Source organism: Halichoerus grypus, chromosome 1 (assembly GCF_964656455.1).
Source record: "Halichoerus grypus chromosome 1, mHalGry1.hap1.1, whole genome shotgun sequence".
Lineage (NCBI taxonomy): Eukaryota > Metazoa > Chordata > Mammalia > Carnivora > Phocidae > Halichoerus > Halichoerus grypus.
In genome coordinates, this window is record NC_135712.1 from 108,626,342 (window position 1) to 108,698,430 (window position 72,089).

At 39.2% G+C, this 72,089-nt stretch overlaps 2 long non-coding RNA genes across 3 annotated transcripts in view; one reads left to right on the forward strand and one right to left on the reverse strand.

Annotated features, from left to right (window-relative positions):
- LOC144379925 (uncharacterized) overlaps positions 1-4,693 on the reverse strand; it is a 21,025-nt gene extending 16,332 nt beyond the window's left edge. The window contains exons 1-3 of one of the 2 annotated variants that reach the window (XR_013443463.1): positions 4,589-4,693; positions 3,594-3,676; positions 2,910-3,031 (exon numbers count right to left, since the gene is read on the reverse strand). This is a non-coding gene — a long non-coding RNA (uncharacterized LOC144379925). Of the gene's footprint in view, positions 1-2,714; positions 3,032-3,593; positions 3,677-4,588 lie in introns of those variants that run through there. The other variant, XR_013443462.1, reaches the window with a different exon arrangement.
- A 5,338-nt stretch (positions 4,694-10,031) lies between these two features.
- On the forward strand, positions 10,032-38,403 carry LOC118522854 (uncharacterized). The gene is made up of 3 exons (XR_004910821.2): positions 10,032-10,219; positions 22,386-22,477; positions 38,061-38,403. It is a non-coding gene; the product is annotated as an uncharacterized LOC118522854 (long non-coding RNA).
- Positions 38,404-72,089: the final 33,686 nt, after the last annotated feature.

A 72,089-nucleotide genomic window follows, 5' to 3' on the forward strand; every position in this document is an offset into this window, starting at 1 on the left:
GGAATCTAATTTATCTTAACATCCCCAAGTAACTGGGAACATAGTAGAGCCTCCATAAATATTATTGAGAAAATAAATTAGTGACTTTTATATGCATTTTTGTGTAATTATGAGTATAATTACAAACAATTTTTAAATGCTTTACAGAGTTTTTGGTTAGGAAATAAAATGTACCTTTGCATTTATTCATAGAAAGAAATACTAGCATTTGTGTGTTGGTTGATAGTCAAAGAAGAAAATAACAGGGTCATGTGTCTATCATCCCCTCAATATAGAAGCCATCTGTTCTCTGTAAAAAACTTCTTTTGTGGAAAGGAAAAACTAAACCCAAATGAGTTGCGGTAAGATAAAATTCAAAAATTTTATGTCAGTTTTTTTTTTCCTTTCCCCAAATTATTCATGTTGCTGCACATCTCTGTTGGACATGGTAGGGGAAGGAGAGAATGGCACACGTCAGCAGCAGATCCATGGCAAGTAGAGGCCAATGCTTAAAGCTACCGGGGAATGCGGTATCTGGACAGATGCCAGAGAGGACAAAAGAGCAACAGGCAGAGGTACCCCTACCCTCAGCCCTGCTCTTGTGAAGCTTCTCTCCTCATCCCGGTACCACCCTGGGAGAAGGAAGGGGGAACCGTGGAGAAGAGAGCCACTCTGCCTGGGAGGTCAAGCTTCAGCTGGCTAGGTGATATCCTGGACTGACTGTACAATTACCTGAAAGAGGCTGTTGTTTTTGTTTGATTGGTTGGTTGGTTTTTGTGTTTTGTTTTGTTTTTTTTAAGATGTATTTATTTTAGAGAGAGAGGGAGAGAGTGCCCAAGTGGGAGGGGCAGAGGGAGAGGGAGAGACAATCTCAAGCAGACTCCATGCTGTATGCAGAGCCTGACATGGCTCAATCTCATGATCATGAGATCACGACCTGAGTCGACGCTCACCCGACTGTGCCACCCAGGTGTCCCAAGAGGCTGTTGTAAACAAAGAGAGACTTGAGTTACCCCCAAGTGTAGGTAGTGGATGTCATCACAGAGTAGAAATAAGGACTTGTGAGCAAGTCAGTTTTGTTACTGTGGAAGTAAAAGAACTCTAGATTTCTGGTCATCTGAGTCATGGTTTATAAGTGTAAATCTAATGTAAAGAGAAGTCAAGTCCTCAATACAATATTTAGGAGACTGCCCTGCTCCTGTGGGTGAGCTATCTGAGAATAAAAGCTAGATCTCAGCTACCAAATTGACTCAAGAAAGGAAGTCTCATTTTCAGATGCAAATTCTTATCCTTTCCAAGCTACTATGTTAGTGAAAACATGGTAAGAACAATCTGAGGTCACAAAGAAGCTCCAGAAAAAAAGAACTGTGAGTTTTCCTACTCTTGATAGAAGGCATTTTTGTTTCTCCATCTTTCTTCTTTCCTGCCCCTCCTACATCTCCCTCCCTACCTCCCTACCTCCCTTTTTAGCTACCTCTCACTTTTAAAACATGAATAAAAATGAAATAAAAAAAAATTGAAGAGTTTCAATCTTTTGATATTCTCTTCTAGCCTCAAGTGAACTATTTTAAAAAATGCTGACTGGCATATGCAATCAAGAATTGAGAAAGGAAAGTCTTAAGATAAAATATGAATGATAATATATAAATGTAATTTAATAATAATTTTTCTCCTTGCCCACATAGAGCTAAAGGATATAATTTGAGGCGCCTGAGTGGCTCAGTCGGTTAAGCGTCCGCCTTCAGCTCAGGTCATGATCCCGGGGTCCTGGGATGGAGTCCCTCATGGGGCTCTTTGCTCAGTGGGGAGTTTGCTTCTCCCTCTGCCTGCCGCTCCCCTTGCTTGTGCTCTCTCTCTCTCTCTGACAAATAAATAGATGGAATCTTTTAAAAATAAAAATAAAAAAACAAAGGATATAATTTATTTTGTCGATGTTTAACATAACTTAATTAGAACTATTGGCAATAAACCAAGAGCAGCATACTGACAAATTTTACTCTGTTACACTAAGCTCAGAGTTGAAAGTAAAACCCTTGCAATTGGTACTCTTGATTAAAATTTCTTAACAAGCTAATTTTACCACATCATTAGTAAGGGAATATCCTTCTCCCCTTCACTAGATGTACTAGCATTTCCAGCACAGTCTGTGACCTTAGGGTTTACGAAAAATTCTTGTCGAATTTCCTAACAACTTCCAGGAGGATCCATAAACAATATGACATTGATACAAATGCATAAGATAAATTGAATGCAATTCTGAACACCCTGTCCAGGAAAGATAATCATTATTATACCACATCATTTTTATTGCTATATTCCATTCCATTGTATGGATGTGCATGTATAGCATATAATTCTGTAACTGTAAGCAAAGTTGTGAACCTGCACATCTTCAAGGACATGAGGGCTTAGCACATGTAAAGCCCCTCAGCATCCACTGAGCACCATGTACAGACTGGGCCTGGAGAAAAAGCAATGGGCCTCTGACTGCACTGAGCATGCTAGAGCAACAACTGTGATGCGGGTCTTTGACGACTCAACCAGCAGGCCTGCCCAGTGGTGTCATATGTGGTGGAACTCTCCAACGGGGGACCATGGAGGAGGATGATCACAAGCGAGGCTGGGATATTGAAAGTCAGGATGGGTTAGGTGTGTCTGAAGTCCTGATTTTTGAAATGCAACATGCTTTTTTGCCCATAAGGGTAAGGATAGGAGTTAGGATTCAGGGACGTTCATAATTTCTAAAAACTAAATCATAATGGCAAAGAAAAGTAGGATTGTATAATTAATCCTCTCTGTACTGATAGGTTTTTAATGCAGGACAATTCTAAAGCTTTAGGCTCATCCTTAGACAGAAGAGTTAGTCCCCTGGTCACCACAGCTTTCAAATAAATTTGTTTCTTCTGCAAAGCTAGATTTGGAAGGCTTACAAAAGAGTGGCTTCTTCGGGCTGCTCCCAGAACCTCCATTTCCGGCAAGGCCCCGAAACACAAGACCAGCAATCCATCCTCTGTGGTACTTTGGCTCTTCTGCTCTGACCAGCAGCCAGAAACTGGGGGTGGAAAAAAGAATTAACATCAAGAGAAACATTTCCAATTTTTACAAAATACAAGGCTCAAGCTAACCACAAATACAGGAGGGAGGTGAGGGGTCAGAAATAAGCGTTACAAATTATATCTTGCCTTTTGGCAGCAGAATCACTTCCCAGACATTAAGTTCTGGGAAAGCAATGGCCATGTCTGTTGCTACTTTTTTTTTTCCCCCTCCAAAATCTAGTTTGGGGTGTGTACAATACTAGGTAGTCAGGAAATATTTGTGAAAGGAAAGAAGGAAGGAAGGAAGACAAAGAGATACTAGACTTTTGCTGCATGGCTGAAGGACAGAGAACTTTAGATGGTTAAATGCCGCTGTCTGGTTTATTTTTCTTCAGTTGAGAAACATGACATGCTGGATTTAATTAAAATAAGAGGCTTAGTGCAATTATTATTAACAAGCATTAATTAGTTATATGTATAATACACGCTTGCTAGGGGTACATAAGAAGCCCAAACAGAGAAGAGCCTTTACACTCAGTATTTCTACCCCAGAATCCCAACCTATGTATTTCTACTGACCAACGCCATGAGGAAGATGCTCTTTTTGGGCTCAGCCGCATCTCTGATTTTGTCTTCAGAGGTAAAGAGCTTGGAAACTTCACCTGCAACAGACAGAGTGAAAGAAGATGGGAAAAGATGTGCGAAAGATCTTACCAGATGTGGTCACCAGCTGAAGAGGTTGAGAGTTGGAGTAAGCCTTGGAATGGCTTCATTCGTTCACAGACATCTGCCACTAGGAGCACTGCTTTATGCAAACACAGGCTGCAGAGAAATGTGGACACCAATCTGTATACCTAAAGATATGCTCTGCTAACTCCTTTACTAGTGGGCTATTTCTTACTGTAATTTCTTCAAGATATAATTTACTTTGGGGTGCCTGGGTGGCTCAGTCAGTTAAGCGTCTGCCTTCAGCTCAGGTCATGATCCCAGGGTCCTGGGATCGAGGCCCGTCCCGCATCCGGGGTCCTTGCTCAGTGGGGAGACTGCTTTTCCCTCTCCCTCTGCCCCTCCTCCTGCTTGTGCTTGCTCTCTCTCTGACAAATAAATAAGTAAAATCTTAAAAATATATATATAATTTACTTTACCAAAATGTTTAACAATTCTGGTTTATATATCCACATGTTGTTACAAAACTGAATTATATTACAGTTATCTATATTTTAATGATTGACATTTATGTTATTAAACCTCTTTTCTCTCCTAACTTGTTTTGATTACTACTTATATGTGCAAGTACTTAAAATATGTTGCAAATATGAAATTCTACCTCCAAAAACTCCAAAACAAAAAAATTCATCCACTTCTTTAAAGAAGAGACTATTTTTACATGTTCAAGATAATATTATCACCCTTAATAAATGTCACAATTCTCTAATATTAGCTAAAATAAAATCCATATGCAAATTTCCTCACTTGACATAAAAATGTTCCTTACAGACAGCTGTCTACCTTACACCTTAAAATTCCCACCCACATCCACACTTCCCATCACACACATGCACACTCGTATAGACCTTTTAGTCCCTTTCTTTCTCCCTGTCTTTAGTCCCTGTAGAACATAGTGATACTTGGAACTCTGTTCCTCCCTTATCATCCTCTCCTGGTCACTTTCTCCCCCGGCCCACCACTTCCTACTCAGCCTCCCCAGGACAGCATGGAAGATGCAGGTGGTCAGTTTTACAATTAAAAACACATTTCTGAACACACTGTTCCAGAGAAGCTTTGTGCTCCAAACCCATTTGGGGACTTGGACTGCTTTAGCTATTATAACAGCTCTCAAAGAAGCACTTGTACGATTCGGAAGAAAACTTCCCTTGATTTCTGGCCATATTTTTGTACTTAAGGAAGCACACAGGAAGGACAAACAGCCCTCCCTAGTATTGGCACGGATGACCAGAGCTGGGCAAGTGTCCCCAGAAAGGCTGGGCCTGCTTTCAGTCTGGAACCTCTGTCATCCCCCTCCCTCCCCACCATAGTTTGGGGATATGTCCACATGCATGAATATTTCCAGCCACTGAGCATATTAATGTGAAAGCAGGATCACACACACATGAAAAGGACACTCAAACACACATATTTTCTGAAGCAGGTGTGAACTTTAGTTCTGCACCCCGAAGACTGTTACTGGCACTACTGAGAACCAAAAATGTGATGGGTCGGGGGGACGAAGGAGCATTTTCTCATTTTCTTTTCCCATTTACCGGAAAATGTTTTGTGGAATGACTTCATCGGGAAAAGCAGTCTTTACATTTCAAAAGTACCTGTTAGTGGCAGTGACTGCTTCATTCACAGGATGCAACCTGCAATCTTTTTCCTCTTCAGCAAGTAATTTGGAGCACACTTCTTCCAGAACCTTGTCCAGTTGCAGATATCCCATATTATGGGAGGTGGCGTGTTGACTGCACAGGACAATAGGCATAGGAGGGCAGGTGAGGAGTGGTTGTGATGCAGAGGGGAATCCTTCACTGAATCAGGGCTGTGGGTCATCACTACAGCACCATCCCTATGGAAACATATTCCAAACATTCTAGGTTTTCAAGTCACTGGGTTTTCTGAACAGGTCCTGAAGCAATACCATTTTTCAGAACTCCTTTTTCTTCTAGGGATGCATCCTCCTGTCAGCCACATTCTCCAAGGTCGTGCGCAGGCTGCAGTGTCCCAGAAGATACTAAAGGACTTTCACGAATTACGGAACACCTCTAGCCTAAGGGACACTGACTGAGTTCCCTCCGGGGGAATGAATAAGAAAAAGTGACCCCTCGGAGCAAAAGCAGCCCCTCCCAGGAAATGGTGAGGTAACAGAAGCACCCTTGCGCAAAAGAAAAAGGCTTCTCTTCTCCCCAGGGGAAGTACCCCGCTGCGGGGAACTGGGTGAGCAAAGCGGGGCTGTGTCTCAGCCCCAAACCTCGTCATTGGTCGAGGACTCTGCATCAGCATACACCACACAGCTTTATTTGGTTGTCCTGCCCCAAATTCCTAACTAACCAAAGTCCCTGAAGGTGCTAGCCTTTGGGTAAACTTGCATTTTAACACAATGTATCTTCCCCCCTCAGTACTTTTGTAGCATCTTCAGCACTATCATCATCCTTGGCCTTATCTGCATTAGGCTTCAAAACAAGAAATACAGAAAACGAGATCATAGGAGAGTAAGCAAGAGGCTGGAGGAAAGCCACCCTTTGCACTCATCACAGGAGAAAGCGGAAGGCAGTCACTCTACTAGCCTGGCTGAGACAAATGACACGTTATATGCACAATTCACTGCAGAGACAGAACTCTGTGCTGGTACATGTATTTCTAAGATGAACAGCAATATACAAATGGCACTCTTGGAAACATGCTAAATAACGCGTACCCTGCACAGACCTTGCACAGCACAGACCCAGCCTTACATCCACAAGCACACCCTTCACATAATGGCCATGGATGCAAGTCCCATAGTCTCTCTCTCTCTCTCTCTCTCTCTCACTCTCTAGCATACAAATGCACTGTTGATTCATGGCTCATGTGTTAACTTATGATTTTAAATAATAAGGGAATGTTCTTGTCTTTCAGTCTTCCATTATTCTATTTCTAAAAGGTCCCTTTGATTTCCCCAGCTCATTGTCTGGTAGACACAGCCAAAAGAAACTTTATTTTAAATCCCTTTTCTGTTGTAGTTTATCAGAGGACATTACGTGAGAATTATTTATATTCTAGGCTTTAAAATTATAATTAATATGCTATAGTCATTTGAACATGGCAAAAAACATTTAAAGCTTTCGGACAATGGCATGGGACAAGAAAATAACTCTTGTAGGAAAAAAAATTAACAACTGAAATTGTGGATCATCCCATACTTTTGGGAGGTTTTCAGAGAAGTTGTAGAGGAAGGAGTTTGTTTTGACTAAATTGCCCCCCCCAAAAAACAACCCCCAAACTTTCATTAATGTGAAGCTGGAAAATCTTCTATCATCCTTCCATTTTCTTACTCCTTATTTAAGTACCCAGTGCAAATGTTAAGGGCACAAACACACAGCTATTGAGTTAGGACAATGTAAGTTTATTTTTTTATGTATGTTGAACATTTCACTGTTTTGAGCCTGTATTAGGTAGACTCATATACCCCAGGAACATGTAAAGCACACTTGTGTAATTTAAGAGATAGGGACTATGAAGAGCATGAAGAAACTCAAAACCCATTCAAAGTCCTTGAGTGCTGGGTATGACTTTCTCCTGCCCACGGTGATATTCTATGCCACCTTGACCACTTATCAGATTGTAGGCATTCCAGGCAGCAGTGGGCGTTCAAGGATAAAATACAACCTATGACAAACCCTGCCTCAGGATTTAAAAAACTCAAAAGCCTACAGGGACCAAAGAGAAAAATGAGTGAAGGGGAGGACTTGCCTAGTAAACATGTCGAACTATGTTGTATTTCCCTGAACAAACTATACTCTCCATTTTTCTTGAAATAGGCGGTGGTGTTGGCATGACATGGCATTTGTTACCCCAAAATTGGGGCAGAGCCGCAGAGAAATAGTTCCAGTGCTAAAAGAGCAAAAACAACAACAAAAGCCTGACTATGCTGGTATAGTGATGGGCAACTGTTTTCAGCCCCAGTGTTAGAGAGACGGAGCAAGGGATCAAACCTGTGCTGTCCTAGAAAGCTCATGTCCTGTCTAATGGGGTCAGCTGCTTCTCAGCCCAACACATCATTGTCACATGGAAGGATGTAAGCACACTCTTTCCCGCTTTTCCTGTTTTTTGAGGGAAGATGGGAATCCAAATTTTTAGGTATAATCTCCCCATTTTAAAGTGTTAGCTTGACTTCTTTAAAATTGGGTGAGTCAAGGAAGACACACAAGGCCCTTCATCTTGAAACCTCTGGTCTACACCACACAGTCTAAAACCAAAGGGACTCCAAATGTTCTTAAAACGTATTAGAGCGTAGAGTGGGCAACAGGCATTTTAATGTAGAAGAACGCCCTTTTCACGTCTGATGCAAAGCAAATCTTTTAGCTGTTTTTATTCACTGCAGAATAAAAGCTGTTGAGTTGCCCCTTCCAAGTGTCTGTAATTCTCTGATTTATTGCTGGCAGCTTTTTTTCAGCATTCAACATCTGTGTCATATCCTCAGGGAGGAAATGCCCAATTTTGGCTGTGTGCTTCCATTCCATATATATATATATTCGTACCTAAAGGTCACTAGGTGAGAAAGTTCCTTAATGTTTCTCCACTTGATCAAGAAGTCTGTCTATGCTGGTGGTAGTTGCTACACAAGTCCCTGGAAGATGGACAGGTACACTTAAGGTGCACATACTGTCAGATGTGCATTGGGCGCCTGTGAAAGACCTGACGGAGGCCAAGAACCCAAACTATTGACTTCCCACTGGCACGCTGGCGCTCTTGGTTTGCACTACATAAAGAATTTCAGGGGTGCCTGGGTGGCTCAGTTGGTTAAGTGTCTGGCTCTTGGTTTCATCTCAGATCACGATCTCAGGGTAGTTAGACAGAGCCCTGTGTCGCCTCTACACTAAGCGCAGAGCCTGCTTGAGATCCTTGCTCTCCCATTCCTGCCCCCTCTGCCCTTCCCGCCCGCTCAGGTGCATGCACTCTTTCTCTCTCCCGCAAATAAATAAATAAAATCTTAAAAAAACAAACAAACAAAAACACCTCCAGGTGAACACATACAATTTTCCCAGTTTGACTTTCAGGCACAAATCCATTCCTGGTATCCTATCTTCAAAAGATGAACCAGACATCTTGAAAAACTCAAGGGTCCCTTGAGCAAGAGTCCTAGACTCTAGGAGATGCTGCTCCAATCCTCTCCTTGACTGCCATCATTTTTTCCAAGGAATAAATTTCTCTAGACCTCACCTAACCACTTCACCTATGAGGGAGCAAAGAGAAATGAAAGAGATCAAATCAGAAAACCTTTCTTCCTTAAGGCTTGGCGTGGTCCAAGGCGGACAGTGAATTCTTCCTCCTTTTAGGCACTCTCCTTTGGTCCTACTTGGTCTTCCAAGGATGAAGACATTTTTGAAACTTAATATCTCCCATATTGTAATTCTGGAATATCTGCAAATACCTCCTCCTCTCAGTCTCCGCCTCTCTCTCTTTCTCTCTCAATCTCTTTCCCCCTCTACTGCTTTTGCTCCCATATGTCCCATCCCACAATTGCCCAAAATAAAATAGTATTAATTCTAATGTCACTGATTTTTCCTAAGTCACATGGTAAGCACCAAGAGTAAATTAATAGTGCTCGACTTTTTCAGCATTAATCTCTTTCACTGTTAGCCAATACAAGACTTCCCTGGACTTGCCAAGGCAGACATCTCCAAACAAGCAGCAAAATTTTGAAACTCCAATCAAGAAACAAAACTAACAAAAAAACAGAAAAGAAAGAAAAAAGCCAGAGTTTTCATCCATCTATCAATTCAGCCAATGCTCACATATGGAAGAGTTTTTAGATAAAAATTCCTCCCAAAGTTTTAACCTCTTAAACCACAAAGTCAATCCACACAATTCAAATCTGAACTCTTCCGATATAAATGACCTGTTTCCCATCCCCTTTAAGGATTAATCTCTAAATTCCAAAGGGGATTCTTCATTGGATAGGCCGATCTTGGGGAAAACAAACCAAATCTAACTCAGAAATAAACTGTACCATGTTAAACCTTTATTAAAATTGCTGGCATTTGACATCAATTCTGTAAATACTGGACTTTTGATCAATCTTGAAGAGATCTTTACACATATGATACCTTTCTAGAAAGGAATGGACCGACAGGCCTGACTCAAGCCCCTGTTGATGTGCATGTCCAGGGAGCCTGTAAGCGTTGTCAGGCAGCCCCACTGAGCTCTGTGCGGAAGGACAGGCTCACATGTGCGTCTGAATGAGAACATCTGTGCTGGAGGCAGGCAAAGGCTGCTGCGAGGGAGCTGCCCGATCTGTTGTTGGAGAGGAAGCGAAGGCAGGTGCTCTGATACAGCACTTCCTGTTCAGTATTGGGCTACCGCACCCTCGCTTGCATGAAGTTGCTCCCAGGGGCAGAGTGGGAGGCCCCGCTCCTGCAGAACGCAGTCTTCGGGCCATTCTCAAAGGCAGCACGTTAGCAGGTCTCCCTCCGCCAGCTCGGGAACAGACATGGTTTCATGAGAGCCAGGTAGGATGGTCGTGTGGTTTAATCAGAAAATAGTGAAGCCATTTGTATCGATGGAGCAGGCACCATGCCAGGGGAAACATTCTTACACAACCCAGCCACTCGGGATGATTTGTACATCTTGGAACCCGGCACAACACGCAGCTTCAGATACTTGGAGCTGAGAAATGAAAACAAAGGATGTGGTCTCTCTGTGGCTCCCTGACCTCAGGGATCTGTGTGGTTTCCATGATTACAAATTACCTCAAAAGAAATCGAGTTTTAGGTCCAGATGAGCAGCAGGATGCCAATGACTAAATTGCCATGCCAACACATCAGATAGTCGGTCTGGTTTGGTTCCTTTTTAGAATGTAGTTATGGTTATTTTTCCCTCTTTAAGTCACCTTTTGGCTTGGCAAAAATTAACGGCAGACGGGAGAGTATCAAGGAAGTGAGATGTGTGTCTCCCAGCCCTGTTGCTGTAAATGATTCCATTAGAGCACAAAGGAGCCCCACGCCCATATTTGGGCCGGGTAAAGTTCACTCGCAAGGGTGGGGTTTCTCTAAAAGGACTCATTTGGCTTTGGTTGATAAGGAAGTGTGCTTCCTGTTTCTCTCAGGACAAGAAACTTAAAGTAGAAGTTTAGTCAGCACCAGAGAGCCATGGCACTCTTCCCTCCTAACTGGAGCTTCCAGCCTTGCTCTTTTTCAGCTGCTTTTAGCTAAAGAGCTCTTTGGTATCTTCAGTTTTGCTGCGGAGGAGAGGAAGGCACTTGCCGGCTTCTGTCCTCTCTCCCGGACACCAGACTAAAGGATCCCTTGAAAATACCAGAAATGAGAAGCTTGTTACCTAATTCTAGATTATGATGTTACTATTATTACAGTGATACATTTTTACCACAAAGCTAATGTATCGCTGAATGCCATCTATTCTTCTTGTAATGAACAGGTGTCACTTCTTCCTATGCCCAGCGTCCAGTCTCCTTCTCGTGTGGAGGGAATTCTCGTTATGAGTATTGGTGGGAGGCAGAGACCTCCTCCCAGAAACGAACTTGAAAAATTGCCTCCTCAGTGTTCCTGAAGCCAGGACACAGGCATATGCCCATTAGATGCTATCCCGGAGAATGTTGGTGTGGGAACGATGAGGCAAAATGTATTCTTCAGGCTGGGGCCGCAAGACCCCTGGTCAGTTTCCAGCACGATTAGCATCATCGCTGGGTCCCTCAGAGTCTGTGCCTAGAAATGGTGGCATCAGTGTCTACATAAGACCAGTTCTGCTTGGCTTGATGTTGGGCAGTGGAAAGTGGAGGCTACTCCTGGCTAAAACCTCCAAGCCTACTTGGGGATAAATTGTATTTCTGCTTAAATAAACCAAACTAATTTCTTTTGCATGCAACTAAAAACCCCAAGTCACCTCCTTAGCCTCAATCTCAACTCCCTTCCCCAGCTTTTCTCTCCCTCTCCTCTTCCTCCTTTCCTCCCCTCCCCAGCCCCCTCTTCCCCCCTCTCCTTTCCTCTACTCACTTCTCCTCTCTCTGCCACCTCCCCATCCTACTCCTCTTTCTCTCCTGCCCCTTACCTTCACTCCCCACCCGCATTATTTTGGCTCCTATCTTCAAGTCATTATTGATGGTCCCATCTTGAAAGTGGCAGATCTGAAAAGAAACTCTCCATTCCCATTTTGTAGTTGATACAACTGAGACTTAACAGGTATTCACTAATTATTCCAGTCAAACAGCAAGAATTTAGGGTGGTTTCCTCCTAATCTAAGGCTCCTAGAACTGTGCTGTCCTATCACCTAAGGAGTATATGTGTCATGTTCTCTGAAGATGATCGGGCTAATGATTTCATTCTATAAAGCAATAAGGAACAACAAAAGAGTATTTCTACAGTTTTCCATTGTCTCTGAGATAGAAAATAGTAGATGGATGTGTGTTTGCATCTAGTCCATGTTTATTTGGTGACTACTATGCTTATGTGATCATGTGAAAAAAATGGGGAGGACACCTGGAAAATCACCTCTGTTGGCCCAGTAAATCAAGGATTATCTCTTATCTGTATTAGTATTTTAAACAAGGAAAAATTATTTTGATACTTTGTATAAACACGGTGCTCTTTCAAAAGCTTAATCTTGGCTTTCTCAAGTTTAAAATCACCCTGTGGCTTCCTGTTGCACGTAGAATAGAATCCAAAGTCAAAGTAGAACAGCCACATCACTTGTGAGAAGAAGGAGGTCCTCTCAGTCCTCACAATGAGACGGCAGGCACACAATGAGACCACATCACCAAACCGAGATGCCGGGTTACTCTACCCCTTGGCCTTCACTTTCTCCTTGACCTCACGTAGCACTGCTGATCTTCTGCCCTAATGGCATTCTTTTTTGTCTGTCTGTTTTGTCCCGCCTTGGATATCTTAAGCTTTTTTTCCCCCCAGAACCTTTGCACTTGCTGTGCCTTCTGCAGGGAACTTCTCTCCCTATCCATTCACTTGGCTGCTTCCATGTCATTCTGGACTCGACTCAAATTTAGTTTTCCAAGAGTGGCTTCTTCTGACCATCCTAATACTGCACACCCCTCCCTACTCCCCCTTCTAGTTATCCTTTATTTAAAATAATTGTGTTTATTTATTGGTTTAATGTCCACGAAGGCAAGGACCCTGTCTCTCAAGTCCACTTTTTTATCTGCAGTGCCAAGGGCAGTGACTAGCACATGGCAGGCCCTCAAATTAACTTGTGAAATGAATGACTATGTGGGAGTAGAATTAGAAAAGAATGCCATACAACTGTACTAACAATGATTGCGGATGTGCAGTCAAGGACATGTTAACGTTCCACACACAGACACACACACACACACACACACACACACACACGCACAACATGGCAAAACATAGTCCCTGTGAGAACATCCTTATTTCTTCAATTATAGTAACACTATAGAAAGTTACATTCATATTAATAGCCCAAAGGCACCAACCTATTTCAGAGAGGTCCATACATTGCATAGAAGATGAGATTCAAAGAATTCATAGGCCTCCTCACTAGATTACAACTATTCACTTTCTGCTACTCTGGTTTCATCTTTCCCTGTGCCTACCCAAATTTTAATTTCTTCAGAGAATTTTAAATCCCAGGTAGCACACCATTTTACCTCCAGATGCTTAAGTATGTATCTGTCATAGGCGATGCTTGTTAGCACAACTACAGCATTATTATCATATCTAACAAGATTAATAAATAATTCATTATCATCTACAATAAGACTGTGTAAAATTTTCTCCATTTATCAAAAAACTATTTTTATAATTGGTTTGTTTGAATCAAAGAATAAACAAGAACCAAATGTTACTTTTCATTCATAGGTCTCATAAGTTTCTTTTGATCTATCACACTCCTTTCTATGCCATTTATTTGTTGAAGAAATGGGGCCATTTGTCTTAGAATGTCCCACATTCTGGATCTGGCTGACTCGATCTTCAGAGTGTCTTCTACGTGTTTCTTTATCTCGCATATTTCCTGCACATTCACAGTGAATGATTCAGAATCTTTTCTTTCACTTGGTGTTACTTTCTTCCCATTGATATCACATCAAGAAGAATAGGATGTCTGGATGTCACCCTCTCAGCAATGCTCAGATTGATCCCTGGGTTCAGGGCTGCCAGGCCCATCCATCTACTGTAACCACCCCCCCTCACACACACACACACCAACTTTTCACCTACTGATTAGCCGTCATTCATTATCATTGCCACATCTATTCCTTTGTTAGCAATTTCAAAAACAGACTTTTTTTTAAGTCTATAGTTTCCCCTTCCTCTCTTAAGGAGAACTTTTCTTCATCAGCTGTTTGGTTGCCTTAAAATTTGGTCCTTACAGAAAGGCAGAATAAATGTTCTAGTCTTTTTTTCTGATCAATATTCAGCATAATGAGTTGGTATTCTAGTGAACTCCAAAAGTGACCACTGGGTTTTAACTTTTTAATATCATCATAAACTCATTGATTTTTAAATATTTTATTTAACATATTCAATTCACAGCAAGTATTGTTCAATACTTGAGCTCTCCCAACACTGGTCAATGGGAGCTCCTTCAGATTTGCTCCTGTGTTCATTTACCACCACCCAGTTTTTCTGATAATTTCTTTGCTTTCAAGCACAACAATATGCTCAAAATACATCTTGTACATTTCCTGCTTCAGACTTGGAATCAGCAGTTTTCTGAGGAGTCTTGGTTCCTTTTAATGGGAAATATATATTTTTAAACCACAGTCTGGGCACCAGGAGTGTTCATTGTTTCCAGGTGTTCACTGCATCTAGGCTTTCTTTTTTTTAATGGAACAAGTGAAAAATATGCTTTTTTTTTTTTTTTTAAAGAAAAATAAACATCATTCCTAAGTTCAGGGTGATATTTTCACCAATTCAAATGAAAGATTCCAATATTTTTACTTAAATTCCTTGGTTTCATATTAAGTCATTTTTTTCCTTCCTCTGAAAATATCTTGGCTCATGAAAACATTAACATAATTATTTGTTTTATTTCAATATATACAATTGTTTCAAAATGACAATAAAAATATTTCCAGCATTAACCAACCTCCTGAATGCATTTTAAAATTTCTTCGTGGTTTTCTTTTTGTCCTTAGAATGTACAGCCAAAATACTATGGTTTGTAGCCACTTGAAATGAACCTTCTCCATGTCATTGCCACCTACTTAATATACAGTTTGGTTCACTTGTTTCAGGTTTTTATAATCACTACTTTTAGGGGTTGGTTTTGATATAACTTTTTCAACTGTGTAAATATAAGCATGATTTCAAAATCAGAACCATAAAATAAGGTATAATCCATTTTAGAGAAGTCTAATTTCCATCCCCGCCCCTACCCTCTGCTTCCTCCCTCCCTTGTGGGTAATGTATTTATTAGGTTTTGTTTTAATCATATTTACATCCTTCCTTTTGCTACACAAAATGCAGCACACTATCCACATTCTTGTACAACTTGCGTTTTAAAAAATTTTTTAATTTAACAATATATCTTGGCAACAGCTCTCTTAAAATATAGAGAAAGCATTCATTCCTGCTTTCTGTAAGTCTGCATAGTACTCCACTATTTGAGCATACCCAGTTTATTTAACCCATTCTCTACTGCCGGCATTTGGGTTGTTTCTGGTCTTCATCTGTTACAAATAGTGGACCAGTCCAACATTCAGACTTTATCTCCATGGGAAAGCTATAGAAAGTCCTTTCAATTACCTTTATTAAGTGTCTACTATCTTAAAAGTCCTAGGGAGGGTCACATACATCCTAATGTGGTTCAGTCCCTACAGGAATTCATATTCCCAACCGCGGCAGGAATTCTAGATGCTTTTGTATATATGGTTTCACCACTATTTAGCTGTGAGACTTCCTAGTATGTGATCTTGGGCAGGATAATTAACCTCTCTGGGCCAGCATCTTCTTTGTGGAAGGTGATTAGTAGAATCTACCTCCCAGGTATCTCATGAGCATTAAATGAGACAACATTTTTAAAAGCACAATGCCTAGCACATTTATTAAGTATTTAATAAATGTTATCTATACATGAGTATAGATGTTTTGGATAAAACACACCATCAGCAAAAGTTAATATCATTATCATTAATATTTTTTAAGTAGTATGGTAACTAGGAAGAATAAGGACTTTGGAACCAGTCCATAGGCCAGTGCGCTATGACTTTGTCTTTCCAAATCTCCAGGAGCCTTTTCCAGCTTGCAAGGAGCCATTTCATAGCCAGCCTTGCAACCCTGTACAATTCATGATTGTTGTTAACGATTAAGAAAATAAATGTAGAGTGGCTTGTCCGTAGGAAGCAGGTAATTAATGTCTGATTTTTCATTCCTTATAACATCTCATTGATGGACTTTCCCTGTAACAAAAACTGTAGGTGGCCAGTAACAAATTATACTTAAAATTATTCTGGGAAGTTGGCTATGTCCTCTTGGCAGAAAGATACAAATTGCGAGTTCAGTCTCCGACCATGGAATTCAAGGCACATGCTATTAGCAGAAGAGAATCCCAGAGGTGTGGGCCCCCCTCATCCTGACCACATTAAACAGGTCATCACCTACCTTATGTGTTTACAAGGGCAGCACTTCCTGAGTGAAGTGATAGCTTTACTTAAATCTGAAAACTAGTGTTCCAGCTTATCTCAAAACTCCAGCCTACCACCTTATATATAAAAATCATCTTTGCCAATTATCGGCCAAACCAAACATTCCCAAGTCTGTTAGATCCACAAAATTCCATGTGACCTAATTAATTCACATAAGCACAATCCATAGTATTAATGCCACCATCATTTCCTGTGACTACTTTGTATACTCTCTCAGTAGACTTAGCATATCCTTGAAGCATGTCCTTAAATAACTATCTTATCCAAAGATTCACAGGGAAAATAAATGTGATCCCATGACAAAGCGTATGCAGAAGAGAATTTGTTTCCTTTTCAATTAAATGTGTTTGTGTCATTGATTTTTAAGCCCTGGGAATCTTAGGACTCATCTTCATGATCATAGAAAGTAAGAACCTCTAACATAACAATAACCACTATGCAAAATATATTTTCTTACCATCTAGTCAACAGTGTGGCCAATGAAGCCACAAAACATCAAGCTGCATTTGTGCAAGAGACACGGAGTGTTTCCAGCACTGATGGAATCAACTGGAAGGTCAAAGATCTTTTGTCATGGGGTAAGACAGGATGAAGTCAGGAGTGGGTTTCCCTCAAGGGAATGGGGCAGGGACAGCAGTGGTTGTGTCAAATGCCAGGGACTCCAAACCAGAAAGAATGACTTGAGACACTGTCCTCTGCTATGCTTTCTGGGAATTCCTGTTTCTTCCTGAGAACCTCTTATTTGAGGTTCTCCTGAGTCAGCCCACAAATGCTTTCTCATTCTCTTTTTGTCCCCTTTGTATTTAGTCCATGTAATTGCACAATTTCTCAGAAAAGATATTCCTTCCGTACATATTCCACTTTCCTTGCCACTCCTCCTCAACAAAAGACACATGCAGACAGGATTATCCCATTGTCGAATGCCAACCAAATTCAGTATTACCTTAAGTCCTAACTCTGTGGCATGATTGGTGTGCTAGGGGTTGTGAGCGATGTCTGTGACACACGACAGAGCTCCTGTCCTCTAGGAGCTAATAAACCCCTCACACCATATTGGGAATATGCGTCACTGGTCTGTCTCCCACTGCTAGCTAGACTGGGAGGCAAAGCGAGGGCAGAAGCGAGACTCTTCAGTCCTGAGTAACTAGAGTTTGATGGTAATTACGCACACAATGAGTACTTCTTGACTGGGTGGGGGAGTTAATTGAGGGAATCACAGCTGTGGCTTGGTTAGGGTAGAAAATACCTGAGGTGGAAAAGAAAAAAAGCAGCATAGAAATGGGACAAGGGGCTAATGGAAACGTATGGAGCCTCATTTCTCTTTGCCTTGCCAACCCCTCCGTACCTTGTGACTATTGGTTGCCTCACAGCTGGTTTGTAATGGCCGCCTAGACCTCTTGGATTAGAAGTTGCTTCAGAGTGGATTCCTTGAGCCGACCCCACCACCTTTTACCCATCTCCGCCTCCACTGTCTGAATTTAGTAAACCAGTGGCTCTCGAACTTTAGCATGTGCCAGAATCCCTGGGAGGGCCTTTTAAAACACAGATTTCTGGACTCCCTCCCCAGAGTGTCTGATTCAGGAAGTTTAGAATGGAGCCTGTGAAGTTGCATTTCCAACAAGCTCCCAGGTGATGCTGCTGCTTCTCTTCTGGGGCCACATTCTGACAACGGCTACTGTAGACAATTTAGTTCTACCCATCTTTAAAACCTGGACTCCAAAATAAGGACAGAAGTCTAGTCTCTGCCTCACATGTATGAGGAATTCAGACATAACAGATGTGAAATAGTTTAAAAATAACTGGCATTTATTGGGTACCTGTTGTGTATTTATTAAATCATTACACAAACCCTATGAGTTAGGTATAATTCATGCAGTATTTATACTCTCATCTTAAGAAGAAGAAAACAGGTTGAGATAAATTACACAAATTTCCTAATGTCGCATAGCGGTGTTTGAACTCAGACTGCTCCAACCCCAGAGCAAAATTCTGCTCGTTCAGATTGTGCCTACTTGGCTAGGCTTTGCACGTTCAGAAATGGCAGTGAATGTGCCCAGTGAAACTGCAATAATCAGTAATAGTTATTTCCATTTACTTGGAGTAATCTAGTGTGGGAGACTATCTCAATGTGGATAAACTTGTAACCCATAGCTTTGGAAAGTCATGTCATCCTGTGGTTCTCAATTTCCAGACCTGTAAAAGAAAGGAGTTGAAATGCTCTTAAAATGTCTTACCTTCTTTCAGCATCTGTGGTCTTCAATTTATGAGCCAAGACCCTATTGCATTAACCTATACTGATAAAGAACTGCCAAGGAGTTGGAGTGTTCACTGTATTCTCTCTCCGCAAGGAAGGTCTATGTTAGAAATCATCTCCACCAGAAATTGTTCTATCAGAGCAAAGAGAGTTAGACTGTTTTAATGGAAAATGTCATCAGGCTAAGGATAGGCTGTTCTTGCTCCCCTGGAAAAAACAGAGCTGAAAAGGCAATATGCTATTTCTATTGAACCTGGAGTTCTGCTCAACACACTAATACTCTTTCAGACATTAACTTTCTCCACTACCTTCTGGGCTATGCATTTAGTCTTTTCTCACATTAAAGTTACATTTGCCCCCTTGAAATTGGGAGGACATTCTTGTGCCCTCATCAGTAAGCCTACATACAAACCCATCCAGGCACTGAACTGCTCTAAGCAGTGAACTTCATTTAACTTTAGTAGCAAAGGCTGATGTTTTCCTGTACCTTTTTGCCAACTTCTGGGGTGACACCCTGTCTGGAAACTACAGACCATATGTACTGACAACAAGGAGACTTTGTATAAAGAATCAGACTTTTCCTCCCCAGCTGTCTGGGGAGAACAGCACAGGAAGTGTATCTTTCATGCCTCATGTTTATGAAGTAACCATTCATTGTAAAAACACATTTATAATTGGTGTAATGTGGGTGGGAGATGTGTGGGGGCCATGATGGTGCTAATCATGAGTAAAATTAGAAGGCAGCATCATGGTTTGAAAAACTATGGCCTTAATGCCTAGCATTTCTCATTTAAAGAAACACCTCCTTAGTAATCTGACTTCTATTCCTACAATCTGATTTTTTAACACTGCAACATCCAGGCAAGAAGACCAATACAGAAGTAAACCACATGAGGAAGAGGTTATTCAACAAGAACACAAAAATTTGTTGGAGGAGGGGAGAATAAAATGCTATTTCATGTGCCTTTAAGCACTCTCAGATCCTCTGAGAATATAGGAAATTAATTTCCATAACCAGTATCAAAAAGTCAAATGGGATAAAAGAGAATAGAGTTACAGTAGACAAAATCCCTCAAACGTTATAAAGTACTATGTTGTGAAATTTTTCAGTTATATGCATGTACAAATGTGTGTGTGTTGTCCTAGTCTGAAAGGTAACATGTCTATCTTACTGTGGGTTATGGTTGTTTTAAAGCCACTGCATTGTGGACAGCCTACCATTCTTCACACAATAGTACAGAAAGAGGTTGTAGCCTGATTCCACCCTTCCCCAGGGGTCAATAAGCCAGACTAAGTAGGTATTCACAAAAACATGCAGTGATCCAAGATCAAACACATAGAAAAGATTTGTGTGGTATTTTATATTACAGTCTGCATAAAATTTGTGTCCTGGCTTCCAGAATGAGCAACTACATTTAATATGGTTTCCGTGGCCATTTGAGTTCTAAGGTATAGACAACTGGCTGGAAAACGATCCTTATAAACACATTTTTTTTTTGCCAGCTAGGATTGCATGGACATAAAAAGATCAATGACAGAGCAAGTACAGGGTAAACCCAATGATTAGTAGAAATAAGGCCCCCCGGGATCCAGAGGATGGAATGATCAATTCACTCAAGGCTAGGAGTGGAGAAATACTTCCAAAGGGAAGGAGTTTTTGAGCCAGGCAGGGAGAAGGGGATTTTGCTTGCTTATGGAATGGTGAGCAAAGATATGGAGATATTCTTTTTTCCATCTTATTTTGATGACAAAGAATGAAAAGATGTCATAAAGTGATTTTTTAAAGAATGTGTTTCAATTTAAAAATATTTCATTTTGCTATCTTATAAGTGGGAAGGGATGCAATTAACATCTGGTTGATACCTACACCTTGCTAGGCTCTCTGCTGAGAGCTTTACATGTATAATCTTATTTCTTTCTTATCACCACAGCCTCATAAAGTAGGCAGCATAATTTCTTTTTTATAGGTAAGAAATAAGTCACAACATGGCTAAATACCTTGCTCAAATCCACAGTCTGAAAGTTGGGGAGTTGAGTCTAAATCTAGATCTATCTTGTTGTAAGGCTAACTCTTCTAAGAACAACCTGATTCTTAAGAAGAAAGTCCATTTGGAAGGTTTTCTGGCAAACGGCACTCTAATTGCTTATGTTTGAATCCTGTTCTTAGGTAAGGCTGCAGCAAACTTCTCTGAATTTTTTGTTTTTCTATTATTAGAAGAGAAATAGCTTAAAATTCCCTTCTATGTGAATTAGTGCCACTTCCTAAATTGTGGCTTCAAATATTCAAGTGATTATTTCTTGGCTATTACCAATGTCAAGTAAGGTCAAAGAGTTGAGTGAAAGGCATCCTCAACAATAAGATTCACTCAACATTTTATTGAAGGATTAATTTTGAGAGGAACTTAATGCAGGGTTTGAAGAATTTTTAAAAAATGTCTATTTTGAAAACATTTAAATGTAAATGAAACAGATATTTCAAACTATGACATTCCTTTTTATCATTGCTTTGGGGTCATTTACTATTCCCATTCAAGGTAATAGATTTTATGGTTTCATTTAACGGAAAATTTTCCTACTTTGCTCAAAAAACTAGTAGAGATCCTCTTGAAACTTGGAGAGCCACCACACTGGGATGTACTATGAACTTTGCTCAGATGTGAAGAGTCAAGTGAATGAAAATAACTCACACACCTTCTTTTGAATGTTTGAATGATATGTCTCTTTACTCTGAGTTTTTTCAAAGTTCTCTTGCACTAACAACCCAATGTTTTTAACCAGAAAGTTTTTCTCAACAATTTTATAATTTCATTGAATCTTAGCCAATATAGATAATATTTTTTACTCTGAGCCAGATACTGTTTGGAATGAAGTTTATAATTTAAACTCTCACACAAATCTTTTAGATAGATACCCTTATTTCTTTTTAGTATATAGAAACTGAGCCACAGCAAGGTTAAATAATTAATAAGTTATGAACTTGGGTTTGTATGCAAGAAGTCTGATTTTAGCACCAAAGCTTTGAAGTAAGCATCTTTAACAGTTTTTCTCAAAATGGCTTCTGGGGAATAGTAGCTCTGCTGGATATTAATAGTTATTTTTCAAAATCCGATTTCAAGGTCTGAGAAGTTTGCCAATGCATGAAAACTTATTGCACAATTTTGCAGAAGCTTTAATATGGTAACAGGCACTGTGAATCTTAAAGAATATTGTATTCAATGTTTCTCAAATGTATTTTATACACGTGTTTAGGTACAAGTGTTCCAATTAGTGAGGTTTTATATTGACCCTGTACATCTGAGTCATTTCCATTCCTGTGCTCTAAATGTAACACTACTCAGCAATGAATTGAATGTGCCTACATTTTAGAGAGTACAGCATAAAAAAAGAGAGTATTTTGATACTTCTCTAAATGTAACATAATGATAATAAGCTCCTAAATAGAGTATAGCATAAAAGAAAGTAAAACATTGTCATAGTCCAAAGTTTGCATCCCTTTCATAGAATATAACACTCAAAAGTGTTAAATATTGACCAGGAAGAGTTTCCTATTCTGAAGCCTTAGAATTACAATAGCCTTTAATACATCTGATAGTCAACCCTCTTACTCTAAAAGATATACAGAGATTTTAAGGACACACTGTTGATTTTTCAGAAATTTCCAGTAACAAAAATTATGTATGTTCAGTTTTTAAAATCTTTCCTGAGTTATATTGACCTTGACACATAAAAGTGGCTTTTAGCTGTAACACTAATTTCCTATTTCTTTTTTCTCCAATTGTGTTTTCAGAGCAATGTTTTGGAGCCCTGCCTTTAGCATTGGGGAAGACTCAGCCCTAATTCCATCAGAAAAGTCATCTTTATTGGAGTACCAATGCTAAGGTTTGAATACAGCATTAGTCAATGTACTTTATGATAACAAGAGTAATTATTGTGTCAAATCATATAATCTACACAGCATAACTGCAATTCATGCACACATAGGTACATACCATACGCGCACACACAGAAGCATCCACTTATACTTTCAGTTTTCCTTGATATTTTTGCCCTACGACTGATCTAGGAAAATATACTATGGTCCAGTACCATCCACAGCAGTCTCCTTTAATGGAGGTTCATGGCACCTTCTACTTAAAGAACATTAATGATTCAGGAGACCCTGGATCTAGTTGGACTCTAAAACCTATTGGGCCTTTGTCCTTTCATCAATTCATCTACTATATCTGCAACTCAGTTTTTTCATCTATAAAAAGGGGTTAAGTAATACTGTACAATGACTTAAAGATTTTGTGTGAGGGTCAAAGTAAAATATGCGTGTGAGGTTGCCTGGATTTTATTTTTTGTATTTTCGACTTCTCTCTTCATTATGTTTATATTCTCTTTATAAGTACTTTTCTCCTGGTTCGGGGTCACATTTGCCTGCTTGTCAGCCTAATGGTTTTTGACTACCTGTAGGGCATTGTGCTTGTTACATTGTTGGATTTTGGATTTTCTTGTCTTTCTTTAAAGAATACTTTGTCTTTCTTTAAAGAATTTTCTTGTCTTTCTTTAAAGAATGTTAAGTGGCAGATCAGTTTGATTGCTCTCACTCTTGTTTTTAAGCCTTGTTAGAAGAGGGTTTGAGTTTCTTTGTTCTAGAGATAATTTAGCTCTACTACTAAGGTATAACTTTTGGGGGTCTCCATGGAATGCCCCCAAGTGATTACTGAGGACTCTTTACCATGACTGGTTGATCCTCAAATGATACCCTAGCTTTTCTGAGTTCTAGAAATTATTCTGCTTTTTGTCTGACGTCATGGAGGTTTACTCTCATATGCACTGGCCTAGTAGTCAAAAAAGATTCGTAGTGATTCCAATACAGGTATCTGGAGCTGTTTTGTCTTGTCGCTCTCTCCTTTCTGTAACTCTACCCTGCAACTTCCAGCCACCTCAGCCTCTATGAGCTCCAATTTCTGTCTCCTCAATTCCCTAAGACCACTGGACTCTGGGTTTCTGCTCCCTGTAACTGTGGGCAGAAATTGCCTCTAGGCAGGAAGCTAGGGAGATTGTAAGGCTCATGTCAATTTTCCCATCTCTTAAGGGTCACGATCCTGGATTGCCTGTTGCCTAAAGTCTAAAACTAGTTATTTTATGCACTTCATTCAGTTTTCTATGTTTATAGCAGGAGGTAGAGTCTAGTTCTTATTATTCCATCCTGGCCAGAAGTGGAAGTCTGTATATAAAGGTGCTTTGAATTCTTTAAAGTATTATATTGTTTACATTTCCCCTTCTTTCAACTATTTCTTTCCTAAACTTTTAGAGCAGTATATTCTCATTATGTGTGTGCGTGGGAGTGAGAGAGGAAAGAGAAATACTTAACATTACAGAAAACTACTATTTTTATTTTCTCCCCCCTTTAACTTTTTGATTTTTGGCTTTTGAGTGGTAGACTTTTTTTTTTAATTTAAGTTATTAACTTATTTTAGTAGGAATTATAAAATTAACATCAAAATTGTCATTTTATATATTGTATTGCCTAGAATATAGCCAAATAAAAAATGAGTTTAAAGAAAAATATTAAGTAAATCATAGTAGATATTAAGAAAAACAACAATAAGGTAACATTTGTGAGGGTGGTATACGGCTGGCTGACTTGGGGGCCTCCCTTACACTGCAGAAGCACTAGATAAGAAAGCAGAAGAATTAAAATACTCAAGACTTTTTTGTTTGATGCAACACTACTTTTCACCTCTTTGAAAATTCTGTCTCCCAAAGATATATTCATATTATTGTCCTTTTTGAGTGTCCTTTTGTAGTTGAACTGGCTAATGGAAGATACTTGCAGTATCTGGAAATCAACAATATCATTTACTGACACCATGGACCTCAATCGGGAATATATGGATGAGAGCCCAATCCTATGTATCTCTTTTTCATCTACGCTTTTCCTTTCTCTTGACAATTAAACACTTCTTCCATTTATTTAAGGGGTGGGGGGAAGGGAGTCCGTGAAGAACTCTTCAAATAGAGCTATTAAAATATGAAAAGAAAGTATAAAATAAGTGAGGACATTGCTGGCAGAAGGAAGTAGAAGTTAAATTAAAAATTCATTATCTATTTTACATTGCGTATGCTGTGATTGTGTTAGATTGTCAGAATTCAGGAAGCAGACACTGTCATTATGAATTAATTGGATGAGCCAGTTATCAGGGAGGAAAGGAATGGAGTGTGAACTGAGACCCTGTGACTACATCAGTGTAAGTCGAGGTCTGTACTTCTGCCTCCCAGTGCTTTATGGCATGAGTGTAGAGTTGGTTATTTTGAGGCTAATTTAGTTGTCCCAAACTTTTCCACTAACCATGGTGATTTTACCCATTAACACCATGAAGGCAGATTTTCTGCAATCTGATTAACAATGGTGAAAGTATCAAAGAGACAGCTTGTTATAATCAGTAGCTCTGTAAATCCAGTTTTTGGAGTTCTTAGGCTTGGAGACCAAGGCAATAAAGATCTAAGTTGCAAGAAGTTCTCTTTTACTCTTTTTCTCTACCTCCTCTTTCCATCACTCTCAATGTACAATTTCTTCAGAGTGTGGGACTTAGGGTCATTTGACTGACTCATTTAGCACAGAATAGTTGTGAGAAACATTTTGTCAAATCATACTGTGGCGGGGGGGATAAGTGAGATTCTGCCAAGTGATTGTTGCATGTCTTATAAGAAAAATTGAGGGCTTAACTCCGTATAGGGCTGCCAATCAAATAGGCAAATTAACAACTTAAAGATGCGCTGATCCTTCTAAACAGGAAAAATACTGTAATACATAACTGAAAGTACGAAATGCAATCCTTACGAAATGATTTCCTACTCTCTGGTGAGAGATGAGTACCTACTGAGACAAGCACAGGCTCTTCCAAGTAGAGGAGCCTTGGGAGAGAGCACAGATGAGAGGCCATCAGGGAGGCAATGGCAGTGAACTTACTTCCTCTTGTCTTCTTAAAAAAAAAAAAAAGAAAGTAAAAAAGAAAAGGACTGGAACCCTTCCCCTGAAACAGGAACCAGCTAGAGTCAAAGTTGAGGTTGGCCACCAGGTGGCGTCAATGTCTCAGGAACAGTACTTGCACAATAGGGCAGCTTGCCCTGCCTCCTCCACCTCCTCACCTCCAGATTCACAAGCCTCACTTTCTGTATCAGTAACTACTACTAGTGGAATCATGAACTCCATTCATAACTTCACTCCCTTCCCTCCTTCCCTCCTAAGAGGAAAACATAACCACCGTTTAACCAACTTGAACTTCACTTAGGCTCTCTACGCTGTCTATAATTTCTAAAGCTTTTCTTCATAGTTTGTTTTTTCTACCTTTCATTCCAGTTTCAGCTTTTTTCATTCTTCTTTTGTCCTTTCTTGTACCTGCAAACATACCCGGAAATATCCCTAGAATTCTACACAGCTAGGCATCAAAGTCAATCTTTGATGTCCCTCTTGGCTTTTCCTCCTCATCTCATCCCTCCTCCTCCACCATCGGAAGACTTTCTCTGAGAAGAGCAAGATGACATATTTACGTTTAGTTTCCTGTTCCTGGCTCTGCTAAATCACGCCTTCTACCTCACAGAAGCAGAAAACGAAAGCAAAGCTATTGAGCATAAACCTCTTGTGATTCTGTCTTCTCTTTAACAGACATGGTATTGAACTCTGAGCATAGTGCATTTGTGAACATCTGCAAACTAAATTTATCTTTTTTGTGTGTTTTGCTCATGTTTAGAACTCAATCAATTATAATTTGCTCCTTGTTATCATCCCTTCTAGAGAAATCAGAAATAATATTTGCCCTTAGCTGCCCTCATGGTGATGAATCACTATGGAAATAAAAGCTCATTTCAATCATGCTACCTCAAAATACAATCCTGTGAGTCAAGTGAGAAGGTCTTATTAAACAGATATATTTGGTTTAAATCATGGGAATTAATATATATGTCTGTGACATTAGTTTAACTCTGAGGAAAATTATTTGTCACGTTTTTATTAAGCTCCTGATAAGCTATAGATTTAAGATAGTGTATAAAATGTTAAAGAACAAGGAACAAGCTTGAATATGAAATATATACTATGTTTTATGAGAAAACTAATGTATTGTATGTATGTATGTACCTTGGCCTTACAGAGTAAAAACTCTAAAAGCATAAATCTATTCTAGTACTCTTTGTTTCTGTAAAGGAAGATTGAAAACCCTAAGTTCAGCACAATGAAAATAGAACAGCAAGTCAAAAGACAGCTATCTTAATTCATAAAACCATACAAGATATGGATAAGAAGTTGCTGATAATGATAGGCATATTTTTGGCTTTACAAAAAAAATAATGAAGTAAGTACAATTTTCAGAGAAGTTTAAGTAAATAATAGTATGCTATCACCGCATTCTATCTTTTGTGTTATTATTCTTAGCTAGCTTATCATTTCTTTTTCCTGAACAAAAATATGAATGCTATAAAGACCCAAATATCAGATCAGATTGTTCTAGATCTATCCCATTAAGCATTTGCTATATTGAAAAGTCAAAAGCCATTACATGAATGCTGTATTAAAAAATAGCACACAAAAATACTTTTCTAAATAGGGGTTTCTAGAGCTAATCAAAGCATGTTAGTGGTGCTTCTGTTTCCTTTTAAGAATGAGATGGTATCAGTTTAATTTCATGAGTATAAAGCTTAAATCTTTTCAAAAGAGGAAACAGGGTACCAATAGAAGTAAATTAAAAAAATTCTCAATCACATTGAAAACTAACATCATGATCATAGCGTAACTTCAAAGTTTACACTCTTTCTGGGCTAACCCAAGTCATGGGGTTACTTACTTCTCTTCTTTCTGAAATGCTCTCCTAAATTTTTCCTTCACTGACCTCACTATCCGTCACCTCCATTTCCTAGTCATTAAGCAATAAAGCCATTCCGTTGGTCACTTTGGATGTTTGAAGCTCAAAAGAAAATATCTTGCTAATTTCATTTAACAATTCCTGCAGTCTTTTGAGATCCCATGATATGATGGTAACAGAGTTCCAGGGAAAACAAAGTAAAATGAATATCCCCACTCTCTTGAAGCTTTCAACTCTGGCAGAGACAGAGAGACAATAAGCAAATAATACATCATACGTAAGTGGTGATTAAGGTTATTAAAGTTATTAAGAAATATAATGCAAGGGAACTTTACAGTGATGAAAGGAAAGAAGATCTTATTTAAAACTGTATATTTGAGAAAGACCTCTCTAATAAGGTGAAAGGAACAGAGAATTGAGGGCATTTAGGGAGCAAACTGAGCAGGTGCATCTAAGAAAAGAATTCCAGGCACTGGATATATCAACTGCAAAGTTACTGAGACAGGAGCTCTGTGGTATGTTTGAAAATGGTGGGACCTAGTGCAAGGTGGGAGAGGAGTAAGAGATGAGGTCTGAGAGGTACCCAGCTGCAAAGTCATGGGGGACTTGCGTCTGCATTCCAGTAAGGTAAGGGGGATTGGGATTCAGATTCTGCCTTACACTTTAAAAGGGAGAATGATTAGGCTTTGAACTTTTTCTGTCCCCAAAGGCAGCAATCAGAACAGCTAAAGAATCAGCCTTGGTTCTGGTCTTCACACCGAAGCTCTGCATCTTTAGCTGGGCAGGTGTAGAGGGAAGCTCCACTGGGGCAATGTATAGGCTCTGCGAGAACTTATCCTTATCAGGTTGTACAGGGAGTCAGGCTTTCCTTTCATTTGTCTTTAAAATATTTTATGATATTTTCCAATTGTTTTAGGAGTGGTGTGTTCCTTGGCATTCCAAGACCCCAACTTGACCAAATAGGACCCATTCAGTGGTATGGCTGACATTTTAAAGTTACAGATACATTTTCAGCCAAATAAACAGGATCACCTGACTTTTTAGATGGATTTTGAGGAGGCAATCAACAATAAGCATAAATGAAATCTTTGTTATAACAAAATTAATCAAACATTATCATCAGTAATTCTTCATTTTGTTGGTCAGTTCCTTAACAGAATCTTTGGTTTCATGAATGGCAAAAGTCAATGAGGCACTGTTGAAATTAAAACACAAACAATGACTTAGGGAAACGAAGAACGATTTTTCTAAAAGTTATACAAGAATCTCTAAAAATGGAGTGAAAAGAATTTTAAATCTATTTTTCCCCCTCAAAACAGTGAAATGGGTTTTTCCCCCAAGATGACAGTCTGTAAGATGTACGCCCATTGTGCCATGATCCTGAAAGCACTTGTACATGTGTTAAATTGACTAGTCAAGAGGGAAAATTATCTATCAATGCTTCTGAGAGAAAATACACAGGTAATTGAATTTATGAATCATACCTTTCTCCAACTTCTTCCAATGGTAAGATTTTCTAAAGAATGAATTTAGAACTAAAATTCAGCCGTATTTACTATGAACAATTGGCTTTTAGTGTAAATTCAGGGGTTCTTCTAATTGTAAGCATTATTTCTTAAGGGAAATGTGGGATGGTAGGATGGGACTGAGATAGAAATTTGCTGGAAAGATCTGAGAATCAATTTTCCTCTGCTGCTTAATAATTCTGTGATCTTACGTAAATTTCTAATCCACCCTTGAACTTCCATTTCCTCTTCCCAGGTACAAGAACAATCATTTATATATATTAGTGTTGTTATGAGAATTGAACTACATCCTCCCATTTAATCCTTAGTTAATACAGGCAGTCAATAAATACTAGTCCCCTCATCTGCTTCTAAGAGTGTCCCTCAGGTACCAGTTAATATTCTCATATAAAAATGTAGAAAGCAAACACACATCACCCTGTATTGTAAAAACAACCCAGTGTCCTTTCCTCCTACGTCCTTTCCTGAATGTCTTCTTTATGACTGACACAGAACACTTCACTTCTGATACTTCTGATCACCACATGTGGGGGAGTTTTTCCCCATAGTGACCAGATGGGTGTCCTACAATTTAACTCATTTCCTCCCATAGGTTAAGGGCTCAGTCCCACAAGAATGCTTCCACTGCACTTCAGATGCCAGTAGCAGGTTACAGGCAACCTGTGTCCAATTTGTCTACCAACTGAAGGTTCCCATGACCCCTTCCTCAAGTTCAATTAATTTGCTAGAGTGGTTCACAGAACTTAGGGAAATACTTATTTACATCTACTGGTTTATATAGTTACGTCAGGGACGCCTGGGTGGCTCAGTCGGCTGAGCATCTGCCTTCAGCTCAGGTCGTGATCCCAGGGTCCTGGGATCGAGTTCCGCATCAGGCTCCTTGCTCAGTGGGGAGCCTGCTTCTCCCTCTCCCTCTGCGGCTCTCCCTGCTTGTGCTCTCTCTCTCTCTGATAAATAAATAAATAAATAAATAAATAAATAAATAAATAAAATCTTAAAAAAAATAAAGAGTATGATAAAAGATGCAGATGAATAGCCAGATGAAGAGATGCATAGGGTGAAGTCTGGGAGGGTGGGGAGCACAGGAGCTTCTGTCTCCATGGAGTTCGGGTGCTTCACCTGCCCTGTGTGGATGTGTGCACCCACCTAGAAGCTCTCACATACAAACTGGGACTTTTTGGAGGCTTCCTCACATAGGCATGACAATTTCTAACTTCATTTCCAGCTCCTATCCTGTCTCTGGAGGACGTGGGGCTGAAAATTCCAAGCTTCTGATCGTGACTTAATCTTTCTGGTGACCAGCCCTTATCCAGGAGTGTTCCGAGCCACCCAGAGTCACCTTAGTAGAATAAAAGATGCTCTTAGTGCTCTTATTGCTTAGGAATTTACGAGGGTTTTAGAAGCCCTGTGTCAAGGATGGTTCAAAGACAAATATTAAAAGCGATGCTGCTTGTGTTCTTGGGTTTTAGAAGTTCTGTGCTAGAATCAGGGGACCAAGATCAATATATACATTTTCTATTATCTCACATACCCCCATATACATATTAAAATAAAAAGATTTTAGTTAAGATAGTCATGTTTTTGTACAGCTATTTAGGCTTTCCTTTGATAAACTAGTTAAGTTTATTAACCTTAAAAAGAGAAGCAACTTCTAAAACTGGTTTTTACTTTTGAATTTAGATTTGTTGTGAAATAATATAGTAAAAGGTACATGATAATTTTTGTGTCTGTCTTTATTTCTTCTGTTTTAAACATCCTAAGCATCCCGACAGTTGCTTGGTTAGACAAGCCAATGGGCGTTAATGGTTGACAATTACAGATGCTTTTGTATTGATTTAAATCAGACAAAGCCCCCCATGAGCTAACCCAGAGAAGTGAGAGGGGTCATGAATAGAGTCAGAGTAACAAGGCCAATGGAAAAGAGACACCCTAAGCAGTAACCATTAGGCACAGTTTAGGGGTCTTGTCCCAGTAATGTGCAGGAAAGCTGCTATATTTGTTCTCCTGCTGAGGGGATCGCTGATTTTGGTTGTAGTCAATGCAAGCTTGATTCCTCCACTGAGAAAAAAGCAGTAATGGGAACTTGGAGCTTGAGAAATATACTTTACCCATTCTGGAAAGAAGCCTCTGAGATATAATGGAGAAAACAGAAGTAGATTAAACTAGATAATAATCAAATACTATGAGGGATGGGTACAAAGGATTTAAGGATCAAGGTTAATAAATATACTTTTTAGAATATGGCAAAAGAAGGGGAAAGAAAATTTAAGATGGATATTAATATGCTGAAATGATAATATACTTCTTCCTAGAGATAATAACTTCAAACCTTCCAGTATCTATAATTTAGGCTTGATCAGGGCAATGGTACTTGACAAATTTTTTTCACTTTTGATTTCCCAGTGCCTAGAACAGTGCTGGGTCATAACAGTCAATAAATATTTACTGATTATAGGACTCAATGAATGATTAGATGAATGAATATACAGTTAGGTGGATGGATGGATGTGTGAAAAGCAGTAAGGAGATAAAAGTCCATGTAGGACTGATCCCTTAAACTGGAATCTGATGCTATCTCCAGGTAGATAGGGTCAGAATTGAGTTGAGTTGTAGGACCCCCAGCTGGTGTCAAAGCATTGGTAGCAGTATGGGAACCCTCCGCCCTCCCCAGTTGGAACTGGGTACAAAATCAGAGTAATATTTCATAGAATTAGTTGAAAAATGTTTCCTCCTCCTCTATTTTCTGAAAGAGTTTGGAATAATCTCTTCTTTGTTTTGTAGACTCATCAGTGAAGCTCTCTGGGGCCGGGCTTTTCTTTGTGCAAAGACTGTTAATAACCAATTCAACTTTTTTACTTATGTCAGTCATGCTATTTTTTCTTGCTGCAATTTTGGCAATTTGTGTCCTAAGGATTCATCCATTCTAACTAAATGATATAATTTGGTGGCATAAAGTAATGCATAATACTTCTTTGTAATTTAATTTTGAATTCTCTAGAGTTGTTAGTGATGGCCTCTCTTTCAGTCCTGATTATTTCAGTCTTTGCTCTTTTTTGGTCAGCTTAGCTAGGGTTTGTCAGTTCTCTTGATCTTTTCAAAGAATTAACTTTCGTTTTCATTGAATTTCTCTATTGTTTTACTCTTTTCTACTTTGTTGATTTCTGCTCAAATCTTTATTATCGCCTTCTTTTTGCTTGGTTTGGGGTTCATTTATGCTTCTTTTCTAACTTCCTAAGCTCCCTAAGCTTAGGGTACTTATTTAAGGATTTTAAAACTTTTTTTTCCTTTTTTCTTTTAGTTTATTCTTTTCTGATGTGCATCTACCATGTTTTATAACTCTACTATAAACTTTGTTACAGATACAAATTACTAGCAATGTTAAAAATGGCACAAATTTGTCCCAGTTTACTACTTATTGGACTTCATCTAGTTGAGATTTCAACTGGTGAAGGAAAAGAACAAAATGAAAGCATATATAAAGAACACTGGAAATATTAAAATGAAGATTATCTCTAAAAGAAGAAATGAAGAGATTTTATATATTTTGTTATATCTTGGGATGAAAAATTCTCACCTACCTTTAAGTAAGTCATCGTTTGTCTTTGACACACTCAACTTTAATATACTTTACAAGGGCCCAAACTGGGCAAAAATAGAGGACTCTCTTGATTATATTTTCATTTAAGGAAAAAAAATGACTTCAAGTTTTAAAAAATATATATCACTGACCTACAAGATAAAGTCTAAATTCCTTTACTTTCTCATGATGCATGTGCTTGTTAAGACATGACCTCTGCCACAGTACCAGTCCAAATTTTCCTCAGTAACACCACCAAAGACCTGATATTGATACTTTTATATTCATTCATATCTTCCACCTTACTAAGCTGTGTTATTAAAAATCTTAATTTTAAGTTGTCTCTCTTAGATTTTCTGGAAGTGTCTGTTACTTTTGCCTTCAACTTCAGCTTGTTGGGAATGAATATTAATTAATTCTCATCAAAACTGTAAAGATGATTCCATTTTCTTCTGACATATAAAATTGACTGGAAAAGTCTTCCACCTTTTACTGATGGCTTTCTATGTCTGAGCACCATTCTAACCATGCAAATTATTCTTCAGGGACATGCTTACCTTTTCCCTGACCCAGATCTTCTTCCTCAAATTTCACTCTTTTTGTCCTTTTCTGTTGTACTCTGCTAGATCCTCTTATATTTTTTCATCTCTGATATAATATATCTCAATGTCAAGGTCACATTTAATCTATCCAGTGTGCATTTTTATGTTTTCCCTACATTTTTAGTTTATCAATCTGTTTTCATCCAATATTTTAATCTTAATTTATTCTCTTCTTATATATTTATGTTCCTCTTTCATTATACATATATGCCAACTATAATGAGTATTTATATTTTCTTCTGGTTCCTAAAGTAAATTCATTTCAGAAATTTTTCTGACCTCTGAAAATCACATTTGCTACTCTTTGTTATGAGATTTGCCATAGATCCATATTGTTTGTTTTTTAAATAATGACTGATCCTATAATAAAGAAAGAGATCTCCAGACTTAGTATATGTCAACCAATGAGATGTGTGGAGTGATCTTGGGTTAACTGTATCTACTTGCATTCTGTCCTAAACTCCTTCTCAGATATACTCCATTTCAGCAGGGTATCATTTGATTTGCACAGCACTTAATCCAATGTCCACATTTTTAGAAAGTTGCAACTAGTACAATTCTGCTGGACTGACATGTGACCTCTATTTAGGTCCTCTGCTGGTTCTCAAACATTTAATTTCATTGCAAGCATCAACTTTTAGTCAAGAACTACTCTAGGCTCTGAAAAAGACAGCAGTAAATTAAACAAGGTCCCTGACCCCCTGAAGCCTAAAATTCCTGTGGTGGGAAATTGAAAACAAAATGAGTGGGTACTTATTTAGAATATCAGATGATGCTAAGTGCTCAAGAGAGAATTGCAGCAGAGTGAAAGGAAGAATATTGCTCTCCACATGCAGCCATTAGTGACAGCCTTGAGAGGTGACAAATGTATGTAAATATGTGAGTGAGTCGTGCAGCAATTGGTGAGAAGAACACTACAGGCCAAGGCAAGTGCAGACTCCTTGAGGTGGAAGCATGATTGGCGGGTTTACAGAACTTCAAGGGGGTCAGTGAAACTGGGACAGAATGAAGGAGAGAGAAGCTGGAGACCAGATAGGAGAAGTTTCGGAGGTAGCGAGGGGAGGAGATTAATTTATTCCATGATGAGTAAAAGGTTGTCTTTAAATTTATACTTGCTAGTATATACCATCAAAGCTGTCCCTGCTGTTACCCTCAGAGCAGCATATGGGGAAAACATTTAGCTCTCAGAATGCGGCAGGCCATAGCTAATATCCACTTACCTCCCCCCGCCCCCAGTCTCCCACCATCATCATTTCCTGCCTAGCTGTTTTCTGGAAATTCCATCTCCAAGAGCTGGTGATAAAGGAGGAATATATGAACAAACGAGATGGGATTTGGGGGTTGGGGTGGAAGCAGCGTTATAATTTATTCAAAGAGAAATCATCCATGCGGTGCAGGGCTCGTTGCCGGCATTCAGGTTGTTCTAGTCACTACATTCAGGAAAGGGGACAGGTGTAGACAGATTATTCTTTCCAGCCTACTTGCTTGTGACTGGGCTGATGCTGTTTCAGGCCAAGGAGCACAGGTAGCACACCAAAAGCACGTTGCAGGAGACTCGCTCAACAGTGCAGTTAGCGAACATTTAATTTCTATTAGGATCATCCAATCGATTGACAGGTTTTTTTTTTAAGATTTTATTTATTTATTTGACAGAGAGAGAGAGAGAGCACAAGTAGGCAAAGCGGCAGGCAGAGGGAGAGGGAGGAGCAACCCCCCTCCCCTGCTGAGCAGGGAGCCTGATGCGAGGCTCAATCCCAGGACCCTGGGATCATGACCTGAGCCGAAGGCAGGCTTAACCAACTGAGCCACCTGGCGCCCCTCAGTTGACAGTTCTAGTGTGTTATGTATGTGTGTTCCAAACATATGCATATATTTCTTTTTTTTTTTTTCTCTTAGTATTTTTGTGGGACAGGGAAAAGGCAATGCCAGGATATAGTAATAAGATATCATTTAAATCCAAAAGTAAAATCTAATTTTTACATTGTGAGAGGGTGGATTTCAAAAGTTCCAAAAATATATAGGTATAATAACCCAGCCTTAGACTCTGAAAAAAAGTGGCAGTTTAAGAAACTTGATATCCATGCAAAAATTAAATTATATTTACATAGATTCAAATTCTCCCCAGTCCAGAGGGAAGGAAAAGATCCATAATGAGTCTGAAATGGCTGCACGGATACTTAAATAATGAGCTCAGCCAGTACATAAACCGATTGAGAAGAAGAGGGACTAGAAGTTAGAATAAATACAGAAGACAGAAACAGATGTGTAAGATAGGCCAGAGACAGTTTAGGCTTAAAAAAATAGAGAGAGAGAGTACATTATATGAACATGATTAGGTATGTTCAGATGAAGACCAAGGAAGAGCTTGCTTAGAAGTAAGTATAATGGAAATGATGACAGAGAATGATGAACTGTTTAATCCCCCACTTTTTTCATTCCTTCTGTCAAATAAAATATTCTTACACTAGAAACCCAGGCAGAAGGAAACATTAGTAAGAGGAAGCTGAAGGCCAAAACAGATGAAGACATCTTCAGATATCACCTATCAACTCTTAATTAATTCAGGTCTCCTATCTCAGATTCATACATCCCAGGGGCTGAGGGAATCGGCAGATGAAATTGCAAAACAGTTGCCAATAACCACAAAACAAGACCAAGTTCTCGAATAAACTGACAAAAACCAGGCCATTCTTGCACCAGGTTTCAAAGAAGCAGAAAATGTATAAGCCACCAAATATACTTGGTGAGTCTGAGAACAACTCTAGGGAAAGTTTTAGCATGAATTATTTCTTTAGGAAAGGAAATGACCATCAATGAAGCCACCATGGGTTCAGTAAGAATCCAGACAATACTCTTTCTTAAAGCATTCTGGAATAGTATCTCAGCAAGGGGTAATTTCTTGCCAAAATTGAAGCTAGAAGGATCGTGTTCTTGCAAAAAACAAGAGATTAATGAAAATAATAAAGCTGTCATTCACATGTGTACTTATTAAATAAAGAGTACATATGGTTTTGTTTTTTTTAAAGATGGTATATCCTTCCAGGAAAAAAAGCATGTCAGCATGACTATCCTGTACATAATTTTCTTGAGTTCTGTTCTCTTTCTTAAACTGTTCAAGAAAAAAATTTCTGGAATTATTCTCTGCTGAGGCAGATTGTCTCAGAAGATTTATGACTCATATTTCTCTTATTTCAGTTTTGCAGGTTATATCAAATTTAACTGAGAAACCATGAGAGAATTTAGTAAGATGGCTAAAGTACAAAATAAATGCATAAATTCAATAGTATTTGTAAAGCAAAACAGAAACCATTTAGAATATTATGGATAATGCACAACAGAGATAAATCATATAAAACTATGATGAATAAATATGACTAGAAATATGTGAGGCTTATAGAACAGTAAATATTTACTGAAAGACTAAATATAATGCATGAATATATAGAGACATAGCCATGGTCTAGGAAAAGAAGACAATACTGTGCTCATGTTAATTCCCTCCAAATTTATATACAATATATCACTTGACTTCTCATCAGGACTTTCTTTGATGTTCAGCATAAATGGTTCTGAAATCCATCTGGAAGAAAAAATGTAATATACAGAAAAATTCAGTAGAAAAAATGAGAAGTTGCTCTAGCAGATATTCAATCATATTTTAAAAGTATAATAATGAAAATATGTGGTTCAGGTATAAGAACAAATAGATGAAGCTAAGTAGAATTTTTCTATGCACTGTAATAATCCTCTTCATTGGGGTACCTGGGTGGCTCAGTCAGTTAAATGTATGACTCTTGATTTTAGCTCAGGTCATGATCTCAGGGTCATGAGATAGAGCCCCATATCTGGCTCTGTGCTTAGGGTAGAGCCTGCTTGAGATTCTCTCTCTTCCTCTCCCTATACCCCCCCTCCACTTGCATGCACATGCTCTCTATCACTTTCTCAGTAAAATAAAATAAAATAAAATAAAATAAAATAAAATAAAATAATCCTCTTCATCATCATCATTGCTTCCATTTGTTGAGTATCTACTATGGGCTAGCCACTATTGTAAGTTCTTTCATGTATTAACTTACTTAAAGCTCATGATGATCCTGAGTCATAGCCCTAACCTTGCATTTACCTTCCAATTTTTTTTTTTTTTTTTAAAGATTTTTATTTAATCCCAGGGTCCTGGGATCAAGCCCCGCATTGGGCTCCTTGCTCAGCAGGGAGCCTGCTTCTCCCTCTGCCTGCTGCTCCCCCTGCTTGTACTCTCGCTCACTCTCTCTTGCATGTGTGCACTCTCTCTAGCAAATAAAAATAAATAAAATCTTAAAGATTTTTATTTATTTATTTGACATAGAGAGACACAGCAAGAGAGGGAACACAAGCAGGGAGAGGGAGAAGCAGGCTTACTGTCGAGCAGGGAGCCCAATGTGGGGCTCAATCCCAAGACCCTGGGATCATGACCTGAGCTGAAGGCAGAGGCTTAACCGACTGAGCAACCCAGGCACCCCATACCTTCCATTTTTCTGTAAGATTATTTAACCCCATAGCATAGAGCCAGTGTAATTCTAATAAAGGAAATGACAGAAGGGTTGACAGTAAGATGTTGAATCAAACAGAATTAAGACCTGGACTGGGTTGTATGCATGGAGGACTTTATTTGAGCTGGGAGCTGGGGGCTGGGGAAGCCATATGCCTTCTTCACTTCAGCCCTGCTAGACAACCATAGGATTTCTGGTGATTCACATAGGAAAATGGTGACAATTAGGCTCCTTCCTCAAGATGGATTTATTACTGACCACCTGGTTAGTACCACTCCCAAAGCCGCCTCGGTCCCTCTGGCCAACCTAGTAGTCTTCAAGCTTTAGCAAGCACCTTCAGCCCGTGTGATGGATTAACGAACCTTTCTTTGTATATCAATAGATCATGCATTCTTTCCCAGAAAGAACAGAGCACCTCTGCACATCATGAAACAGAAACCAGAGCCCCTTGCACAAGCCCCGGGCACTGAGGAACTAGATCCCCTTGCACAACCTCGGAGCACTGAGATAATATCTGCAGCTGGTACCATCAAGTCTGCAAAGAATCCAGAAATGCCAAGGCCGACTGTACTCCTTTCCTGATTAACTGACCTAAACTCCTTTAAAAAAAAAGAAAAAAAACCCTGGGCCAGACAGAAACCTCAAGTTGGCCTTTGGACAAAAGTCTGCCTTCTCCCCACATGGCCTGTCACCTAAATAAAGCTCATATTCCTTTCCAATCAAAACTCATCTGAGTATTGGCTTTTCGAGTGACAGGCAGCTAAACCCCAGTTTCGGTATTACTTGTAGGATGCGCAGAGAAGGGCCATGGCAGACGTCAATGGGAGGTCTTGCTATGTGGGGTAGATATGCCCAGATGGTGCAGTGCTCCTGGCCGTGCAAGGCATCTTAGTCTTGTGGCAGAGTCAGCAAAGTGTTAGGCACTTTGAGGAACAACAACGCAGGATCAGTCTTCATATGTCTATTCTAGATAGAAGACTGAAAAGTGTCTTGATTTACAGGAAAAAGTCCACTGATACTCATAGTTCGGGGGTCACAAATTATGGAATACAAACATTTTTCTCCTGTTTTCATGTCTAGTGATGAAAGAGCTTTCTCCAGCGTGTCTTCTGAGTGGTCGTATACTTAAGACCACTCGTTAGTCATACTATGATATCATCTACCCAGACTCAACACTCTGCTGGGGTTTGTGGACCAGATGGCTAGAGCATGGGGGGAAGGTTAGGGCCAGGTCTCTGAGAAAGCATCATATAGTTTGTAAGTAGGGGGTCTGGTTTCCCGTGAATGAGTTTTTAATTTTTTTCCATTCCCCATTCTCCATATGGTCAACATGTTAACAAGGAACTAGAGGAGCTCTTCCAAGCGGAGTGAGAGACAGCAGCCAGGAGAGGGCACGCACTCCGCAGGAATGCCAAGACATACCGGGCTAAGAAACAGACATTTAGATAGTTAAGAAAACAGTGACCTCAGGAAGCCGGAAAACTTAAGGATGTTTAGGATATATAAAACCATGTGTGCACTAGTATTTTTTCTGAGAAGATATATTTTGAAAAGTATCTCACAGTGGCTAAATTGAGTGTCATTTACCTTTTTTTTTTTATCATATATGCACACATACACATTTTATTGTATAATAAAGGTAAGAGATAACTTTAAAAAAATTAATTCTATTTTTATAAACTTGTGTTAATAGTATATGTCCTACACTTCAAGGACTTCTATGAGAGGAATATATTAGCAAAGGCTTTATTGCTTGAAACTAAATCCTTAAGGAATTTCTGCAAATGTGCACTGACAGGAATGCAACTTATGCCCATCTGTAAATTATACCAGCATTCCTAAATATGTCACCCAAAAAGCGCTTTGAGGAAGTGCCAAAAAGTGAATCTTCAGCTCAGATCTCTCCTCTTTCAGCACTGATCCATACCCTGAAGGCTACTTGGCCACAGTCCTCTTTGAGTCATGATAACCTCTGAAGGGCTGCTTATAATTTGGGTTTTGGTTTAATGACCACACACACACCCCAACCTTGAGAGCCCACATCCTCCCTAGAAGGTGGCCACCAGTTTGTGTTTGCTTACATGAAGGCCCACACATCTCCCCTCATCTCTTCTCTGACCCCCAGCCCAACGTTCCTGATCGGGACATGGTTTTGTAATGGAAGCTAAAGCAGATGGCAACACCGGGCAGATGTCTGGCAGAACCTGTCAGGCTCCTCTCCCTGGTTCCCCGAGCACACCTTAGTTTCTACATCGCAGCAGTGGAATTGGTACCTTTCCTAAATTCTAGATAGCTAATGCTGAAACATTTCCTCGCAAAGGCATGGGTAATGCCGCACAAAGACATGTCTGTGAATGTTCATGGCAGCATTATTCATACAATCCCCAAACTGGAAAACCACCCAAGTATCCATCAACTGTCAAATACATTTTTAAAAAATTTTTTAAAAATGTCATATATCCAATACAGTGAAATACTACTCATAATAAAAAGAAAAAAACTGCTGATACATGCCTCTACATGAATGAACCTATAAAGCATATGACAGACATCAGATGAAAAGGACAACATATCGTATGATGCCATTCAAATCAAATGTCCCAAGAAGGAGTAACTGTAGACTGAAAGCATTATCAGTCGTTGCCTAAGGCTGGGGCTAGGGGTGAGGTCTGATTGTAAAGGGGCCCAAGGTAACTTTATACAGTGATAGAAATGTCCCCAAACTAGATTTTGGTGTTACACAACACTATAAACTTAACCAGAATCATTATAGTAGATAAATTAATTATAGCAGGTAAATTTTATGTTATGTAAATTATACCTCAATAAAGCTGCTAAAAAAAAAAAAAAAAGAGCATGGCAGTGATCGCTCTAGATTCTCTATGGAATAGGATCCCATCCCTATAACAGAGTTCACAGCGTATCCCCAGGTCACCAGATGGCCTGAAGATTAAGGAAATGCGGGGAATATCTCATGGGTGGGATGCTCATCCAGGAATTTTTGGCAATACCTGGCTGGTCCTTGGGCATAGCGAGTATAAATCTCAGTCCACAAATTCTTGTGTGGAAGAATTATCACATCTCTTTTCTTTAGAACCCAAATCAATTTCTCTTTTCAACCTTCATCTCGATTGGCTGGTGACACAATTATCCTCACTGCTTATTGGAATTCCCACTTCTCGAGTTAGGCCACAGAGTCAACACATTGGTGGTGGAGGGGTCTTCTGGTCCTGGGCCATCAGGCTGTGTATTACCAGGGCCCCTGTGTGCACGACCCCTTCGTTTCAACGGTCCTCTGCTGTTTCAGGGCCCCCCGGAGGCACAGGAATCACGGAGACGGGCCTGCCTACACGACAGGTTGCAGATCAGTGGTGGAGGCTACATCTGGCCTGCAGATGTGCTTTGTTTGGCCTACACTAGGTTTTAAAAACATTTTAGCCAACTTTTAAAAGTCAGGAGAGTTCACTGAAAAATAAAAATGTCTGGCTTCTCCGGAAAATCAGAAAATCTAGCAATAACGGGCCACCTCGCCATATGGCAACAATCACAGAAGCTGAGAAGGGGTCATGTTTTTAGTTTCCCGATCTGCCGTAAACCCATCCAACCTCAATTATCTTTCCGGCAGGTGCCAGTGGACATTTTTGTAATAGTTGCAAGAATTGTTTTGTTTTTGTTTTTTCACACCAGGCCCTCTGCCACTCTTTATTTGGCCTGCCTTTGCCACAGCAGGTGTTCGAGAGCCCTGGTGTGGCCACACCAGGCGCCCCCGCCTTTACTCCTCCCCAGGCCCGCCCAGGAGACCGACCAGACAGTCTCTTCTGCTTCCCTCCTCCCTGCTGGTGGTTAGCTTCCGCTCCTCTGTGAGAGATTCTTCGCTCTGCACTTTCTAAAAGCCATCTGACTTTGACGAGGCAACTCATTCTTAGCCTCAAGGATTCAGCCTTTTAAAAAACCCAAACCAGGAAACGCCCATTTCTTGGGCAGCACAGGTTTTTGCCCTTCGGAAGACCTCTTGGAAGATAATGGGAGCAGTTTTAAACATTCCTACTTGAAAAGAGAAAGGAGAAGAGGAAATGCGGGGAGAGGGAGCATAGGTGAAAAATCTCAAAACACCAGGCAGCGGAGTAACTTTGCTTTCAGGCATCTGATTAAAGGACATAGTAGTTGAGTCAAATAACTCATCAGCTATCACAAACACATTTCATCTGTTATTGGGAATCAAAGTACAAATTTCAGTGAGTTATTATTCCCTGTACTTGTCATAGTAATGCTGCTGGGTTGTTCATGCCAGAGCAATGTGAGATTATGGAGCGAAATGCTGGGGCCTCCCTCAAATGGGGAAGGAGATGCTTCAAGTCAGATCTTGGCCAACCCCCCACCAAAATTAGCGGTCACTGGGTACCCCTTCCTGTCTGGGGTGTCCATGCTGGAGCGCAAACCCAGCAGGTGGGAACAGAACTCTGGGCAGGGCAATGCCCCAGGGAATGCTCAGCTCAAAGAAAACTGCTGGGGGGCGGTGGAAAGCTACATCATTCCTGGGGTGAACGATAAAAAAGCAGACGCCTGCGGCATTTAGCCAGGCACATTGTTGGGGGGGGGTGGTGCAGAGACCTCTGTAGACTGCACTTGGAGTGAACTTTGAGTGTTTACAGATGGGAAGACCGAGGGCTCTGTGTAAACAGTCATGAAGGCACCGAAACAAAGCAGCGGCATCCCAGTACAGAATGTCATCAGGCCACGGAACAGGAATCCGCTGGCCTCAGACGCAGCACAAAACAAGGATTCCAGGCAGAGTGGACTCAATTGCTATCACGGACTGGGCTTATTCCCAGACCCCGGGGGCCCAGGAGCAGGAAGTTGTCATCTAAAGCTCATTAAATGATGCTAATACAGCCTTCCCTTCAGAGTTCGAGGTCAGTGATTCTCTGCAAGTTCTTTGGTAAATTTATTAACTTCAATCAACCAGGCAATCAATCAATCACCTTCCCCAGCTACATAGAGTGAGTCTTCTAATTTCCCTGATGCTGATTGTTAATCTTCTAGTTCTGAAGGTAAACACAACTCTCTTTTGAATCTTGTCCCAGTAAGGCCCAGTTCACCCTGGGCACTCCACAAGTTATATACACAGCTCCCAAGACCAGAGTGCCAACCTTTACCAAGTCCTTAGTCAACTCACTTTTCTGCAGCCTGGCTGAGGAAAAGCTATGTGGACGGTAACTACAAGTCACTCAAATATTAATTATTCCATGACCAAGCTGTAGCGGATAGACAAATACTATTATTCTTATTTGAATACAATAGACTCAGAAGCAAACTAAGACGACTTAAAACCAATTTACAGTTCCTGGAGAGAAACTGTGTCAAAGACAAAGCTGTGGGAAAACAACAGTGGGGAAAAAGCCATCATGTGCCTTTAGAACTGACACTCAGTGGGAATATCAAGTTTAGCAAATTTATGGGTTGTTAAAATACTGCAATACTTCTGTACTGGCTGATAATAGTCTAAGATTCCATGGACTAGAGAAGCAGTGTAAATCCATCCATCCATCCATCCGTCAATCAAAATTCCACTGTGCCCATTGCAATTCAAGGCATTTTCCCCTTTGGGTAGTGAAGCTGAGGTTGCGGGAAGTGGCCAGATACAAAGCTTCTATTGTTCATTTCAAAAGTTGGTAGGAGTGGGGGTGGGTGGCCTAGCTAAACTGAGGAAGACCTAATCTTTCAACTTCACTGCCCAAAGGGCAACACATGCTCCTCCAGCTCAGATATTAGCTGGGAAGGCAGCCAGCAGCCAAGGACACAAATGGATGATTGGAGGGGATATATTCCCACACAGTGTGTTAACTTTCCTTCAGGTGGGTTTGGGAAGCTCTGCTGTACTGAACAATTTAATTCCTGGGGGAGCATATAAATTGCTATAGATAAAGGGAGGTCTGTAGGTATGTATGCCCTGAAAACTCCAGTTTACAGCCAGAAGAACAGACTCTCCAGCAAGTGAGCCCCACATCTAGTCCCTTCTGACCCACCCTCACTATTGGTCCCCGGGCAGATGAGCCTCATATGAGGCTGCCCATCCCTTCATAGGCCTTTCTGATCTGCCACTTTCCAGCCAACAGAGCCTCAGGGTGGACCTGACTGAGCCCTTGTCCATCCTAGTCCACTTTTTGCACTTTCTCTTTTTTCTTAATTGTCTCCCTTTTATTCTTTCCCACTTCTGCCTTCATCCCAGGGTACTAACTGGACCAAAATCAGCCATGACCTTGCCTTTGTGTATGATCAAACCGGTTCCGGCCAGCCACTGGCCCTGACAATCAGGATGAAACAAATCTAGCCCACCTCATCCCCTGTCCTTAGGCCACCATGCCCTCCCTTGGCTTGCTGGTCCTCTGGTTCAAGTGTTCCCAGCATGAGCTCCTGGCATATGAACAGCATCTGAGCAGGATGGTAGGTATCACTGGGGTTCATGACAGGAGAGTCACCAAGAGGCCAGGAGAGCAGTGAGGAAAACAGACTGAGAGGAAGGGCAGCAAGTGAACTTAGATGCCTGGCAGGATTCTCAATAACTAAGGACTATAAATGAAGGAGTGACTATTCAATGAAGAAATCACTGGAAGAGACAAAGTCAAATCATAATTCAGACAGAAGTATCATTTAGCTGGCCAGAGCCATGTCAGAGCAAGAAATTATTAGAATAATTGCATCAATGACCTTTGCTATAACTCATATCACTGGTTATACATTATTAAAATATGTATAATTTAGATATGTGCTGTCCCAATATGGCAGCCACTAGCCCAGGATGGCTGTTTAAAGATTTTATTTATTTATTTATTTATTTGAGAGAGAGAGAGAGAGAGAGAGAGAGAGAGAGAGAGAGTGCGCGCGCACATGTACAAGCAGAGGGAGGGAGAGGGGAAGAGGGAGACAGAATTTCAAGCAGACTCTTTGCTGAGTGTGGAGCCTGACCTGGGACTTAACCCCACGACCCTTAGAGCATGACCTAAGCCAAAACCAAGAGTCAGACGCTCAGCCAACTGAGCCACCCAGGTATCCCGCAAGATGGCTATTTAAATTTAAATTAATTAAAATTAAAAATTCACTAAAATTAAAAGTTGCACTAGTCATATTTCAAGCACCCAATAGGCACATGTGGCTATTGATACAGAACATCTCCACTAATATGTAGTGCTTGTAGCTCTGACCACTGTGAAAATTTTCCTGCACCACTGTGGCGGTTGCTAACATGGTAGTCGGGACCACTTATTTATGCAGTCTACTTGTGACTCCTATTGCTGTTTTGCAAATCTACTATTTCTATTACACAATATAGTGGTGATATCCTGTGCCACGTGATGACTCCTTGGATTTGATAATATTCAATTTAGGATAAGCAACTCAACTTTCATAATCACTTTTTACCCATGGTATCAGACTCTTAATCTCTCTACAGGACCATTAGTTTCTAAGGAGCTGTTTTTCAAGCAGAATTAGCTCTAGAAACCTACAGGTTTGTCTGCACTCCTACCTTCCCCCCTGGAGCTTGCCAGAGACTCCAAATATCTATCATCTACACCTCTAGCACCATCAAATCTGCAGGATTTCATGGCCAAGGGGCAGGGAAGATTGTACCACAGCCTGGATTAGCTGCAGAGTCATCTCCAATCTGAGCCCTAAACAAAATTGTAATGTTCTCCCATAATCGGATAAATGGATTGGGGGCAGTATTCCCAAGTATGGCATAAGCTGACTCAAAAAATCAAATAGGCCCAACCAACCAACCAACCACGATGCTTCTTTCTTAATAGGGTTCCAAGATGCAAAACTGTTATATACTTTAGAGAGGACCTTCCTGGCATGTCCCAAATCACTGCTTCACTAAAAAAAGGTTAATGTTTCAGAAACTTTGGTATATATGTATGTGACTAGAGTACCTGGGATAATTGCTACATCCTGCTCACCAAGTCTAGAAAGCATTATGGTATCAAAATAGTGGACCAATATGATACTCCGGGAAATGCCAAGACAATAAAGATTCCTCCAGACTATATTATGACAGAGAGAGTTAGCATTCAGTTTGATTCAGAACCCTGAAACAAAAGAGTGAATGCATGCCACTCTGCTATATGAAGGGAACTCTCTTGTGTGCTTCCCTACTCAAGGGATGGAGAATTCATTGTCCAACAGCAGCCATAGGCTATGATGACCTTTGCTTCAGCAAAGATACCACATCTGGCAGAACAACTGCAATTGGTCCACTATCTGATTAAATCTGGCCATGAATTTGAGGGTTGATAGCTAAGTATCCACCCCAATTATACATTCTAGAACTGGGGAAATAACCACAGGTTGAGTCCACAGACCCATTGAACCTCCAGGGAAATGGACTTGAGACCACTCTCCATTCGTTACCAGGCATCTATGAGTCTTCAGTCCAACCAGCGGACCATGAGGACAGTGTCAGCCCATACCTAACATCCTTGATGATCTCTGTTGATTCCTCTTTCTAGAGGGTGCTATTACCCTGAAAACACCGAGGGAACAGACTGCTGTGAGCAAGGCACGTGCACTGTAGCACGTAAGCTGAATCTTTCAATGATTTGTTTCAAAACTCTCTTTATTCTGTGGGTTTATTTATCTTTATAAATACCACAATGTCTTAATTGCTATAGCTTTATAAATATTTTGTTGTTCTCTGTTAGAGCAGTTTACGTCTTTGGAAATGTCTCAAACCTTCTTGAACTTTTGCTCTTTCACTTAAGTTTCAAAATCAGCTTGTTAATTTCCTTGAAAAATCCTGTGGTGATCTGGAATGAATCTGACTTCAGGAAATCCATCATTTATGTATGGGATAGCAGCTTGATACTATTGGTAGCTACAGAATAGATATGACCATGGGAGCAGGAGGGAATAAAAATCAGAGAGTATCTGAGAATGCTTTTCAGACAACTGGTATTTATTTGTCCCTACTAAATCTTTACTGTTTCATAATGAAATGTAAACTTTTGTAATATATAGATCTTTTGCAAAGCCAGGTGGTAAAGGGAAGGAATTAGAAGGGAATATGCCTTGTAAATAAAACTTGAAGGTTGAAGTAATTTATTTTGGTTTTCTTTGCTATTGAGCTAGGAAAATTTGAAGTACTTAGAGATTAAAAAAAAAAATCAGCAGAAGTGTGGAGAGCAAAGACTAAAGGAGAGAGAACATGACTGAGGTAGCATCAGGCCGTGGCTATAGGGTGGAATAAGAATGTAGTTTTCTCTTTCTCTTTCCTCCATGTGTGTGTGTGTGTGTGTGTGTGTGTGCGTGCACGTGCACAAATGGTAGCTTACCCTCAGAAAACAGAATTTCAAGAATTCACAATAGTAAAGAAGAAAAAATTCCAACAAAAATTATCCCCAAAGAGTCCCTTTATGTGAGATTCCTTTAATAAAAGAGAGTAAAATCATTAGATTTGAGATTGAGGAACTATAGGAACAAAGGATTGTTGTAGGCACCATGACCCATCTTAAAGGTATTTCTTGAAAGAAAAATGAGATATGACTTGAGAATAGATTTGACTCTAGACAGCATCCCGAGTTAATATTCCCAGCCAGTTTTATGACTTCTTGTATAATTCCATAAGAGCTACTAAGATTTCTGTGTATAGCTATAATTTTACCCATCTTATTTAGAAGGAAAATCTCTCCACTCCATAAATCAAGAACATTTTCATAAACTGGACCCTGGTTTTCGTTTTAGGAAAAAATATGAAGAACTGAATGAAAAAATATTTTAACATGGAATCACTTTTCCTACAAATGCACACATATTTTTCGGAAATTTTAAAATATGAGAATGAAAGCAAGTTTTACATTCAAGAGATATAACAAATTCAACAAGGAAAATACTAAAAATTGAATGGTGTTTTTAGTTTTCTTGACAGAAGAATGTTCAAATTTTATTTATTTATTTAATTCATTTATTTGACAGAGAGAGACACAGTGAGAGAGGGAACACAAGCAGGGGGAGTGGGAGAGGGAGAAGCAGGCTTCCCGCTGAGCAGGGAGCCCGATGCGGGGCTCGATCCCAGGACCTTGGGATCATGACCTGAGCTAAAGGCAGACCCTTAACTGACTGAGCCACCCAGGCACCCGAATGTTCAAATTTTAAAACATGCATAGTTTTAGGAAGTTTTTGATCTACACCTGGTTGTTTTACAGTTACTGCTTATGCTTTAATCTAATTCTTATTTGCTATACCTAAGAAAGTGTGTGTCTATGACTCCATAGCTTGTAAAATTAATTTAACAATGTAAAGTAAAATGATTAAAGTTAAAATATGAGAGGATGTGTTTTCTTTTGTTACTCAAAAAAACTGCCAGCGAAAATGGTCCGAGCATTAATAATTTTATGAGTGCTACACATGAGTGCAGGAGTATCAATCCTTCATGCTATCTCTTCAATCACATTTGTTTTTAATGGCTATATATGGTTTTGCTTTTGTTTTACTTTGGGGCTTTGGCGGGGAGGGGAGTGGTTTCACACTCCTATTTTTATACACACACACTCCTTAATGTTCTGTGGTTCTTGGAAAACTTTCAGTGGGTTAGAGTTAGAACCTAGCTAATAGTTTAAAATTAGAGCATAGCTAGTTTGTTCATTGTATGGCAGATAGATGCAATAATTTTTCTTTAAGCCATGAGTGCTCTATTTGGAAATTATGCTTCCAGTATGAATCATGACCTTGATGACTAGAGGGAGTAACAACTTGTAAGACAACATCATCTTGCTCACTCAACCAGATCTAATTCAGTGGCCTACGAAATTCCACCAAGTGTGAAAAAGGGAAATGGACACGGATTCCTAGATTTTATTGCTTAATGTGTAAACGGGGAGTTTGAAACACAGTTATTTGCCATAATAAGTCTGATGTCATTCAATGACAAAGTTCCAGAGCTGAAGTTAGTGTCAACAGCTCTTAACTCAACCTGTTACACTCTAATGAACTGGTTGTATGTGTCTGGAGTAAGACAGAATCCTAGATACTGGTGATGTGAGGACCCTCTTCCCAGCAGCACCACCACAAATGATTACAATTATTTCAAAAGCAATACTTGAAGTCTCTGGAAACTGTTCTAAGGTAATAGAGAAAGTGGTGAAATGTTTATTTAAGAAAACAGACTAAATCTTTTCAGGAACATCCAGAGTTGGGAGCAATTGTTGAGCCACAGTCCACTTCCCCTCGCCGCCCCCTCAGTTCAGCAGCATGGAAAGTCTACTTCTGATAGGTGCCATCAAGAACACAGGGCTTCCTCTCAACCTGACCCCCGGTCTGTGGCAATGGTATCCGTCCAGGAGGAGCAGGTGCCAGTCATCCTCCTAGTTCCTAGTTGTAGAAACTCTATTCCAGGAAGGACAGTTGAGGGATGTGGGGCTCCCTGCTTCCACCCAGCTCTCACGTGTAGGGTAGAAGCACTACATGTGCCTTAGCAGGCCAGGAATACGGCGCCCCAAACACTCTTGCCCCAGCTTGCTCCTAGGGTAGAGGTTTCATGCTGGGACAGTCAAGAAGAGAAGACCAGAGACTACCGACCTCACCCAGCATTTCACTTGTACAGCAGGGTTGTCAGAGAGAAGCTGGCCTTTATCCCGACCTCCAATTCCCTAATAGCAGCACAGAGGTCTTGCAAAGGGTAGTGAGGCAGCTCTTAAGAACAGATAGTTCCACAGCTCTCCCCAAGGCCCCAAGGGAAAGGACTTCATTTGGAACACATCTGGGGAAATTTACGATTATGGGTGCTGTTGAACAATGGAGATGCTGGTGGTCAGCAATTTAAAGGAGACTGGTAGCTCCAATAAGCAAAACCATGGACTAACGAAAGGTTCAACAGATAGAATCAGGAAGAAAAAGCTAAGAAGAGCCGTCCTGGGATCAGAACAAGCCACAGTATAATTGAATCAAATCCAATATCCAAAGGCCTGAATTTAATCGAATTAAACTGTAGAGCAATTTATGTCCCAGGGTATTGCTGAAAACAATAGAGCAATCAGCTAGCAATTACTGGAGTTTATAGAGGGGCACATAATGACAAAGGGGGAAAAAAAGACTTAACAGAGAGTTCAGGGAAAGAAAAAGAGGGCCCTGATTTGAAAAAAAAAATTTTTTCAAAAAAACTTATCCCGAGTGATGGTATGTATACCCAAGACTGAGCCCTATGAGGAGCCCCATCAGACAACACATGCTGTGGGGACATAGATTTTACTAAAGACATAAAGAAACAGGAAAGTATGACCTATATACAGAAAAAAAAAAAGTGCAGGCATAGAAATTGCCTTCGAGAGGGCTCAATGATCAAACTTTGCAGACAAAGATTTTAAAGTAGCTGTTATAAATACATTCAAAGAACTGAAGGGAACCATGCATAAGGAGTAAAAACAGGTATTATGACAATGTCTCATCTAATACAGAATGTCAAAAACGAGATGCAAACCATAAAAGAAAACTAAACAGAAATTCTGGAGTTGAAAAGTAATACAACTGACATAAATTTAGTAGAGGGACTCAAGAGATTTTAGCTGATGAAAGAGAATCAGTAAATATGAAGATGACTGATGTACATTATGTGATCTGAATACACAGAAAACAAACGAACGGAGCTTCAGCATACCAAGATGGAATACAGCTACAGAAGTGCTTCAAGAGAAATTCACAGCACAAATACTTTAGATGAAGAAGTATCTTAAATCAATAACCTAACCTTTCATCTTAAAACACTGTAAAAAGAAAAGCACAGTAACCCTAAAGCAAACAGAGGAAAGAGAGTAATAAAAATTAGAATGGAGATTAATAGAAAAACAATATGGAAAAAAACCAATGGAACAAGATGGTGAAATGATCAACAAAACTGACAAATCTTTAGCTACTTAAGAATAAGAGAAAAGATTTTAAGTGAATAAAGGAGGGGGAACATAGAAATAAAAAGGATTTTAAAGTAATAATATAAGCAATTAATATAAACAAATTTAATAATTTAGATGAAATGAAAAAATTCCTAGAAAGAAGTAAACTACCAAAACTGACAAAAGAAGAAATAGATGTGAATAGACCTGCAATCATTTTTTTTTTAAAAATTGAGTTAATTCAAGACTTCCCACAAAAAAGAGCCCAGGATCAGATGGCTTCACTGGTAAATTCTATAAATGTTTTAAAGAAAAATAAACATCAATTCTTCACAACCTAAAAAAAAAAGAAATAGTTCTTAACTTATTTTATGAAGCCAGTGTTAGCCACATATGAAAACAAGACAAAGACATTACAAGAAGAGTACAGGCCATTTTACCTTATGGATTTAGATGCGAAGGTCTTCAACAAGATATAGTGCATTGAAACCAGCAGTATATAAAAGGGATTATACACTTACGTGACCAAGTGGAATTTATTTCAGGATGGTGAAGTTTAACATACAATAATCATTTAAGGTAATATACCATATCAACAGACTAATGGATGAAAACTATAGGACTATCTCAGATACAGAAAAAGCATCTTCATGATAAAATAAAAACAGAAAGAAACTTTGAATAGAAATAGAAAGGGGGCGCCTGGGTGGCTCAGTCGTTGAGCGTCTGCCTTCGGCTCAGGTCATGATCCCGGGGTCCTGGGATCGAGCCCCACATCAGGCTCCCTGCTCCGCGGGAAGCCTGCTTCTCCCCCTCCCACTCTCCCTGCTTGTGTTCCCTCTCTCACTGTGTCTCTCTCTGTCACATAAATAAAATTAAAAAAAAAAAAAAAAGAAAAGAAATAGAAAGGAACTTCATTAACCTGAAAGACAGCTTCTATGAAAAGACCCACAGCTAACATCACACTTAATGGTGAGAATCCGAATGCTTTCCCAAGATCAGAAACAAGACAAGGATGTCACCTCTTCTATACTCAAAACATTCTTGAAGGAAAGAACAAAGGTGCAGGATTCACACTTCACAATTTTAAAACTTAGTAATCAAAAGAATATGGTATTGGTATGAGGATAGACATAGAGATCAATGGAATAGAATTGAGAGTCCAAAAATACACCCTAACATTTATGATCAACTGATTTTTGACAAGAGTGCCAAGACAATTCAATGAAGAATAGTCTTCTACATATGGTGGGACACTGGACATCCACATTCAGAGTTAAACTGTACCCTTTCCTTATACCATACACAAAAATAATTCCTAGAAGATAGATACAAATGTAAGAGCTAATTCCACAAAACTCACAGGAAAAAAAAAAACAAAACACAGAAGTAATTTTCATAACCTTGATAGGCAAAACACTCCTAGATATGCCACCAAAAGCATAAGTGTAAGCAACAAAAGGGAAAAGAAGTTGGAGGTCATCAAAATTAAAAATATTTGTGTTTCAAATGATAGCATCAGGAGAGTGAAAAGACAATCTACAAAACAGAAGAAAATGAATTATATCTCAATAAAAGTTTAAAAAGGAAGATTAAAAATAACTTTTAAAAATGGAATGATCTAGGAGCTGTGGTACATTATGTATGTACCAGATCTCTCCTTGGTGTCAAGCCATAGCCTCACCTTCCTCATGGATCCTGCTACTTCACTGCTATCTACAGTGAGAGAGCAATGAAGAAAGAGGAAAAATCAAGAATAGTTGCTTTTCTAGTCAACTGTAGTGGGGAATATTTGTCTAGATCTTGAGAAAAATTACAAGAGTTCTAACTCAGAATGTTACTAGGCCTGGAAGGAAAGCTTATGCATATAGCCCATTTATTATGCAATCAAAATGACTTCCTTGGTTACTGTTAATGATTCCATAAGATTTACAGCAAACATATGTGAAAACATATATACTAAAATGTGTCAAATTTTAAAGATCAATACTTCTACCTATGAATTCCTCAAAAAAAATTTTGCAATTTATTTCTTAGAGCTGCATTAGATGGGTCCTAGGTAAATAACCTGTACCTTGCAGAACAGCACCTCCAAATGATAACCAAACTGGTTTTGAAATGAATATATTTTTTATCAAAGTACAGTTAATACACAATGTTACATTAGTTTCAGATATACAGCATAATGATAGGACAAGTCTGTATGTTATACTATGCTCATCATACAACACTATTACAATGTTGTTCATTGACTATAATCCCTATGCTGTTCCTCACTTTAGTGACTTACTCAATTCATAATTGGGAGTTTGTACCTCCTACTTTCCTTCACCCCTTTTTATCCATTCGCCTTTCCCTCTGGCAACCACCAGTTCGTTCTCTGTATTTACGGGTCTATTTATGGTCTGTTTAAAATAAAATTAATATTTTAATAAATTACTCACCTTGGAGTACTTAGCATGTTGGCTTTTAAGTAGATTCCAAACTTAAATTATCCCTTAAATTCTTTTACCAGAATTACTAATATTCCCTAAAGAACTATTCATTTTCTAACTTGTTCATTTTCATTACTTAATAGGCTGTTGGGAATACTTTATCTTGGGCCATGTCTAGACATACAGATGGTTTTGATAAATTCATTTGAAAAAGAGGCCGAGTTCAGGGAAATGGCTAATTATTTTTTTTTAACTGAACGTATATTTTCTTTTAAAGAATTCCACAAAATCATCTTGACTGAATTATTCATCTTTCAACTGGTTATTTTGGCAATAGGTAGTTCAGAAGCTTCATGTTTCATGGCAGGAGTTTAATATTTAGCACAGAGATATAGCGGGCCCCCCCACCCCCTCATCCATGGTTTCACTTTCCACTGTTCCAGTTACGCACGGTCATTGGCAATCTGGAAGCAGATGGTCTTCTTTCTGAAATCTTATCAGAAGGTCGATAGTAGCCTAACACTACATCACACTGCCTGTCATTCCCCTCACTTCATCTCATCACGTAGGCATTTTAACATCTCACATCATCACAAAAAGAATGAATACAGTACAGTATTTTGAGAGAGGGACACAGTCACGTAACTTTTATTACGGTATAATGTTATAATTGTTCTGTTTTATTAGTTATCATTGTCAATCTCCTACTGTGCCTAATTTATAAATTAAACTTTAGCTGTGTAAATATATATATATATATATAGGAAAAAAACAGTCTTACAGGGTTCAGAACTATCTGGTTTCAGGCATCCACTGGGGGTCTTACAACATATTCCCCTTGATTAAGGGGAGGTTACTGTACTTCACAAAGATGTGCCTTTTGGAGCAGATGACAGGGAAGGTGGAGAGTGGTGGGAAGGAAGCTTGCTTTTAATGACTACCAGGTTAAACTTTGCCAAATAATATATATTCAGCATTTTCACAGGTGAAATCATATCCAAAATCTGAGTGACATTTTATTTCTAAGGGAAAAAGGTATTGCTGAGGAGTCCACCTAAGAATTACTTTTTGAGGTATACACTGAAAAAATCTTTAAATCAGGACAATAATAAAAATGATGACCAAAGGTACAGCTTTTTCATGTAGCAGAAGGTAATGTTTTATTTGCTGCAGCCCCTAAGGGTCAGAACAAGACTCACTGCACACCTCTTGGCAGATACAGAAATGATTACCTCTTGTTTACTGTCAGACATATTCCTGGATTCTAAATTGAGAAATGGCGTGCACTGCTCACTCATTATGATTCTAGGACTCAAGGTCACAATCACTCCTTTATTCATCCATTTATTCAGCAAATGTGGGAATAAGTATTTGTTGAGCATCTGCCATATGGTAGTTCTAAATTAGGTGAACAATATATATGAGCCTTATAGAATTCTCAGAGTAATTCTATGGCTAGGAAACTGGGGCCCAATGAAATTAAGTAATTTATCCAAAGCCCCACACTCTCCCAGATAGAAGAGCCAAGATGGAAACGGTTCCTGCAGATTATAAGGATATGTGTTTTCTACTTCGCTATTTTTTTAAAAACAAGTGTACATATTTAAAAAAGAATAAAAATAGCTGGACATCCAACAACCAGATTTAAAAGAAGTTAACACTTCATATGTTTGCTCTAGATCTTTTTCTTTCCTTTTTTTTTTTTTGAACTTAGGTGTTACAGATCCAGCTATAACTCTAATTTGGTTCCTTCCCTTCCTGATTTCCTAGAAGTATCCACTACCCTGAAAATGCTTTATATCGTTCCCATGCATGTTATGGTGCCTATGTATTTATATATAGTAATGTTTTTTATATGCTTAAATTTATGTAAGTGCTATCATTTTATGAATCTGCAAGCTCCTTTTTTGTTTGGTATTACATCTATCACACTATTATTTTGATACATGAATATTTGATTGTTTATTCCTTAACCAATAAATTATATTAATATGCATTTTTAAATTTCCAAATGCCTATACTCTTGCTATTGATTTCTAATTTTATCAATACTTATGTCTAATTTTATTGAGAGTTTCTTGGTGGCCCATGTATGTTCATTTTTAAAAAGGATTTCATGTGCTTGAAAAGAATGTGTCCTCTAATTTTTTAATGTACATTCCATGTATGGCTATTATGTTAAGCTTACAAATTGTATTGTTCAAATCCTCTGTATTGGTGCTAAATTTTGTTTGCTTAAGCCACTGATTTTTAAAAAATTATATTAAGTAAAATTATAAATCTTTATAATTGCATATCTATAAATTTCTATTTGTAATTTTTGCTTCATGCATATTAAAGATTTTTTAAGGTCATATATTATCAAAATCATAATAACTTACTTTTATCATGTAATGCCCTCTTTTTCATAATAATGTATTTAACTTAAGATCTATTTGTTTGATAATCATCTTTTCCGGAACACTGTTATCAGTGTGTCTCTTAACAATAAGGTATAGCTAAATTTTGTAGTTTAAACAAACTGAGAATTTCTACCTTTTACCTTGTGATTTCTCTATTTGTTGTGGTTCCTTATGTAAATGTATTACTACCTTATGGTACATGTATTCCTATCATATTACTGTGTGCTGTTAACAATGTTTTTCTTTTCCTAATCATTTTGCCTTTTTCCTTGACTCTATTAAATTAATGAGTGTCTTCAATTCTATTTTTAGTTTTTAAAAAATATGCATACTTAAAAATATGCATACTTAGAGGCTCTAAATTAAATTAATAATTCCACACATCTCCTGAATAACAATAAGGACTTCTGATTGCTTTAATTCCCCTTATATTCCCGGGCGCCTGGGTGGCTTAGTTGTTAAGTGTCTGCCTTCGGCTCAGGTTATGATCCCAGGGACCTGGAATCGAGTCCCACATCGGGCTCCCTGCTCCGCCGGAAGCCTGCTTCTCCCTCTCCCACTCCCCCTGCTTGTATTCCCTCTTTCACTGTCCCTCTAAGTAAATAAAATCTTTAAAAAATTCCACTTATACTCTCTTCCCATTGTTTATATTGACCACTTACCATCATTACATAGAGTCAATACTCTAAGGGAAAAGAAATGTGAAGTAGTTACACAAATATACAAACTGAGACAAAACCCTGATGGGGTTCTAGCCTACAGTTCTAGTAATTCCTGAGATCCAGTGGAATTCTCTTCTTTGGGCCCCTCAAAAAAAAAAAAGTATCTTATGATAAATTCTGCTCCTTGGCTAGTTTGAGCGGAATATATGTCATCTGGAACCAAATGAGGTTTCTCTCACTTATAAACTAAAACAGAGTAAAAGGAAAACAAAAGCAAGAAATAAGATGAAGTTAGAGAAGGATGCCTATACAAAATTAATACTTTGATGCCAAGCACAATTCCTGAAGATGTTCCAAAATTTAGCTCCAATATTTCTTGGTGCTGGAGTAGAGGAAAGCAAGATTATTTTAAATATGTATAAATGTCTGTAACACAAATACATATTAGTTGCTCAGAAAAAAAAAAAAAAAATGCAGGTTCTCCACTTACTAATACCTGGAAGAAAATTTTCTGTAGATCATCAGAAAGCAAGTGCCATGTGATGTGGCAAACTTTATAGTCAACAACCTCTCAACAAATATCTCTGAGTTGTTACTTTGATTATCCTTGCGTGAGGTTAACGTGGTACATGTGTTAATATGATCTGAGCCAAAATAAAGTTAAGACTTAGAGGAATAGGTCCATTGTTCTCATAATGGAGTCTACTACCTTTGAACGGAAGACATTCAAGGTTCTAACTGTAAAAACTTTAAAGGCATATTTATGAGGTTGATGAATAAATAGCATTGGAAAGTTTGAATTCTATCAAAAACTGAAATATTTAATCAGGACACATTCTTCAATAAAAGAAAACTAAGTTTTTTGTTTGTCTGTTTGTTGTTTCAAAAACAATTTTCTATGGCAAGGGGCGCCTGGGTGGCTCAGTCGTTAAGCTTCTGCCTTCGGCTCAGGTCATGATCCCAGGGTCCTGGGATCAAGCCCTGCATCGGGCTCCCTGCTCAGCAGGAAGCCTGCTTCTCCCCCTCTCCCACTCCCCCTGCTTGTGATCCCTCTCTCGCTATGTCTCTCTCTGTCAAATAAATAAAATCTTAAAAAACAAAAACCAAAAAAATAATTTTCTGCTCCTACTAATACATAGACAAATGAGTGATTAGGATTCCCAGCAAGTTTTCAAAGGATTTCAAAATGTTGGAATCTCTCTTTAACACATCTGTCACCTCTCTACCTATCTATCATCAATCTGCATAGGGCAGAAAACCACGTAGAGAAAAAACAGAGAAATAATTTTAAAGTTTAAACTCATAAATAGTAATTTAAGATTGCAATAAAATATTAGAATCTGTGAGAAAAAGCTAAAACAATGTTAAGAGGGGAGTCCATAGCTTTAAATGCTATTAATCTATATCAGGAAAGAATAAGATTAATTTAGTTACAACTTCAACATTATTAAAACTGTTTCCAAGCACAGAAAAGGAATGAAAATTTTTAGATTCTTTACTAAAAGCTAGTGGAACATTTATTTCAAATACCAACAAAAATAGTACTAAAAATGGAAAAGTACAGACCAATCTCAAATACTAAATCAAAGATAACAAATGATGCATTAATTAAAAATAATACGCATTACATAAGTGAAATTTATTCTGAGTGCAAAGATGATTTCATTTCTAAGAAATCTATGACTATAACTTATTCCAGATAAAATTTAAAATAACAATATCCAAAAATATTGAAAATTGGCAAAATTCAATGTGTTTTGAAGACAGCTGTTAAATATAGGATGTGGGGATATAGGTATCTCCTATGAATATATTCCTAGTAATATACATGTATTTGTATGTATGTAATTGTATACTGAGAGAGAAATGAATATATCCATCCCTTTCTCAAATGTACACAATTGCCAACAGAAAAGTAAGTACCTCTCAATCTGAAATGGAAATTGTGGCATTCAGGTGCCCAAACATAATAACAGTGGCATACAGAATAAAAATTATCAAAGATTACGTTAATGTAACTAGATCTAAATAGGTAATATTGGGGGGGGCGGAGCAAGATGGCAGAGGAGTAGGAGACCTGGATTTTGTCTCCTCTCAGGAGTTCAGCTGGATAGGGATCAAACCATTCTGAACACCTACAAACTCAACAGGAGATCGAAGAAAAGAATAGCAACAACTCTCTGAACAGAAAAGCGACCACTTTCTGGAAGGTAGGACGTGCGGAGAAGTGAATCCGAGGTGATATTCGGGAGGATAGACAGCGGGGGAGGGGGCCTCCGTCGGTCACTTCTGGCAAGTGATAGAGCTCCGGAGCACAAAATCGGAATTTTAGAAGTCGGCTCCGCTGAGGGACATCACTCTGGTGGCTAAGCGGGGGCTGGAACCCTTGTGGGACAGTGTGGTCTCAGGACCCTCGGGGTCACAGAAAGACCGGGGGTGCCTGAGTGCGGCACAGCTCCCAGGTATCGGAGCAGGGAAGCTGGCTGCAGTCTCAGCTCGAGGTTGCCATAAACCGTGATCTGCGGCACAGTCGGGCCCCTGCTCCTACAGCAGGGACCCAACAAGCGGCAGATCCGGGGAGACTCACCTTCTTCCCCTGGGAGGAGAGGTGTGGGAGCGCACCGCAGGGATCTGCTGGGTTTGGAGACCCCACACAGGGTCGGGTGCCAGAGATAGAAACGCGGGGTCACAGGCCGGGTGAGCACGGAGTGTGGCCGGAGACCGGGGAGACGGAAGTGACTGACGGCTTTTCTCTGGGGGCTCACTGAGGAGGGGGGCCCTGAGTTCTCGGCTCCTTGGAGGTGGAGACTGGGAGGCCACCATTTTCACTCTCCGCCTCCAAAGCTGTATGGAAAGCTTGCAGGGAACCAAAGCTCCAGAGAGCAAACCCGAGCAGATTACTTAGCCCGGACCGGGCAAGGGTGGGGCAATTCCACCTCTGGCAAAGACATTTGGGAACCACGGCAACAGGCCCCACCCCCAGATGATCAGCAAGAACAGCCAGCCAAGACCAAGTTTACTGATCAATGAGAACGGCAGAACTCCAGCGCTAGGGGAATAATGCACATAGAATTCATGGCTTTTTTACCATGATTCTTTAGTCTTTCAAAGTTAATTTTTTTTTTAACTGTCTTTATTTCTTTTTTTTTTTTGAATTTTTCTTTTTCCCTTTTTCAACCAACATCTTATCAATCCCTTTTTTAAAAAACATTTTTATTTTTCATTTTTAGAATCATATTCTATCCCTTCATAGTAGTTACCCGTATTTTTGGCATATATATATATACGTTGTTCTCTCTTTAAAATTTTGATATAGTTTCTTCTAACAGATCAAAATATACCCTAAATCTCTAGTGTATCGTTTTTTTCTACTCCCCTGCCTGATCACATTCTCTCCCTTTTTTTTTTAAATCCTCTTCTTTCTTTCTTCAAACAACTTATCAATTCCTTTTATAAAATTTTTTATAATTTCCATCTTTACAGTCATATTCCATCCCCTCATCATATCAAACATATTTTTGTACATATATAACTTTTTCTTTCTTTAAAATTTTGGGAGGCACTTTCTTCTAACAGACCAAAACACACCCAAAATCTAGTGTGTGGCACTGATCTATATACCAGCCTGATCATATATGATCACATTCTGTTTTTTTTTGTTTTGTTTTGTTCTGTTTTTATTTGTTTTTATCTTTATCTTTTTCTTTTTCTTTTCTTCTTTTTCTTTTTTCTCTCTTTCCCTTTCTTTCACCACTGCTTCAGGTCTTTGCTGATTTGTTTAGAGTATATTTTCTGGGGACGTTGTTACCCTGTTAGCATTTTGTTCTCTCATTAATCTATTCTCCTCTGGACAAAATGACAAGATGGAAAAAATCACCTCAACAAAAAGAACAAGAGGTAGTACCGACTGCCAGGGACCTACTCAATATGGACATTAGTACGATGTCAGATCTAGAGTTCAGAATCATCACTTTAAAGATACTAGCTGGGCTTGAAAAAAGCATGGAAGTTATTAGAGAAACCCTTTCTGGAGAAGTAAAAGAACTAAAATCTAACCAAGTAGAAATCAAAAAGGCTATTAATGAGGTGCAATCAAATATGGGGGCACTAATTGCTAGGATAAATGAGGCAGAAGAAAGAATCAGTGAGATAGAAGACCAAATGATGGAAAATAAAGAAGCTGAGAAAAAGAGAGATAAACAACTACTGGATCACGAGGGCAGAATTCGAGAGATAAGTGATACCATAAGACGAAACAACATTAGAATAATTGGGATCCCAGAAGAAGAAGAAAGAGAGAGAGGGGCAGAAGGTATATTGGAGCAAATTATAGCAGAGAACTTCCCTAATTTGGGGAAGGAAACAGGCATCAAAATCCAGGAAGCACAGAGGACCCCTCTCAAAATCAATAAAAATAGATCAACACCCTGACATCTAATAGTAAAACTTATGAGTCTCAGAGACAAAGAGAAAATGCTGAAAGCAGCTTGGGAGAAGAGATATGTAACCTATAATGGTAGAAACATTAGATTGGCAACAGACCTATCCACAGAGACCTGGCAGGCCAGAAAGGACTGGCAGGATATATTCAGAGCAGTAAATGAGAAAAATATGCAGCCAAGAATACTATATCCAGCTAGGCTGTCATTGAAAATTGAAGGAGAGATAAAAAGCTTCCAGGACAAACAAAAAATTAAGGAATTTGCAAACACGAAACCAGCCCTACAAGAAACCTTGAAAGGGGTCCTCTAAGCAAAGAGAGAGCCTAAAAGCAACATAGACCAGAAAGGAACACAGACAATATACAGTAACAGTCACCTTACAGCCAAAATAATGGCACTAAATTCCTATCTTTCAATAGTTACCCTGAATGTAAACGGGCTAAATGCCCCGTTCAAAAGACAGAGGCTATCAGATTGGATTAAAAAACAAGACCCATCAATATGCTGTCTGCAAGAGACTCATTTTAGACCCAAAGACACCCCCAGATTGAAAGTGAGGGGGTGGAAAACCATTTACCATGCTAATGAACACCAAAAGAAAGCTGGGGTGGCAATCCTTATATCAGACAAATTAGACTTTAAACCAAAGACTGTAATAAGAGATGAGGAAGAACACTATATCCTACTTAAAGGGTCTATCCAACAAGAAGATCTAACAATTGTAAATATCTATGCCCCTAACATGGGAGCAGCCAATTATATAAGGCAATTAATAACAAAAAAAAAGAAACACATCGACAACAATACAATAATAGTGAGGGGCTTTAACACCCCCCTCACTGAAATGGACAGATCATCTAAGCAAAAGATCGACAAAGAAATAAAAACTTTAAATGACACACTGGACCAAATGGACTTCACAGACATATTCAGAACATTCCATCCCAAAGCAATGGAATACACATTCTTCTCTAGTGCCCATGGAACATTCTCCAGAATCGATCACATCCTAGGTCATAAATCAGGTCTCAACCGGTACCAAAAGATTGGAATCATTCCCTGCCTATTTTTAGACCACAATGCTTTGAAACTAGAACTCAATCACAAGAGGAAAGTCGGAAAGAACTCAAATACATGGAGGCTAAAGAGCATCCTACTAAAGAATGAATGGGTCAACCAGGAAATTAAAGAAGAATTAAAAAAATTCATGGAAACCAATGAAAATGAAAACACAACTATTCAAAATCTTTGGGATGCAGCAAAGGCAGTCCTAAGAGGAAAGTATATAGCAATACAAGCCTTTCTCAAGAAACAAGAAAGGTCTCAAGTACACAACTTAACCCTACACCTAAAGGAACTGGAGAAAGAACAGCAAATAAAGCCTAAACCCAGCAGGAGAAGAGAAATAATAAAGATCAGAGCAGAAATCAATGAAATAGAAACTAAAAGAACAGCAGAACAGATCAACGAAACTAGGAGCTGGTTCTTTGAAAGAATTAACAAGATTGATAAACCCCTGGCCAGACTTATCAAAAAGAAAAGAGAAATGACCCAAATCAACAAAATCATGAATGAAAGAGGAGAGATCACAACCAACACCAAAGAAATACAAACAATTATAAGAACGTATTATGAGCAACTCTATGCCAGCAAATTAGATAACCTGGAAGAAATGGATGCATTCCTAGAGATGTATCAACTACCAAAACTGAACCAGGAAGAAATAGAAAACCTGCACAGACCTATAACCACTAAGGAAATTGAAGCAGTCATCAAAAATCTCCCAACAAACAAAAGCCCAGGGCCAGATGGCTTCCCAGGGGAATTCTACCAAACATTTAAAGAAGAATTAATACCTATTCTTCTGAAACTGTTCCAAAAAATAGAAATGGAAGGAAAACTTCCAAACTCATTTTATGAGGCCACCATTACCTTGATCCCAAAACCAGACAAAGACCCCATCAAAAAGGAGAATTACAGACCAATATCCCTGATGAACATGGATGCAAAAATTCTCACCAAAATCCTAGCCAATAGGATCCAACAGTACATTAAAAGGATTATTCACCACGACCAAGTGGGATTTATCCCTGGGCTGCAAGGTTGGTTCAACATCCGCAAATCAATCAACGTGACACAATACATTAACAAAAGAAAGAACAAGAATCATATGATCCTCTCAATAGATGCAGAAAAAGCATTTGACAAAGTACAGCATCCTTTCTTGATCAAAACTCTTCAGAGTATAGGCATAGAGGGTACATACCTCAATATCATAAAAGCCATCTATGAAAAACCTACAGCAAATATCATTCTCAATGGGGAAAAACTGAGAGCTTTCCCCCTAAAGTCAGGAATGCGGCAGGGATGTCCACTATCACCACTGCTATTCAACATAGTATTAGAAGTCCTAGCCACAGCAATCAGACAACAAAAAGAAATCAAAGGCATCCAAATCGGCAAAGAAGAAGTCAAACTCTCACTCTTTGCAGATGATACGATACTTTATGTGGAAAACCCCAAAGACTCCACCCCAAAACTGCTAGAACTCATACAGGAATTCAGTAAAGTGGCAGGATATAAAATCAATGCACAGAAGTCAGTGGCATTCCTATACACCAACAACAAGACAGAAGAAAGAGAAATTAAGGAGTCGATCCCATTTACAATTGCACCCAAAACCATAAGATACCTAGGAATAAATCTAACCAAAGAGGCAAAGGATCTGTACTCAGAAAACTATAAAATACTCATGAAAGAAATTGAGGAAGACACAAAGAAATGGAAAAACGTTCCATGCTCATAGATTGGAAGGAGAAATATTGTGAAGATGTCAGTGCTACCTAGAGCAATCTACACATTCAATGCAATCCCCATCAAAATACCATCCACTTTTTTCAAAGAAATGGAACAAATAATCCTAAAATTTGTATGGAACCAGAAAAGACCCCGCATAGCCAGAGGAATATTGAAAAGGAAAACCAAAGCTGGTGGCATCACAATTCCAGACTTCCAGCTCTATTACAAAGCTGTCATCATCAAGACAGTATGGCAGTGGCACAAAAACAGGCACATAGATCAATGGAACAGAAGAGAGAGCCCAGAAATGGCCCCTCAACTCTATGGTCAACTAATCTTTGACAAAGCAGGAAAGAATGTCCAATGGAAAAAAGACAGTCTCTTCAACAAATGGTGTTGGGAAAATTGGACAGCCACATGCAGAAGAATGAAACTGGACCATTTCCTTACACCACACACAAAAATAGACTCTAAATGGTTGAAAGACCTAAATGTGAGACAGGAGTTCATCAAAATCCTAAAGGAGAACACAGGCAGCAACCTCTTCAACCTCAGTCGCAGCAACTTCTTCCTAGAAACATCACCAAAGGCAAGGGAAGCAAGGGCAAAAATGAACTATTGGGACTTCATCAAGATAAAAAGCTTTTGCAAAGCAAAGGAAACAGTCAACAAAACCGAAAGACAACCGACAGAATGGGAGAAGATATTTGCAAATGACATATCAGATAAAGGGCTAGTATCCAAAATCTATAAAGAACTCATCAAACTCAACACCCAAAGAACAAATAATCCAATCAAGAAATGGGCAGAAGACATGAACAGACATTTTTCCAAAGAAGACATCCAAATGGCCAACAGACACATGAAAAAGTGCTCAATATCGCTCGGCATCAGGGAAATCCAAATCAAAACCTCAATGAGATACCACCTCACACCAGTCAGAATGGCTAAAATTAACAAGTCAGGAAATGACAGATGTTGGCGGGGATGCGGAGAAAGGGGAACCCTCCTAAACTGTTGGTGGGAATGCAAGCTGGTGCAGCCACTCTGGAAAACAGTATGGAGGTCCCTCAAAAAGTTGAAAATAGAGCTACCATATGATCCAGCAATTGCACTACTGGGTATTTACCCCAAAGATAGAAAAGTAGGGATCCAAAAGGGTACGTGCACCCCGATGTTTATAGCAGCAATGTCCACAATAGCCAAACTGTGGAAAGAGCCAAGATGTCCATCGACAGATGAATGGATAAAGAAGATGTGGTATATATATACGATGGAATATTATGCAGCCATCAAAAGGAATGAGATCTTGCCATTTGCAATGATGTGGATGGAACTGGAGGGTGTTATGCTGAGCGAAATAAGTCAAACAGAGAAAGACATGTATCATATGACCTCACTGATATGAGGAATTCTTAATCTCAGGAAACAAATTGAGGGTTGCTGGAGTGGGGGGTGGGGTGGGAGGGATGGGGTGAGTGGGTGATAGACACTGGGGAGGGTATGTGCTCTGGTAAGCGCTGTGAATTGTGCAAGACTGTTGAATCTCAGATCTGTACCTCTGAAACAAATAATGCAATATATGTTAAGAAAAAAAAAAAAAGAAGATAGCAGGAGGGGAAGAATGAAGGGGGGGAAATCGGAGGGGTAGACGAACCATGAGAGACGATGGACTCTGAAAAACAAACTGAGGGTTCTAGAGGGGAGGGGGGTGGGAGGATGGGTTAGCCTGGTGATGGGTATTGAGGGGACACGTTCTGCATGGAGCACTGGGTGTTATGCACAATGAATCATGGAACACTACATCTAAAACTAATGATGTAATGTATGGTGATTAACATAACAATAAAAAATTAAATAGGTAATATGAGCCTGGCAGAAAGAGCATTAGCTCAGAAACAAATCCAATTTAACCTGTATTATGGACTAAATGTTTGTGTCCCCCACTCCCAAATTCATATGTTGAATTCCTAATTCCCAATGGTTTGGCATTAGGAGAGGCGTCCTTTGAGAGGTACTTAGAGTTATATGAGGTCAGTAGGACAGAACCCCATGATGGAACTAGTGCCCTTGCCAGAAGAGGCCAGAGAACTAGCTCTTTCTCTCTCTGCCCCGTGTGGATACAGTGAAAACAGCAGGTGGGAAACCAGGAAAAGGGTTCTGACCAAGAAGCTAACCTGCCAATATCTTGATCTTGGACTCCCCTGCCTCCGTAACTGTGAGAAATAAATGTTGTTTAAGGCACCAAGTCTATGATAATTTGCTATAGCAACCTGGGCAGACTAAGACAACTTGACAGAGAACCAAATCAGAAATGAAGGAAAAGATTTTGACCATAGATTCCAGAGAACTCAAAGTTTTTGTCATCAAAAACTTTTTTGTGTCCCCTTTCCTAACTAACTCACTTTTTAGCCCAGACCAGTTGGCAGAATTCTGGATGGCCAGTCCACCAGCCCACCCTTATATTTGTCAAAATGTTTCCTTTTAGATCCCAGGGAGGAAAAAATTATTAACTTATTAAAAGGTAAGTTTTGAAGACTAGATGTCTTCTTTCAGACATGGAAAGCCCATTACTTGGACCACTGGCATCATTAGATTTTCATTTTTTCTAATGAAGGACAAGATCTCTCCTACCCATTTATTTATTCTAATAAAAGTTTTCTTTCCCATTTTTTTAAAATACATCTTCCATTCGCCAGGGAACAGACAAGAAATTGTGAAATATTTGCCAGGTGTTTTGCTCTGACCCTAAAATATTGCACTAGTCAGAGTAATTAACACTAACTGCCAAAGCAAACAAAAAAAAATTCAACATCTCAAGGACTTAAAGATTTATTTCTCTTTTATGTCATAGTCATGGTCCAATGTGATTCAGGTAGTCTTTCCCCTTACTATGGCTATTATATTATTATATAAATTATGTTAGCATTATAAATTATATAAAATATATAATTATAAACAACATGAAATGCAAGTACATATTATATGCATTACATATATTATATTATATTAGCCTTATTATACCAGTGAGAACACAAAGTTGCTGTGACGGGGAAGAAAAAATGTTGGAATCAGACTGGCTCTTCATTTCCTTTGTCTGGAAGAACACGTTACTTACAGTCCCTTCACAAAAGAACTAGTCAAATGGCCCCACCCCAACTGAAAGAGTGGTGGGAGATGTTGAGGGGATAATGGGTACTTGGTGAACACTAATGCAGTCTCCTACAGTTCTACTCTTGGTTTACTAGAGAAAACTATAACTTTGAATGCCTTTCTAGCTCGTTATATATCAGATAAGTTGTCCTCAGAAGTCAGTGTTGACTTATGTGGGGTAAATGGCAATATCTTCCTCTTAAGGGCAGTCTTCTCAACATTTAAACATACTCAAACTTCTATCAAGTTTCTACCTTTAAAAAAATTAAAATTTCTCTCTCCAACCACTTAATTCTCTAGTTATTGTCCCACCCACACAGTGGCATATAATTAGCTAAGGCAGGTCGTCTTCTTATAAACTAACTCATAGCAACTAAGAGGAAGGACTGCCTATTATGTGAGTTACCAATGTGCTTGCTTGCCTGCCTGCCTGCCTGCCTGCCTTCCAAATATTTTACTTCTTTATTTTTCAGAGAGAGAGAGAGAGAGAGTGCACAAGCAGGGGGAGTGGCAGAGGCAGAAGGAGAAACAGGCTTCCCGCCAAGCAAGGAGTCCAATGCGGGACTCGATCTCAGGACCCTGAGATCATGACCTGAGCCGGAGGCAGACGCTTAACTGACTGAGCCACCCAGGCGTGCCCAATTGTGCATTCTTTAAACAAATATTTTTATATCCACTTTCTAAATAAATAAAGGCTTATAAGACTAATCAATAACCCAGTTAGGATTATAAAACCAACACGCAGAGGTCTTTTGACTCCAATTCCTAGTCTTCTACCATCAACATAGCATAGTAGATAAATGATCTCTCTGTGCTCTTAAAGATGCCCTTAAATTTTCCCCTTTTATCTGAGTTCCCCTAGGGGTTCAGTACCAGAGACAGAGGTGCCTCATGCTGGGCACTTCGTTTCACACATGCCCAACTCTGCAGTGCCCCCCCAGTCAGGGATAGCTTTCTTCTCAGCCTACTCATCAAAATTTTCTGTCCCAGTGCACTTGGGTGGCTCAGTCGGTTAAGCTCCTGCCTTCAGCTCAGGTCATGATCTCAGGGTCCTGGGATCGAGTCCCGCATCAGGCTCCCTGCTCAGCAGAGAGTCCGCTTCTGCCTCTCCCTCTGCCCCTCCACCCCCTTGTGCGAGTGCGCTCTCACTCTCTCGCAAATAAATAAAATCTTTAAAAAAAAAAAAAAAGTGGCCAGAACTGGCATTAAGAAAAAAAAAAAAAATTTCTGTCCCATGTTCCTCTTCCAAAGAGCTCTGATGTCAACAAGACCCAACACATGCAAGCACATGAACAAAAACCTAATACAGTCAGTCATCTTAAAGAGTAACTTTCACTTTAGCAAACAATGACTTGACATTCTTACACAGTAGAATTTGGCCTTATGACAGTGCAATAATTTGAGCAATCTACAAATCCCACTAGGTAAGCCACTATCTGTGCTGTCTCTTAAGAGGGTATATCCTAAATATTAATGATTATCACATTCCCATTAAATAATTATACTGATTACCTAACCCTGACATTCTGGTAATTATTCTTAGATTATATAATAAACACTGGTATTAACCAAACATTTCAAATATATTTCCTAAGAGAAAATTAAATTCACAAAACATTCAAACATACAAAAATTAATTACAAAGCTGCTATCAAATATTTAGATTTTTAATTCAAGGTAAACTCAAATCAACTAACCTTGTGTATTTAGATTTTTCCACTGTAATTTAAAAACCTGGCTGAAGCCATAAAAAATAATTTTCTCACATTAAATTATGCTTTTATTATAACAGAAGTAGCATGATGTAAAAGTTCATCAGAACTGTTATTAATGGCAGGTATTAGTATGAGGTATAAAATTTTTCCAAGTCCTATAATTATATAATAATGCATTACTGATATTAATGGATGTTTCCATATTTATCACTGCCAAATTTTTAAATGTAATTTGCATATTAAACCGATACAATTTTTATATGGTCTGATATGCTGCTGGAAAGAACGTACTGCAGTTTGCATTGCCACCAGTAGATGGCAATAGTTGTTTCTCCATAATTCACAAAAGCACTTTTTTTTTTTTAAGATTTTATTTACTTATTTGACAGAGACACAGCGAGAGCGGGAACACAAGCAGGGGGAGTGGGAGAGGGAGAAGCAGGCTTCCCCCTGAGCAGGGAGCCCGATGCGGGGCTCGACCCTGGGATCATGACCTGAGCCCAAGGCAGACCCTTAACAACTGAGCCACCCAGGCACCCGCATTTGTTTACTTTTAAGACTTTTATTTCTGTAGTGTGGAAAGGGTACGCATCAATTCACTTCAAAAGTCCTTCCGTTTTAATGGCAGCTTGCAAAAGGAGAAACAAAGGTGTTAAGCAGTTGATTCAAAATAAGATCAAATGAATTAGGGCTTTTAGAAGCCCCAAATCACTGAAAATATTATGGTACACTTGGTTTTCTCCCCTTACATAACACAACGTAAAAACAGGTCAATAATACTTATAGATACATAGATATTAAAACTTTCTTAGATTTTGTTTTCAAAATTCTGGTAAAATCTTTGATGCTAAATCAATCTCAATCTCTCCTATTTATTAATCCATTTATTTGTGTCTTTAGTGACCCCTCTTCATTCATACCCAGAGTACATACTCTGTCTGACAACTGGGTAACCCCGCTCCAACCTAGACAGATACTAATTTTTAATTCTTTGATGGTTAATGTTACTCTTTTACCAAACAGGTTATTTTTTTTTCTCAAACCCAAGCACGTGCATGGATGCACACACAGTTTCTTACTCCTTTTTTAATAGTAACTACAAATAAAAATGTCATAGTGTTCTATTATAGTTAGAAAAAATGTATTTAGTTTCACTATGACTATATCCCAAAACTTTTTTTTTTTTAAGATTTTATTGATTTACTTGAAAGAGAGAGAGCAAGCACGAGAGGAGAGAGGGGCAGAGGGAGAAGGAGAAGCAGACTCCCCACTGAGCAGGGAGCCCAAAGTAGGACTCCATCCCAGGACCCTGAAATCATGACCTGAGCCGAAATCAAGAGTCAGACACTTAACTGACTGAGCCCCCCAGAGGCCCCCAAACCACATTATACTCAATATAGAACAGTGTTACTAATGTTACTAATTAGTATTAACAATATTAATAACATAGGTAAGATCTTTATTTGATATAAGAAAAATTTATGATCTTGGACTCCGGCAGAAACTTGAGCTCTTATCCTGGAGGGCAGAGACCGTGTCTGCCTTGTTTACCGTTATATCCCCCGTGGTCAGCGCAGTGCTGGCACATAGTAAGCCCCAATAAATGTTTGTGGACAAGCTAACTAGGAATTTATCAGGCTCCTAGTTTCTATAACAGTGTAGAATTTAGTGAATATAGTCTTCAAACTCAAATGGAACTAGATTTGAAACCCTAGCTTGAAACTAGCTGTATTAAACAATACATTGACATTAATTAATTTTTACCATTTTAACATTTATTCATATTAGCATTAATTGAACTTCAATTTCCTCATAGGAAAGATTGGAAGAAATAATGTGTGTAGAGCCCCTGATATAATAGGCATTCAGCTGGTGACTCTTATTATTTCTTACACACAATTACCATAATTTGTTATTCTGAATCCTTATAAAAAGAATTTATGTAGACAACTGTTTTTTTTTTTCTTTAAAAAAGCAGCATACTAGGACCTTTCAGCATTATTTTATCCCCAATATAAATTCATTGCATCCCTTAATTCTGATTCTACAAGTCCAAGTTTAAAGTCCTGTTGCACCACCACGGAAAAAGCCAATTGCAGTAGGAAAACCTTGGGGGTGACAACAGCTGGACACGTGAGCATTTAGATATTATGCTTCAGTGCCTTCAGGGCTCAAGTCAAATGCACCCTCTGCCCTTCTTAGTCTCCTAATAGCCAATAAATAGACAGCATGGCAGGTAGAATTCTAAAATGGCACCAAGACTCCCACTTCCTGGTGTATAGCTGTGTATCATCCTTACCCTTTTGAGTGTGGGCAGGACCTATGAATATGAAGGGTAGCCAGTCCTTTGTTTAGATTAAGTTATACAAGACTCTCTTGTGACAGACGGGAGAGAGCTATTCCAAGCTGTGGCAGATGCTCTCCTGCTGGCCTTGAAGAAACAAACTGCCATCTTATGAAAAGAACCACATGGCAGAGAATGGTCGGCAGCCTTTAGGAGCTGAGGGCCTTGGTCCTACAATCCCAAGGAGCTGGGTTCTGCCACAACCAGTGGATCCCCTGAGGATCCCCTGAGCCTCCGAGGAGACTGCCCCTCCAGCAGACACCTTGCCACATAGTGATAATCTGAGCAGAAGTCCTTATTAAACCATACCTTGCCTCCTGCTTAACAGAAACTGCAAAATAATAAATTTGTGTCGTTTTCAACACTTACATGGGACTTGTTATGCAGTAATTGTAAACCAGCCCAGATAGCTAAAGAAATGCCTAGGTTACTGAAACATCTATCTAGAAATTCAGTAATGGTAGGAAATATATGACGGTACTAGCAAGTCTAACCTGGGAAAAAGTAAGTATCATTAACATGCGTAAAAGAAACAATGTTCAGCTAAAGTCAAAGGTAAAACAACAACAAAAACCCCGCAATTAAACTTGATCCGTTGGCCTCCGGTGCTGATGAATAGTTAAGTCATAGTACATTCTCTACCGTGGAGAGTGCGGCAATGTGGCTCCAGATCACCCAACTCACTGGATTCAGAAGATGTACTTTGCAAACTGAACATTCTGTTAGAATGTGGCTTCATTATAAATCAGTACTCTGGGAAGAAATTATGGTGATCAGTGAAGTCTGGTATTTTGGTCTATTTGATAATTAGTCATATTTCTCATTGTAAAAGAATAAATTTGAATTCTCTGGAAGCCAAGTCCCTCGGCTGGTATTACCAAAGGATTTTATTCGCTTGTAATTTTAAATGGAAATAACACTATGATTTCATAAACAAAGTGCATATTTTATTTTCTTGTCCAGAGGACGTACTTCCCAATACTCATATACGATATCTGGCAAACTGTGAAATGTAATTTTTCTATGCAGCTTTTTATCAGATCATATGTAGCCTGAGGGCCAAATATCTCCAAAAGGCAACAATATTGATCTGTTTGTTCTTTTTTTTTTTAAGATTTTATTTATTTAGAGAAGAGAGATAGAGAGCAGGAGAGGGTCAGAGGGAGAGGGGAAAGAGAATCTCAAGCGGACTCCACGCTGAGCCTGGAGCCCGATGTAGGGCTCGATCTCACAACCCTGAGATCATGACCTGAGCTGAAATCGAGAGTCGGATGCTCAACTGACTGAGCCACCCAGGCACTCCTGATCTTCTTGTTCTGATTATTTCAGAATGGCTTTGGCATCACCTTCCAAATATGCCTGACAAGCCAATATTTTAAAAGTAAATGTATCATAATTGTCAAACGGTAGTGTCTTCCGATAATATATTAAAATTTTCTGTCCTGTTGGTGATTAGTTTCGGAGCTTCAAGTACATAAATGTGTTTGAAATACATGAACTGAAAAATCATCAGCAAGGTTGGAAATCTCAACCTAAGCTAACATTTACTCAGTCCTTTCGATGTGTCAGGTACTTTGCATT